This window comes from Vipera ursinii, assembly GCF_947247035.1.
Source record: "Vipera ursinii genome assembly, chromosome: 10".
Lineage (NCBI taxonomy): Eukaryota > Metazoa > Chordata > Lepidosauria > Squamata > Viperidae > Vipera > Vipera ursinii.
Window position 1 is genome coordinate 19,076,601 of NC_139520.1, and position 71,799 is coordinate 19,148,399.

Genomic DNA, 71,799 nt, shown 5'->3' on the forward strand with positions numbered 1-71,799 from the left:
GAAAATGGACATTGCCAACAAACTCGGAGTGCTTGGGTATGGGTAGGAGGGCACTTACCTTTCTAGGCTGCCCTATCTATGTTTCCTGGTAAAATACATAGGAAAATCCCATTGGAGGAAAATACACTGGAAAATCCCATTGGAGGAAAATTCCACTTAGGGTTAGGGTTAGGACACCATGAACTCATACAGGAAAATGGACATCACCAACAAACTCGGAGTGCTTGGGTATGGTTAGGAGGGCACTGACATTTCTAGGCTGCCTTATCTATCTTTCCTGTTAAAATACATGGGAAAATCCCATTGGAGGAAAATTCTAGTTAGATCATCTGACTCATCTAAGGAACTCCTTGGTTAGTCCTACTTTACTATCTCAAAAACCTTTGCTTAAAAAGAAAATGAAGGTTGGAAACAGGTGACAGTAATCCACAACCTCTAGATAACCAGCAAATATCTTTTGTGTAGGGGGTAGGTACAACACAAGTTCCTTCAAGGCTGGTAGTAACATCTCCTGGCAGAGGGGGAAGCCCCTCCAGTTACACAAGGAAGCTTTGAAGGCCATAAGTTCTGACAGCAGAATGCCTTGCAAGACATTGTCACAGGCACCACTTTAGAACCCACCAACGATTTAAGCAGCTGGAGATTTGGGGAAAATTCAGGCTTTCAGATGAACTAATTCTCCCTTAGCTTTTCCTGCAAGGCACAATCGCCAGAGGTTTATTAGCCACAGAAGGCTTAGCGTTCGTTGAAATCCAAAAAAACAGCTTGTTATTTCCAGGATTCAAATTATGCCTTGTTAGAGAATAAAGCAAAAACCCAACATTGAGTAAAGCAAAGAGCAAAGACAGCCAATTTGGCCACATAGTTAAAGCGCCAGGCTAGAAAGCAGGAGACCGTGAGTTCAGATCCTGCATTAGGCATGAAAGCTGGCTGGGTGACTTTGGATCAATCACCAGGAGATGGTGAGTTCTAATTCCACCTTACGTATGAAAGCCAGCTGGGTGACTTTGGGTCAATCACCAGGAGATGGTTAATTCTGGTGCTACCTTAGGCTTGAAAGCCTGCTGTATGACATTGGGCCAATCATCAGGAGACTGTGAGTTCTAATCCTGCCTTAGGCAGGAAAGCTGGCTGGGTGGCTTTGGGTCAATCACCAGGAGATGGTAAGTTCTAGTCCCACCTTACCTATGAAAGCCAGCTGGGTGACTGGGCCAGTCACTCTTTCCCAGCCCAACTCACTTCACAGGGTATTTTGTTGTGGGGAAAATAGGCGGCAGAGGAGGAAAATGTGTTCAATAAGTTCATTGCCTTGAGTTATTTTTGAACATAATCAAGGCGGGATAAATGAATTTGGATTTAGTTATTTCTAGTTTAAATTTTTAAAAGATGCCCGATTTGTGCTCGTTATGCCTCAGAATGAACACGTTGACATCGGGGTGTTTGCAATCCCACGTGCGCCACGATTGGTAGAGAGGTCCTTTGGATGATGTACATCAAATGGATTTTTCTGTAATTCTGCTAGGCTGCCTCTAAGCGTCTCTGCAGTTCACCGTCTCCTCCAAATTAGCCAAGCAGGAATAATGCAAGAGAAGAAATGAGTCATTGCAATTTATTGGTGTCATCTTGACTTTTCTTTCTCCTTCCTCCTCTGCTTATAATGTCTTTCGCTGTTCTTTTTTTTTATTTAAAAAAAAAAGGCTATCGCCGATTGAAAACAAGGAAGAATCAAGTGTCCCAGTTGTGTTTTCAAGGAAGTAAATCTTGAAAAAAATGATTGCCAAGCAGATGTTAAATAAATGATTTGGAGTTAAGATCTGTGACAGGAGGCTGCATCAAGGGAATCTCTTTAATACTAAAGGAACAGGGAAACGAATGGAGGGGAGTAGGTAGGCCTTCCCTTCTGTGAATTCAGCTGAACGGAAAGCAAAGCAAACCCAGATGGATTTGCTAGGAAAGCATAGAATTATAATTTAATGAAGGCATGTTTGAAGACAATAACAGTTACATTTTGGTGAGGCTTTTGAACCATGCTTTATTGTCAAGACCCTTAAAAACTAAAGGTTCATCAAAACCAAGATGAATTGCCTTAATAAATAAATCTGTAGGAAAGCTACATGGTGGCCATGGATGCGAGTAAACAATTCCCTTTTCTACTTCTTTATGTCTCCTTCTTGGTCCCTCTTTCCACCTTCTCCTTCCTTCCTTCCTTCCTTCCTTCCTTCCTTCCTTCCTTCCTTCCTTCCTTCCTTCCTTCCTTCCTTCCTTCCTAACTCTACTGTAGTAGGCCCCTGAGAGGGAGGAGATCACTCGGACGGAATTCAGAAATTGTCACCTATTGGTAGTTCTTGAAATTAGACCAAGAGAAATTGCATTGAGTTCTACAGATGGTTTGCTACTTGGGACATCCCTCCCACTTTCTCTTGGTTTTAAGGTTTTCTACAACCTCAGCAGAATGAATAGGCATTCTGGAAAGGCATCTGCTACATCAAGACGTGGGCTGTGAGAGCTTGTAAAGTGGAAACGTTCAGAAGGGGGACAAAACAAGAACCACTTCATCCCCGAGCAAGTTGATCCTTGCCCAACGATCATCTCAAGCGATGCCTATTTCTAGACCGCATCATGTTTCTTGAGCTGTACATGGTAGAAAAGAATGAAAGACACCTCTTTATCCACCCCCTTTTTCAGAGCTCCGGGGGGGGTGGGGGGTGGAGGGAAGGGAGCTTTGAAAAATAAAACTGAAAAATGTATGTTTTCCTGAGGGGTATTATCAGTGGGGTTTGAGCAGGGGGAAAAATGGAGGTCTTCCTCCCCCCATTTCAATCTTTAATCTGAACTGAAGGATAATTTGAAGGTTCAAAAACTTCTTTGATGGTTAGCTTAATAAATCCAGTTTGTATTTGGTGGGGAATGTGGAAGTCTTCTGTGAAACGTCAGTTGAAAATATTCAGTGAACTAATTTACTGGCTATTATCTGCAGGTACTTAAAGTTTTATCTCAGCCCAGCGATGCCTAACAGACAGACATTCCAGGCATGGTTTCCTACTGACTATTATAAAAAGACGTCTGATTGCCACAAAGATGATCTGTATTACCGATCTGCATTATTTAAGAAAATCCACCTGACACATTTTAATCTGATATTTTCAAAATCCTTCCAGGACTCATTATGTGTACTTGAAATGTTCATGAAGCCTGTGGTGTTTCTGAGGCTGCATTCTAAGTTTCTGACACACAGTGAATGAAAGTAATACATGGGGGCCATTTTGCGCATCTCATTCTCTCTTTCTCTCGTTCCCTTTCATCACACAGGGAATAAAGAGCACAAAAATAAAATTATAAGCCTCGCTATATGGAATTTTAATAAGATGGGGAAAGGTGTCAGAAACGCTTCTAATGAGAACCCCAGGCCGGTGAAATTTTCCTCAGCCTAAGTCCTCATGTTCTGGAAGAGATGGGGAGTTTTGCCTCTTTTCCAAAACGTTTCTATCATTCAATACATAATTATGCCAGAAACATCACTTCTGAAAACCTCATTTGAAAATGAGGAAGCTGGTTACGAATACTTTCATGATTTCAAAAGCTTCTTATAATATAAATATTATTGGGAACACTAGAGAGAAAGGAAGGTGTGCCAGCATTTTTTAAAAAAACAAGTGTGAAATAGATGTTTAATCAAAAATGGTTGGTTTCCACAATCAATCAAAGACCCCATATTCACGGTGGAGGGATAGACAACCCAGCCTCTCTACAAGTGATAACATTATTGTCCTCAGGAACATCAAGAGAAGGAGTCAGAAATTCGAAACTGTGGTCCCAATTAGTCAACTGATGCTCCATCCTGTCATTTATATTCTTCTCAACAGCCATCTTGAATCTTCCCTTCTGCTTCTGATTGGCATCTGTGTTTCATTTCAAGACCTATGGAAGGCTTGGCCTCAAACATCGTCATGTAGAACTTGTTCTGCTCAAATGTAGAGGTGACCTTCATGGCTGAGTCAACGAAATGTATTATGATTTGAAACATGGATCTCTGAGTCCATCTGTTTGGTAGAAACCGAAGCATAGCAACATGATTTGTTTTAGTTTCTTAGTTGATTCATTTTCTAGATTTTTCAGAGTGTTTGCATAAAAAAAAGGTAAAAGAGTCCCTGCAGATTGTACCCTGCTAGTTGTTGCCAACTATAGGGGGCAGCACTCGTCTCCGTTTAAAGACCATTGAGCTGTCCAAAGACATTTCTGCGGTCATGTGGCCAGCATGATATCATGAAGCGTTATTACCTTTCCATCACAGTGGTACCTATTTATCTATTCCCATTTGCATACTTTTGAACTGCTAGGTTGGCAGGATTTGAGGCGAGGACGGGAGCTCACCCATTGTGCGGTGCTCGGGTCTCGAACCCGGGCTGCTGGCTTTCCAGTTGACAAGCCCAGCTTCTTAACTGCTGAGCTACCGCACACCACCTCTCATAATAAGTGTAATATGCTCTAAACAATCTTAAGGAACAAGAGAAAGAGCAGTTGATGTCCAACATTTTCAAGTTGTCAAGATTGAGAAACGCTAGGGTAGACCCATTGTCTCTTGAATTTTCACGGTCCAAACAGCTCAACTTAAATTGGGGTCCACAAGAAGATTCAGAAGAGCAGAAGAGTAAAAGGCATTTGATGCGATTCAAAGACCTTTCTCTTCGAAAAATAAGGGGAAAAGAAGAAAATCAAAAACACATTCATTAAACCCACCCCTCTGTGTGTCAAGAAATGAATAATTTACAGTGGAGTTTAAAAAAAAAATCTTAGATGTCCCCAAAGAACCTTTAATTGCTTCTTTGTCCATTCTGGGCCTCTTGCTTTTAATACATCTGACTTTAATCATTCTGTCAAAACTTTGGTGATTGCTTTGAAAGTCAGCCTTCAACTATGTTCTGTATCCTTTCTTCTTTGCATCTCACAAGTAGCTTTTACAGGCTCATTTAAGCAAGACGTACCTCTCAACCTCTCGTTTCCTCACGCTTCTTCAGTCTGCATTAGATTGCTGGTGCTCTGATTTTCATCTGGGCCACTTTGTGTTTCAAAGTGTTCACTTTCTACAACATGTCCTTAACTTGGGGCAGAGCAAATGTTGGAGAACTGACCTAAAAATGAAAAATATAAAATAAATAAGCAATTTAAAGCTCTTGTCTGAATCCTAAAAGAAAGTCAATGAACCATTGGCAATGCAGCAGATAGCAAATGAAGTGTTCTCGATTCTGATTGATTCAGAAGTAATCAATGCTGTTCATCAACCAACAGAGAAAACCAATAAATGCTGATATCGGTGTGTTATTGTTGTCCAAACAAAATGACTTAGTATTCACTCTTGACTGTTGCCCATTTGCAGATAAAGAAATTTGGGGCTTAACTGTGGTCATAAGTCAAGGACTACCTGTAGTCCTATGTTTATTAAGTATGCATAGCCTTCTGTAAATACAGCTCATCATACTTTAGAATGTTGCTCAAAAAATCAGTGAAAAATAGTGTAGCTTTTTCTGGGAGGAAGGCATTCTGGGAGGAAGGCATTCAGGCATTATCCATAAGTAACCTTTGGCCCATGGAAGCAAGATTTGGTGGCTCTTTCACTGGTGGTCAATCCCTGATCCAACTTCTTTCCAGAACTCATCTTCCACTCACCTGAATTCAGAGCTAGAGCAGATTGTCAGAGCTGAGATTTCAAAGCAAAAAGTGGATTGTAAATACGGGAAGCCCGAAGGGGGTGAGAAGCTGATGATCCATCTGCTGACCTTGTCAGGAAGGTCCACTTCGGCTACTTTGATTGTTAGTTGTTAAGTCAAAAACCTCCCCATATTTTCATTCGGCTTCCATGGAGCAGTGGGTGCAAAATTTGGGGGGAATTTGGCCTGAGCTGCCTTAGATGTCTTGCAGATGTCCAGTCAATTTTGTTTGTTTGTTTTGGAGGTGGGAGGTGACAATGGCCCTTTTAATGACTTCCCTGAGGGGCTAACGCTGTAGTCATGCCTCTCAAAGCTGTCCTCTTTGCTTATTTATGGCAGCTCCCGGTTATCAGAAACCTGGCAGTCCAATTAGCTTAACAATGCGGAGTTCCTCTGCCGGGCGTTAACATTATGCTGTCTCTGAGCAATGTAATCCCTTCTTAATGATATGGTACATTCCAAGCTCGCTATATTAATTTCAAAGGGAAATGTCAGTATGGTATATGGCAAAGAGTCAGCATTCGCTCCACAGGCCTTCAAGTCATTTAACGGTCCCGCTTCTCCTGCAAAAAGGTGTAGGAGAAGAGACGTTCCTTCATCCTGGCTTCTGTGGATCCTTGTAACAAAGCACTTCCCTGTCAAAGCCATCCACAACTCAGTGGTAAGTCAGTGGCTTCATGCAGAAGTTCTCCTGTTCAAGTGCCGGCATTGGTGGGTAGGTGGGGTAAGGATGGGAAAGAAGCTGGGAAGGAGCGCCATCTTCTCAAATTTTTTCTGAGATGCGCCTTCTCAATCACTTTTCTTCTTCTATGTTCTTCTATGTTGGTCCTGGGTTGTAGGAAGCCCATCAAACATGGGCTTATTTTTCTCATCAGGCTGGAACTGTATGTTGTCTTCCTCTTGCTATTGGGGAATTATGTTGTGTATTTTGCCTTCAAGATGAGGACAATCAACTCAGTTGAGTGGCACATAGATTTCAGCGGTGGCAGATAGAAGGAAGCGCCATACTCATCAGATACGAGGTGGCCTTGTGCGTCACTGCAGCTGACTTAAGCTATTTATTTTGTATCGTTTGGATGATGACATCATGATGCTTATCACATATCCCCCTTGCCCTCGCAAAATGATTCTGGCAGAACAATGGCACAAAATTACAAAAGGTACACAATGGCGTAATCAGACAAATGATATGAGTTACGTTCTTGCAACAGATGCCCTCAGGCAAACCACCTTGGCAACTTTATATGGCTGTGTACATGTTGTCATTTTGGCACCAGCACAGTGTGCTGCAGACAGCGCAGGCACCATCTTCTCACAACAGTCTGGAACAGCATCTGCTTATTATCGTTCTGGTCATCTTGATTCCTCTCAATAGGGACTTGCTTTTTCAGACTTGACATTATTCCTTGGATTCTCTGTAGATCGAACTTTGGTTTTGTTATTAAAAAACACCATTCAGAAACTTCTTGAGGTGAACCTTCAAAAATCATGGTTGCTCCATCACTGAAGGTTTTTAAGAAGAGGCTAGAGAGTCACCTATCTGAAATGGTATAGGTTCTCCTGCTTGAGCAGGGGGCTGGACTAGAAGACCTCCAAAGTCCCTTTCAGCTCTATTCTATTCAATGTTCTCAGGTCTGCTTCAGCCACTCCTTCCTTCCTTCACATGCTGAAATGGATTCTATAAATCTAAGCCTCTTTCTATATAGTGACCAAACCCTCCCCCCTCCCACCCCTGAAATTAGCTGGATTGATGCTCTCCATGCGTAGAAGATCCACATTTGTGGAGAGAAAAGGATCTCCATAAAGGAGTATCTCGCCAAATTCTGCCCAGAGTCAGTTGCTGAGAAGGATGGCTGTAGAAATTCAATAAATAAAAATTTATAGCACTGTCACCCTCCTTTGAAAAAAGAAGCAAAGGATGAACCAGCAACGCCCACCTTCTACGATTTGTTCTCAAATACTCTACTAAAAAAAAGAAAGAAAAAACTCTCATTTCATCACCTGAGCAAACATCATCTGTATAGATTAATTTTCAAGAAAGGTTTTTTGTTCATTTGTTATTCTGTCTGGTTACTCAGCAGCAGAGACACAAGGGACTCGTATTAAAATTCACTTCAGCCCCTCTTTCAAATTGTGTTAATGCTGAATTTATGCTTTCACAGGGGATAATGATGGTTGTTTAGCACTTCATCCCCATAGGAAATGGTTGTCTGTAAAATTCAGGTAGTGTGCGGGTATGAGTGTGTATTGTGTACCTGGATATAGAGACACACACATGCATGCATTCACATCCGTATTATACGTATTTCTGCATCTACCGCAGGCATGAACACATTTAAGCTGTTCAAAGGAAAGGAGGAAAGGAGGAGAGATTTATTGAACCATCAGGATAGCCTCCTTCTCTGCTTTGTCTTTTGTTCAATCTAGTCTTAAGACTAGATAAAAGGCGATGCAGATTTCAGAACCTCTTTCTTTTGCTTTGAGCATATAATGCAGGTAGTCCTCAACTTACAAACATTCGTTGAGTGCCTGTTCAAATTTATAACAGCACTCAAAATACAGCCGGTCCTTTCAGGCTTCTTCAAAAAAATCCAAATTATTTGCCAGCCTAGGGTGAAAAAAAGTAACACAATATTAAAATCCCATCAAACAATAATGAAAAGCAGCATATTGCATTTGTTGATATTTTTTTTCATATGGTAAGTATAACCCCTACAAACAAACAAAAACAAAAAAGTCTTTTGGGGGTCCTCTATAATTTTTTGAAAGGGGAAAGAGTTCTGAGATAAAAAAAAGTCTAAGAAACGCTGCTTTAATAGATTTCTTCCAGTTGTACTAGTCAATGTTTTTTGCAATGGGGAGTCACTAATCTGGTGGGGGGAAAAAAAACTCTTTTCTAGGATCAGAGATGTAATAATAATAATAATAATAATAATAATAATAATAATAATAATAATAATAATAATTATTATTATTATTATTATTATTATTATTATTATTATTATTATTATTATTATTATTATTATTATTATTATTTCTACAGTTTTATTTCTACTTTGCTACCAGCCAACACACCTGGACTATCTCTCCTTCCATCGTTTTTTCCCCTGTGGGAATAGACTGTTGATTACATATATGCATGATTTATTGCAGTAAGGAATCTATTTCTATAGGTGTTGATCAACCCACCCTAGATGTTTAGAAAGAAGACATCACATAAAGCCTGACACCCAGAGACAACAGCAAAGAAACCTTGCATGTTTAAATAGAATAATAGCGAAAAAGCTCCTAGTTATTCAAGGATTGGTTGTAAGTCGCTTTTTTTTCAGTGCAGTTGAATGAATGATTGTAAGTCAAGGACTATTTGTATTCAAGTTCCATTTTTTTTAAGTGCTCACAGAACCCTCCTTTGAAACTGGCATTGGCTTGTACAGGTAGCCCTTGACTAAAACAGCTCAGTTAGTGATTGTTTGAAGTTACAATGATGCTGAAAAAAGTGACTTATGACCATTTTCCATACTTATGAGCATTGCTATGGTGAGTTGGCCAAGGTGAGTTGGCCATTGCAAGTTGGCCGTGGCGAGTTGGCCATGGTGAATTGGCCATTGCAAGTTGGCCTGCACATTGCATCTTGGTAAATCATAGAGACTAAATTGTCCAATTTTTGAGGGTTAGCCATCTCATGAAAAACACCACTGATTACAAACAGGTATTCATATCTCTGATAAAAATTGCTCTGAGTTCCCCGAAAAAGGAATGCAACATATTTAAGGAATTTTCTGCATATTAATACTTCTATTATTTTTCTGGATAAGGGAGCTGTATTCCTGACAAGTCAATTCATCTCTGTGGTCCTGGAGATTATCATCTGTCAGCGTTCTGTCCTAAAATGGAGATGGGAAAAACCACTGTCCTTCAAGAGGCAGTGAATATACCTTGCTTGGGGGTCCTTAATGAGCATCACGCTAAGCAAATCTCCTGGATGGGACTAGCAGTTATTGCAAGGAATTTCCAGGATATGGTTGATACGTTTTGATCAAATTCAACTCAGCTTATTTAGCCTAATGTGGGCTGAGCATCTGCGATCTGTAAATCATTAGACTGGGATTTTCAGGTAGCCATTGATGGGAATAAGACTATCTTCACCACGTGTAGGCTACTGGTGCCATTTCTTCTGCAAATTGGCTTCTCTTATAATGCTTCAAGATTAGTTTATGTCCTGGTTTGCTGATGCTTCTGCAAATCATTTGTCACAATGAGACACAATGGGGGTGAAACATGTTCTTTGTTGAGAGTATTCTCCTTCTTCTCCTTCTCCTACTTCTCTTTCTTCTTCTCCTTTCCTCCTCCTCCTCCTCCTCCTCCTCCTGTTATCAACTTTGAGGAGATTCCACCATCAAGGGATGCTAGAAGTTGTCATTTAGGAATGCTTGGAGGATTGAAGTTTCCCCCTCCCTCCTTTAAGCTCTTCTTCCACTTTGATTTCTATTTCTTTGGCTTATCCTCCTTTACAGCCATCCATGGGCATCATCACCTAATCCAGGGGTGTCCAACTGCCGGCCCACGGGCTGGAGCATCACGAAGAAACCGCGCCCATCCCATTGTCGGCAATGGGAAAAAGTTGATTGATTGATTGATTGATTTTTTAATTTTTTTTAATTTAATTTAATTTTAATTCCATTTATATCCCGCCCTTCTCCGAAGACTCAGGGCGGCTTACAAGCTTAGCAGTAGCCTTCATTCTATGTATATGCCTGCTTGTTAGGGCTTTCACACACACACACCAGCGGCATTATTACAAAGTCAGCTTATTGCCCCCAACAATCTGGGTCCTCATTTTACCTACCTCGGAAGGATGGAAGGCTGAGTCAACCTTGAGCCTGGTGGGATGCGAACCTGCACTAGTTGCAGGCAGCTGGTGTTACTTAAGGAGGCATTAGCCCACTGCTCCACCAAGGCTCTTTTTTACTCTATGTTTTTTAATTTTTATTGTTGTGAGCCGCCCTGAGTCCTCAGGGAGAAGGGCGGCATATAAATTTAATAAAATCAATCAATCGATCAATATCATCTAGGAGAGCAGATCTGAGCAACAGCCTCAAGATTGGACAAAGTATTTGCATGTGGCTGTAGAAAAGAAAAATTTCAGAACCTTTTTGGTCTCCTCAGAAGCTCAAACCAAAAGGGCATTTCTTGGGTTGTACCTGTGATGTGCTGATACCTCAGGCAGAGTTTTAGCTTGATATGAATACCGCCATGTTTCTAAGTGTAAGTAAGGTTTGAGAGATTTGGTCTCAAGGCCATTGATAACGTTGTGGTCTCTGGGATTTTGAAAGGGGAAAACCAAGTGCTTATTAAACACTCGGGTCCTAAAAGTTAACCCTGTAGTGAAATACTATTATTTGTCTTTGGCTTCCTCCCATGACTAAACTTTGAAGTTTGGAAAGCTTTTGGAGCCAGGAAAGATGTAGTAGCTTCTCAATAAATATGACTTATAAGGATCTAAGCCCTGGCCCAGCCTTTTAATGGCTGTTGTAACCCTGTAATTTTCAGGAATTGATAAATCCTATATCTATATATGGGATGCGGTGGCTCAGTGGGTTAGGACGCTGAGCTTGTCGATCAGAAGGTCGGCAGTTTGGCAGGTCGAATCCCGAGTGCCACGTAGCAGAGTGAGCGCCTGTTACTCGTCCCAGCTTCTGCCAACCTAGCAGTTCGAAAGCACATAAAAATGCAAGTAGAAAAATAGGGACCACTACGGTGGGAAGGTAACAGCGTTCTGTGCGCCTTTGGCATCTAGTCATGCCGGCCACATGACCACAGAGACGTCCTGGGACAAGCGCTGGCTCTTCGGCTTTGAAACGGAGATGAGCACCGGCCCCTAGAGTCGGAAACGACTAGCACGCATGTGTGGGGGAACCTTTACCTTTTACCTTTATATCTATATATATAGAGAGAAAGACATTTCCTCATGGCTGACACTTGGTGTACCATAACAACGGAGGGATATTGTCTTTAAAAATAAAATCTGTTTTGACATGAGGTTGATAGGACTGGTGCATTACAAATAAAAGTCAGCGAGATTTTGTTGTCGAGCGGGAAATTGCTTTCTAAGGAGGTAAATTACCTGTTTCTGTCATGACTATTAAAGAAGAAGAAAAGGTTGCAAGCAGGGCTGGGATGGCATTTATTTCTGAATATTTTTGCGCTGGTTAACAATGTAAGTTCTATTCTTCCCAAGTGGTTGGAGAATATTTATGTGACAGCTAGTATTACCAAGAAGTTCTTAACCTTTGTGGAAAGTAGATTCCCCAGGTCATAAACTGTTCATTAGATCTCATTGTTTGAACCCTTCTTATCTGATTTTCATCCTGACTTTAGGACAGGAACTGCCTTAGCTGCCCTGGGGGATAACTTTCATTAAGAGATGTAACCTGTTCTTTCTCTTCTAGCCCTGTGCCTCCTCTGTTCCTAGTCCAAGTACAGGGGGAAAAAACCCACTGAACAATGTAGGCCTCCTCAGCTCTTAAAAGATCTATTGTAATCAGAGACAAGATAGAAGAAAGGATTACAAAACACAAGAGCTGCAAGTGAAAGAAGATATTGTCGTGGTAAAATTCCATGCATGATAAACAGTAATTGTTCAGTAACTTTTTATGTGCTCTTAAGAATCTTGGAGTGGTGAAGGGTACTTATCTGTTAGACTATCCTTAAGAGTTCCTGAATTTTTAGCAGTGGCTGGTTTCCTTCTGTATCTAGAAAGCAAAAAATAAAGATGAGATTCCGGGGTTTGTTTGTTTGTTTTAGTAAATCTCAATTCCCTGGAGCCTTTACGGTACAGGGATGTAAGATAAAGCAGCTTGAAACCAATATAAATGTATAGCGTAGGTAAGATCTTAGGTCCCAAAGGTGCTTTTCAAAAGGCATCTGGACTTCCTTTGTTTTTGTCCTTGAAGATGTTTTATTTCTCCTCCAAGAAGCTTCTTCAGTCCTGACTGAATGATGGGAAATGGAAGGATTTATATTCTGTCGTCTGGTTATTAGCACTCTGAAAGTCGGTTGTTAGTTTGAGGCCACTGAGGGGTTTGCCTGCACGCTGAGGGTCACTTGAAGGAGACTGCAAATGGGTGTGAAAACTTCTTGGGACTTTTGTTGTACACAAGAGATTGTGTCCCTCCCCTTCTGTTGAGACTGGGCTGCTCAACTGTCTTCAAGGGGGGGAAAAAACAAGGAAAGTCTACTTGCCTTTTGCAAAGCACCTTTGGATCAACCATGACCTCATGACTGAGAATCTAGATAGATACCAAGTTCTCGGGTCTTTCTAATAGTGCTACATTCCCCTCTATTTCAAATTTGTTAAGCAAACCCTGAGACCAACAATTAAAAGTAGCAATAAATTAATAAATTAATAAATAAAAACCGGGGTACGAAACCCTGTATGTAATCTAGCATCTCTGTTTCTGAGCACTAGGGGAAAGAGAGAGAGAGAGAGAGAGAGAGAGAGAGAGAGAGAGAGAGAGAGAGAGAGAGAGAGAGAGAGAGAGAGAGAGAGAGAGAGAGAGATCTTAGAATGCTTGAATTGGCCGTTAAATAAGCATGACTGACTTGCGTTGTGTTTGAGGCTAACAACTAATTCTTAAACCAAACTGGGTAACTGCTGGGTGTACCTTCGGAAGAGCTGGTAAATGGATACCCTGGTATCTGCGCAAACAAACTTATTGAAACAACATGGGGAAGTTTAAAAGCTGAGAAAGGGAACAGCAATCAGAGCCGCGTTTCATGCTGACATTAACCCAGTCAAAGATATCCATCTGCAGCTTTGTTTATTTATAACTGAGGCCATAAATCATACAACTGGATTTGATGACCAGAATGCCAACCTTAAATGTTAGCTCTGCCACAATGCAACTCCTGTACAAAGAAGGAACATCATGTACTTAATATGCCAGCTTTGCCAGGATTGGCATCTAATTGGGGGAAGAACTTGGCTGTGGGGTTTGAAGTGGCTCGCCCAAAACAAAACAGAAAGATTGGAAGAAGAATGAAAGAGTCTAGAGTCGCAACCCAATTTTTAGAGTCAGCTAGCAAGGCTGGCATTTTGAAGCAACGTCAAGGCTGTGCTCGCCTTTTCCCGTAAACCACTAACTGGAGTTTTCCTTGTGTCCTGTCCTTGCCATACAATGCCGGGATTTATATGAGCTTTACAAATCAAGGTAGGACCTAGGCTGAGTCAAAGGAATTGTGTGGGGAGGTCCAGATAAGGGCTTTCTTACCTGGTGCTGTTGCTTCTTCAGTGACACTGGATATTACAGTAGAAATATTTTTTCCTCCCCTGAGGACTCCTTGCCATTTAGATTACACTGAATCCTGATAGCCGTCTACAAACTCCCGAGAAGCAAAGAGCATCAAATGTTGCTCTAACAATTGCTTGAGGCTAGCAGTAAGTTGAGATAATTTTGGAGACAGAAGGGTATCCGAGCTTCAACTCAATCTATTATCTCTGGGAGGGAAGTGCAATCCTTCTTAACTGCCTTGGGGATCTTTGTTGTAGACCTTTGGAGACCCACAAATACCTCCACAGCATTTGCTTCTGTCACACAAAGAAGAGCACTCAGGAGACTGGAGTCCAGTGCTCTGTTCTTGCTGATCATGATAGAAAGGTTCAAGAGAATCCCACAGATGGGAGTATCTCTGCATTTGCTCAGAGGTTGCTGTTGAGTTAATTGCTCAGGCTACATTCTCCTGTCTCTTCTGTTGTATTTGGCAGGCAGCCCTCCTACTCCCATTCCTTGCAAATATGATCCCAAATAGAAGCTGCCACGTCCTACTCTCAAGTTCGTTTGAGAGCAAGTTAACCAAGCTCGTGGAAGCAAGTCATAAATAGTCTTCCATCTCTAAAAGAATACGAGAACCTTTGGTGCGGTTCCTGTCAATCAAGTTGGGATACTCCTCAAAGCACTGAGGCAGTACATCCTCTGTAAGACTCCTTTAAGGGAGTCCCAGGGTTTTGGTTTTTGGGTTGTTTTTTTTCATGTATGCTTGTCTAGACACATTTGTCTTGGGACTTTGAGTGAAATGAAATGGCTTTGCAAGCATGTTGGTGCAGAGATGATCTGGGAAAACCTTGGAAGTGCCTTCATTGAGCATGGAAGACGTTGCTGTCTCAGTGTTTGGAGGAACACCCATCTGAAGCTTTGCATAGTCCCAGTTTCTAGTGAAACGTGGAATCTGCAATCATCTGGATTTGTGGATGATATCTTAATTCTTCATTGGTTGCATATTGAAGCTCAAACCACATACTTGTCCTGTTGACACAGGAAGCCAAGCTATCTCTTTTCCCAATGAGTTTGTTTCGACCTTGTCAGACTCCCAAATCCATGGATGGTTTAGTTCAGAACTTTCCTGGGCTGTCGGTGAGTACAAAAGGAAGGGGTAAAAATACAATTGTATACAAAGATGGAGTGCTTAGAGCAGCCCTGTTTTGGAGGCACATATTTAGGACATTGTCTTTTAAATCATGGATATTGGAAGGGACAGTTAATCCTCCAACAATTTAGTTGGGGTTTTTTTTTGACTCAGAAAGAAGTTAGCTTAAGTGCAAACAAATGGAATTTATTTGAGCTTGCATGGCATTCTCACCCACTTCATGACCCATTTAAACATGTTGTGTAAACAGAGCCGAATTCATTTCAGTGCTCAAAACACATAGTCAGTTCCAATAAAATGATAAATGGAAGATCAGCGAAACAGCGAAAGAGAAGAAACATAAAAACATAACAAAGAAAAGTCATGGTCTGCAACTGTTTGTTTTGTCAAACAATTCATTCTTTTATTGGTACTTCAGTGTGTGTGTGTGTGTGTTTAAACGTGTGTGAGTTTGTGTAGTGTGGGTGCACTCAGATCTAGAATACAGCAAAAGAATCAAATAGAGGTAATCTTAAAGAAAGAAAAGCTGGAATTTTATCATGGCGCTTTTCTATGACAAACGGTGGAAGACGTTGCTTAAGTTTATAGGGTACTAAAGTATTTTTGCAAGCGAAGACAAATGATTTAAAACAGTGTGTTTAGTTCAAACAACATGGTAAACACGTAGTTTCATAGCTGTATAACCTATAAAAAAGTGACATTTTAAAAAATAAGATGTTCTCAACTCCAACTTCTTACTTTTTTAAAAAAATATTGTGCATGGTAATTTTACACTAATTAAATTCAATTGGGCAGTTGGAGTGCTGCAACAAGCATTTCTGAAAACTCCATTTTATTTGGTTTACTGTTTAATCAAGAACGCCGCAAAAGCGCAAAGGAAGCTGGTCCATCTGGTTAACAATTGCATTAGGCAATCGGGCATCATCCCTGAGGTTTTGGGAATCCACACCTCAAAACTTTGGGGCATTGCACTATTTCTTATCCCTGGTCATCATGGTTGATTTGTCTTTCCCTCCAACTTCTAACCTATGAGCAAAACTCCTCCAGCTCTTGAACATAGAGCTGGAAGGGACCTCGGAGGTCTTCTAGTCCAACCCCCTGCTCAAGGCAGGAGTCTTACACTGTCCCAGCCAATGGTTGTCCAGTCTATGTTTGGCAACCTCCAGTGAAGGAGCACCCACAACTCCAGGAGACAAGTTGTTCTATTGATCGATTGTTCTCTCAGGAAATTTCTCCTTACTTCTAGGTTGGTTCTCTGAGGATCTTCCACCCATTACTTCTGGTCCGTCCCTCAGGTGCTTTGGAGAATCAGTTGACGCCCTCTTCTCTGTGACAGTCCCTCAAGTACCGGAAGACATCTATCACATCCCCTGTAATCCTTCCTTGATTAGGAAGTCATTCCTCCAGCAGTTTTATCCCTTTTCCTGCATTTTATTAAAGAGGAATTTGGGAAAAGTGTAAGTGTTTCTTTGCCTGCCCTTCCCTTCCTATTTCACAGCTTAATCCCTTTTGCATCTGTGCTGGATTTTGCAGAAGCAATAAAGGGTAGACTTGTATTATCCTATAGCAAAGCATTCAGAAACCTAGTGTGGATGGCAGTAAAGCAACACCAGTGCAATCCGGAAAGTTGTTTTCCAGTTTAACATGTTAAGAAAGAAAAAAAAAATTACTCCAACAAAGACCAAGCAATTTAAAGAGAGCTCTTTGTCTTTTGAATTTATGTCTGTGTGCATATTATCTCAGGAATATCTATAAATTCCAAGTGTGGTTGCTGAGGCAAGGAAGAATGTGTGCATTTATGCCTCACCAAAACCACAAAAAAAATTAAAATAAATTCATCTTCAGAAAAAAAAAAGAATGGATGAAGTAATCATGATGTAACATTGCCAGACAGCTAATTTAAGTCACAGTGCAAATGTGGAAACAATAACTATTAACTGAAATAGAAAAGGGATCAATCTCCCTATTACGGGGAAAAAAAATAAATTGAAATCTGAAACCAGATATGATGGGCTAATGGGCAACTTTCTGGATTTTGCCTTTTTAAGGTTCTCATTTTTAAAAAAACAACAACATAATTTTGTTTGAGTAGTGTCTTTAATGGGCAATTGGTTTAATCTTGCTTGGATGCCCTATGCTTTCTGAATGGTTTATAAGCTAAGCCTGCATGTATACATTTACCTATATATCTGCACAGATCAGAATAGACTAGCACTGATAATGTTACCTAGTTGGGTAATGAAATGTCTACAAGAAAGCAATCAAGCTCAGAGCACACCAAGGGCCCCTCAGAATAGGATGTATTTGACATAGTAGCCTAATTTACACCGAATTTTAAACTACAATCATCATGCATGCTAATAAGCCAATGCTATGGATGCCTGAAGCTAAACCACATTAAAAGTCATTATGTGGTTGGTTGAGTTTTGATGAATGAACATTATGGTTTGCAAGCCACGGTGTATGTCCTAATATGAGGTGTGAATCCAAATCATTGAGACTTATTCAACATTAAATTATTTTAATGAAGCAGTCCATATATGGATCTATCTGCAAGATCTCACCACTCTATCAGAGGTGTAATCTTAAAATGCAATAATTATTATTGGATCATCTAGAAGTGACAATCGGCTTCTCAAATTGTGTTTATTTCTACAGATGAAAGCACAAAAACTAACCTTTCTAACCATGGTTAATACATCATATTTGGTGAAAGTTTCCTTGACTTTTGGAGAGAGAGAATCTCATGGGGATAACAGCACCATTCAGTTTATCAAAGGAATCTAAGGAAGAAAATAAACTTTTTGATGTAGGCGCCAACAATCCAGAACTGATTTGGACTAAGTGACATTACTCAGTGAAAGAGACCACGCTTAATGTAATAACTTGAGTGTCTTAATGATACAGAAGCTCTGACATGGTTCTAATTATCAGCCTTTTTAACTTGACCATCTTTCCAGAGGAGGTGACAGATAATAGAAAGAAATCCGATACGTTAAAAATATACTTAGTTTTAATGGCAACCAGACACTTAACTTGTCAGCCAACCAATTATTAATCAGTTTAATGGACTTTCTCTCATCCTCCCCATCCTGTGGACAATTGATTTAATTTATGTCTAATGCATACTGAGTAAGGTTTTTACATGCTGTGGAATCCTAAATACAAATGAGAATTGAAAAAATAACCCAAGAGTAACCATAGCAATAGATCACTAAGGCGTTGTCTACTGTCAAGATTCAAGATGTTTAGGGTTAGGCCTGTGATTTCTGGTCTACAAGTGGTCATCTAGGAGAATTAGAGAACCCATCTGTAGCCTAGCATTGGCAAAAGTCAGTAACTGGATCTTTACAACAAGGTCCCAGAAATGAGAGATGGATGCTTAGAAAGATAGGGAAGCTACCATATGCTAGGTGGAACATAAGTCAACTATTAATATGGATCTACCATGGTTGAGAATGTTTACAGCTCTAGCTAGAAATTCCAAGGATTGATCTGGATCTTCTGGATGCAACATACGTGTTTTACTCATTGAGGTACAGCCAATCTTATAGGCAGAGTCAAACAGAAGAATAGAGTTTGAAGGGATCTTGGAGGTCTTCTAGTCCAACCCCCTGCTCATTTCAGACAAATGGTTGCCCAGTCTCTTTTTGAAAGCCTCCAGTGATAAAGCACCCACAACATCTGGAGGCAAGTTGTTCCACTGGTTAATTGTTCTAACTGTCAGGAAGTTTCTCCTTAACTCTAGGTTGCTTCTCTCCTTGACTAGTTTCCATCCATTGCTTCTTGTCCTGCCTTCAGGTGCTTGACTCCCTCTTCTTTGGGGCAGCCCCTGAGATATTGGAAGACTGCTATCATGTCACCCTAGTCCTCCTTCTCATTAAACTGGACATAGCCAATTCCTGCAACTATATTTCATATGTTTTAGCATCCAGTTCCCTAATGATAGCTGGAAGTAATTATAAGAGTCTTTTTTAACATCAGGATTTTCTCTTTCCTTTTTTGGAGTCCTGAACCTTAAACACAAACTCTATTTTAATGTGCATCAAGCAAGAATCAAATCCGGGGTGGACCTTTTTAATGTACATTTTAGACTACATAAATTTGTGTCATTTAAAGGTTTGTTTATGACTGTCTCTTTTTTTTTTAATAGGAGGGAGGGAGAAAGAACCAGATCAAGCCACCTTAAAAAAAGCATTCTAGGTTTCCAGATAACATTCTATGCATTCATGAGAAATTCATTTCAAGTAGTACAAATAAGTTCTTTAGTAATACCCAGGAGTCATAATGTCTGTGCCATAACGAACCCTTCTAAATTACAGCCTGCACTAATTAGATCAGCCATTGCTGCATTCCTGTCTCTGAAACAATTTGCTCAAAGTAGTAGTTACCTTTAATGAAAAGGCACATAACTGAAAATGTCAGCAACCTTTTCAATTCGTCATGACTGATTAGAAGGAATCTGTTGGGTCCCGAAGACTGTAGCCACATTGTTGCATCCAAGCAGGGCTGATGTTCCCATAAAAAGAAAGGCAAAATGGTTTGTGGTGTCTAAAACGTACAATATTTATTTTATCAAATGTATATGCTGCCCATCCCATTGACAAGTGACTTTGGGCAGCAGACACATTTTCCCAGATGTGACTCTTTCTTCATCATCCCATTTTTAAGTATTCCCGTTAGTATTTTATTTTTTTATTTTTTTAAAAAAAAGCTTTAATTCTGACATTCCCTTGAGAACGCATTTGAACGGAATTTCTTTTTGATGCCATCCACGGGTTCTCTTTTTGCTTTTCTTCCAGTAACATTTCATGTCTTCCTTCTTTTCTTTTCTTTTTTTTTCAGGAGAGGACTATCAATTGATTGGCCAAGAAAGCCCCTCCCCCTCCCATAATTTATCATAATTTGATGCATATCTCACATTAGTTTGGAACTCCCGGAGGATAAGGCCAAATTCCTATTCACCAAAGTAGCCATAACTTTCTAAAACTGAAACGGTGATTTATTAAATCCCTGTCTCTTGTTTATAAGATTAGCTATCGAAATTCACCAGGCTGCTTTTACCTGGAAAGTAACGGATGCAAGGCTTGGCGGATGATGCAACCTGATGAGTCATCTGTTGGATGGAAGGGAACAGCCACTTCTGTACATGACATCTTCCCAACTATTATTTTGGCTTGTGGCTCCAGATCTGCTAGAACAGGTTGTGTCATGAAGCTGAAATGTGCAGGAGCGAGAAAAGAATTTCAGCCCTAGTGCAACTTAGTCCCACAAGGCTTCCCAGGGAGATATTTCAGAAGGTCTTGGCTGAAGTTTTCCAAAGCCAAACTATGGAGGAGTTTCTGCCACTGGACTCCTACGCTCTTCTGAACTGCCAGGGATCAAGTTGATTGATCAGAGTCGTGGGCTTTCCTGCAGGTAAACATTTTTAAATATTCAGGATGAGAGGGTAAAAAGGAATCCCTGTGGATTTTACTCTGCTTGTCGTTGCCGACTCTACAGGGCGGAGCTCATCTCTGTTTTGAGCCCACTGAGCCAGCGCTATCCGAAGATGTTTCTGCGGTCATGTGGCCAGCGTGACATCACAGAGCACTGTGTTACCTTCCCACGAAAGTGGTACCTATTTATCTACTCATATATGAATGCTTTCTGACTGACAGACTGGCAGGACCTGAGGTGAGAACGAGAGCTCATCCATGATGTCGTACGCAGATCTCAAACCTGGGCTGTCACCTTTCCAGCTGACCAGCTCAGCGTCTTAACCACTGAGGTGACGTGCTGCCCATTCGGGATGGAACCAAGCAGACAAATAGGATTACTTATGGATTTATGGCCGACATTGGGATGCAGGGAGAGAGGTGATAACATGAAGGGATGCATTTTATTTATTAAACATACAGAGCCACCCATCTCATTTGTGGGGAACAATTACAGCCGAGCAAAACAATCGGTATAATTTATCCCTTAAAAGGGTGGAAAAAAAAACCCATTAAACTCTAATAACAAGAAGACAGAGAAGAGGGGAAACCCAAGTTGTACCACTGAATAGGACACATTCTTCCACGGGATCCTCAGGCCTGATGACAAAACCAGAGTTTGAGGGTCTTCCGGAAAGCCAGCATAGTTGGGACCAACTCACCTGGGAGAAATGATGTTGCATAGGGCAGGGGCCCTGGGGAGAAAAGGCTCATCTCCTGAGTCCTGTTAGATGGAGCTTCTTAGCAGATGGGATCCATAACATGTCTCTCCAGTTGGACCTGGTGGGATGGGTGGATGTAATCATGGAGAGGAGATACTTCAAATAACCTGGCCACATACCATACAAAGCTCTAAATTGGACTCAGAAGCAAACTGGTAACCAACGCAACTTGCAGAGCAAAGGTGTAACATGTGCCATTCTTGGGACACACTTAGCTGTCTGCACTGCCATATTACATACAGCTTCCCGATAGTCTTCAAGGGCAGCCCCATGTAGTGTTCATTATCCTGTAGTCCCCTCAGGAGGCGATTAGGGCATAAGTGGCTGGGTGCAGGCAGGTTAGCATCGTTGAAATTTAAAGTGGACACCACTGATTCAAGATATAGGGGGTGGTCCAAGGGAATGTTTTTCTACTGCTGTGCTAAATATTAGTGGAAAAAGCCTAGCAGATATTCAGATATTCCAAATTCCAGCATGGAAGATACTCCAAAGTGCATCTTTGATGCGCAAAACATTTTTTGGGGGGAAGGGTGGCTTTGGATTGGGGGAAGAGACGCTTGGAGGAAAGTCTCTGAAAAGAGCCTTACACTGCTGATTTTATTTTAAGAGTACTTTCCCACCCCCCAAGCCCATTCTTCTTCCTGATTGATCAGTTCCTGTGGAGACCCACGGTGAAACAAAACAAAATGAAACAGAGCATAAATGAAAGATAATATACAGTACATTCTCAGCCTGCAGTGCATTCTCCAGGCTTTCTGTTGGAAGAGTGGCTGAAATTTTATAATTTTCTTCTTTTCCTTGGGAGACCAAATAAATAAGTAAATAGAAAGAAAAAGAAAGAAAGAAGGAAGGAAGGAAGGAAGGAAGGAAGGAAGGAAGGAAAGAAAGAGAAAGAAAGAAAGAAAGAAAGAAAGAAAGAAAGAAAGAAAGAAAGAAAGAAAGAAAGAAAGAAAGAAAGAAAGAAAAAGAAAGAAAGAAAGAAAGAAAGAAAGGAGAGAGAGAGAGAGAGAGAAAGAAAGAAAGAAAGAAAGAAAGAAAGAAAGAAAGAAAGAAAGAAAGAAAGAAGGAACTGTCAAGCTGTTTCTCAGGGTACGAAAACCTCAACTGTCTAGATCTGCCAAGGATTCTGATTGAGTATCCTTTGAAGTTAGGATAGCTATCATTTAAAGCAACAGTTGCCATATTTTCATCTCCCTACTCCTTCTCTTCCCATGTCAGCCCTTTACTGTTAAAAACAACAACCAACAACCTTAAAACCTCCTGAAAAATAATCATGGCTAGGCTTTAACGTTCAAGAAAGACCTTTAAAGGTTCTGCCTCTAATTGCCATCATATGTAGCTAATATTGCAAACATAACTGGCTAATGAGAAGGTTACTCTACGACATTTCTTGACAGAGGAAAGGTAAATTATAAGGAGATGCACTGAAGCGCCCCTTTCTGGCCTCCTCTGGGTTGGCTTGCTGACGCAAATCTTTTGAAAAGAAGGTGTTTCTAATTAACGTCGTTTTCCTTCCCCCAAATGATGATTCTGGAGGCCTGGCGTCAGACGAACACAAATTAAAAGAGAAAAATGCAGCAAGCTGGTTCCAGAAAGTTCTGGATTGTGAAATTCATCAGTTATCCTCTTGCCTGGTGAACTTTTGGCCCCGTTGGAGGTGTCTCGCCTCTAAGTCTGTTTGTGTGGCACTGGAAGATCCCAAATTTGAGTCCTGATAGACTCGCTGGAGCTGTGAGTGCTCTGTCGCTGGAGGTTTGAAAGAAAAGACTGGGCAACCATTTGTGGGGGACGGAAGAAGGACTCCTGTCATGGCTTGGAGGTTGGACTGGAAGACCTCCGAGTCCCTTCCAGCCCTAGGACTCTATGATTCTATCATTGACTCCATGATGGATTCTAGGATTCCATTCCAGGACTAGTTGGAGAATTCAGTGATTCAGTAGTTATCTATCCCATCTCCCACTCCACAAATATACCATCTTCATACAGCCATACTTTTCCTCCAAAATGGGACCATGACAGCAGGAGGAGGAGGAGGAGGAGGAGGAGGAGGAGGAAGAGGAGGAGGAGCCCTTCTCTTGGCAAGGAGCTTGAACGTTCATAAGGATATAAATTATGGAGTCATTCATCAGATGCATGTTGAGTGCTGGTTACAGTTAATTATCCAGAAATGCCTGCATACACAAGCTACTTTCACCCCCCCCAAAAAAAAGGCCTGTCTCATTAGACTGAAAATGTCTTTATGGTATAATTAGATTTTTATTTAACTGGTGAATAACGTTTATGTATGCATGAAAGTTTTAACACTTCCCAGAATCCTAGAGGCCACACGGATCAGGTCGGAGTTGCTCCAGGACGAGAGCTGTAAAGACTTGTTTCATTGTGTTTTGTTAGTAAAGCTACATACAGCCTTGTGGCAATTTGGCAGACGCCTTCAACTTCTCTGTATTCAAGAAATTCTACATAAATGTAGTATCAAATGGTCCTGGGCTGAAGTCATCCTAGCTCTCTGTTCCATATAAACTATAAATGGTCTGCCTCAGTTATATCTTACACAGCTATTTTCTCTGCCTAAAATGAAATGTTGCACAGAAGCTGCACAACTGGTCCTCACCATCTCTTCAGAAGTTAGGACGATCACAGATTTGACACAGGGCTGATGATGTTACCAAGTTTGGGCCATGAAACATCTGCAAGAAACAACCCAGCTCAGAGAGCACCAAGGATTGCACAGTTTCCTCCTCCTCCTCCTCCTCCTCCTCCTCCTCCTCCTCCTCCTCCTCCTCCTCCTCCTCCTCCCTGCTAGCTCTGATGAAGTTACCTAGTTTTGGTAATGAAACATCTGCAAGAAAATCACCAGGCTCAGAGAGCACCAAGGACCTTGCAGTCCTCCTCTTCCTCCTCCCATTCTCCTTTTTCATTTTGCAAACCCCATCCCCTTCCGTCACTGATGACGTTACCTAATTGGGTCACGAAACGTCTGCAAGAAAACCACCAGGCTCAGAGAGCCTCATTTCAAGCCTGAGCTACAAATCTTCTCCTTTATTGGAATCGCAAATGTCCCATCGTCAAAAGGAGAGGACCTCCCAACTAGACGGGACAGCAAAGGAGAGAAGGCATCCTCTGCAGCATCCAAACCTTTCTTCTCCATTGAGCCCCAAATTACTCTTGCTAAAACTCATGGGAGTTTTACAGCCTTTCTTGCTGTAAAAGTGAACCTCTGCAGTGAAGTCAGTAACACAGGTGCTACTCATGGTTGTTCATCAGGTGACCACGGGAGTAGGCAACTGTCCCAAGTGTGAAAAGTGGTCATAAGTCACTTTTTTTCAGCGCCACTGTGACTTCAAATGGTCACTAAACGAATGGTTGTAAGTCAAGGACCACCTGCGTAGGGTGTCCTGCTCGATCAGGACTAGAAGACCTCTGGGGTCCCTTCCAGTTCCGTGGTTCTGTTAAATGATCGAGCCCGGTTCCATTCTCCACCATCCATCGGAGCTGAAGAAGCTTCTTGGATAAGAAGCAAAAGGTCTTCCGAGAAAAACAAGACAGTCCGGTTGACTCTTCAAAGGGCACCTTTGAAACTACAAGGTTCCCCGTCCCCTTTCAGATGGGATCAGTGCCAAGGATCTTGGTAGGGCTAGGACCAGGCGGAGACAAACGAAATGAAGCAAAACAAAACAAAAAAAACCCACTCCCCCCCTGGGACAAGTCTCCCCCATTTCTGTTCAGATCCATCTCCTCTAGCAGCTGAGATGGCAGCCCGTCAAGACCTCGTTCCCCCTTGGGAAAGCAACACCTAGCGATGAAGTCAGCTGCCGGAGGAAAGCCAAAAACACGGGAGCCTTCCCTCTTGACAATCCTGGCTTGGCTCCTTCAAAAGCTGGATTGTTTTCTCCCCAGCCCTCCCTCCCTCCCTCCCTCCCTCCCTCTCGAAACTGCCTGCAAAGAATTCCGAACGTGAGACCTTTCACTTGGGGGCGCAGACCTTATCGGGAGAGGATCGCAGCCTTTCCTGGCCCGAAGGGTTGACTTATTGCATCAAGCTGTTGCTGGAGACCCCACCTGCAATAAGAGCCGGTGCAGAAGCGCTCTGAGGCCTTCACCTGCGGAAGTTGGCAAGGAAGGGCCTTCCTTCCCATGAACGACACAAACAAGCACAAATCGGGGAGGAGGAAGCACGTAGACTTCATTCTGTCTCGTAGGCTGTTCCCGTCCACCATCTTAAAAGCTCAAACATACCCACCCTTTCTCTCCTGGGGTCCCTTCCTTGACATCCTCTCTTAGAAATTGACTCTGTGCCAGTCCTACCGCAATCCAGGGACATGAGGTAAGTCCTCGACTTAATGACCACAGCCAAGCCCAAAATTTCTGTTGCTAAGCGAGACAGTTGTTAAGTCACTTTTGGCCCCTTTGGTGGCCTTCCTTGACCCATTGTGAATCACTGCAGTTGTTCAGTTAGGGACACGTTTGTTGACCGAATCTCACCTCCCCACTGACTTGGCTGGACAGAAGTTTGAAAAAGTTGATCAGGTGACCCTGGGACGCTGCAACCGTCATAAATATGAGTCGGTTGCCGACCTTCCCAGTTTTGATCCTGCGACCATGGGGATGCAACAGCGGTCCTAAGTGTGAAAAATGGTCATAAATCGCTTGTTTCAGGGCTGTTGTAACTTTGAATGATCGCTAAAGGAATTGTTGTAAGTTGTATAAGTATTCAACTAGGTTGAACTTCAGGGCATGATCAGATCTTAAGTTAGTTAAGTTAGTAACATGTTTGTTAGGCGAATATGGCTTCCCCCCCCCCCCCGCATTGACGTTGCTTGTCAGAAGGTCGCAAAAGGGGATCATGTGGCCCCCAGAATGCTGCAACCGTCGTAAGTACACGACAGTTGCCAAGCATCTGAATTTTGATGACATGACTATGGGGAATGCTGCAATGATTGTAAGTGTGCAAAACCGCCATAAGTTACTTTTTTGTCAGTGATGTTGTAACTTCAAAGAGTCACTAAATGACCTGTTGTAAGTTGAAAACTACCTGTATTTTCATTCTCTCCGCCATTGGATAGCTCACAATCCAAGGGCTGCCCCATTCGGCAGCTGATGTTTCGTGGATTTTAATATATATTAAACCGGCGGTTGCTTTATATTAAATATACATATGCAACATATGGCACCACAGCATGGCGGATTTATGACAAATACTTGAAATAAGTAAGTATTAAGGTTTTTTTCTCCTCCTCCTGCCCCTCCTGTAAAATGCTTGGGGAAAAAATCATTTGGAAATTTCAAATTCCCCCCCCCCCTTCTTTCAGAGTTGTAATATAGATTCTATCTCACACACACCCCGACCCCTCCCCCCCATTTTAGCATTTGGCTAATTATCCTATGATTTGAAGATTTCTAGCTGTTTGTTTGGGGATCTGTAGCCTTGTCCAGAGATATTATTATATTTTTTTTTAGAAGAATTTAGCTACTTTGGCCAATTCCTTCTCTTTAGCAAGACAGAATGTCGTCTTTTTCACAGGCTGCTCCGACATTCTCAGTGGTGGTGCTAAATAATAGATGAAGGTGTAAAAAGATCGCTCTGTTTACTTGGCTCTGTGCTGCAAAGACAAAAAAAGAAAAATAGCCGGGTGTTTATCTGAAGGAGGTCTACGTAGATAAGGGACACCAAAGGAGCAAGCAGCTACAGCCAGAAACCTGGTCAGATTGACACCAATTTGCCCGAATCGGTCAATTCCGTGGGGTCATGCATAAATCATGAAGTTTCTTTCGGGCAAAATTAGGCCAAAAATGCCAGTGGTTTTTTTTTTTCTCCCCAGAATTCATCACACAGCTCCATCATGAAAAACTAAATATCAGGAAGCAAAAATATTGTGGGCCAGCGTGGACGGAAGCTCAGAGAACAACAAGGATCCTACACCTACAAATGTTCTTTTCTGCTGGAACTTTTCATCTCTATGTCAGATGACTTTCTCCACCTGAGATAATACCTGGATCGTGAGAGTGATGGTCACTAAGCTACTGATAGATATAACCTCTGTCACTTTCCCAGGTCCTTCTGATGGTTTAAATCAAAGCGGTGGTCATCCTTCTACCTTTGAAAGCAAAGTTTACAAGTGAACAGCGTGTCTCCTGTCAATTAGCTTCATCATTGACCGTACATGAGCGAAGGAATGATGACCTTCTCTGGGCTGGGGAGCTAAGCAGGATTGGCCCTAGCTTGTCTTTGGATAGGTGATTACTTCTCCAAGCAAGACAGGGAAGTGAGAGATCCTTGGTGCTTTCTCTCTGAGTTTGATTGTTTTCCTGCAAATGTTCCATTGCTCAAACTTCATCAGTGCTAGAAGGGACTGACTGGAGTTTGCTCTGCATGTTATCTAGTTGGGTAATGAAATGTCTGCAAGAAAACAAACAAGCTCAGAGAGCACCAAGGATCCCTCATGAAAAGATTCCTTCTTCATGCTTGGCAGGAGCCCCAGTGAGGGTCCCAACCCCAAGAACTCTTCATTTCAATCCTGAGCTACAAATATTATCCTTCATTGGTAAGAGTGGGAAGTTGAAAACAACATCTCAGAATGTCTATGGAGATTCTCGGTCATCCTGGTCATGGTTGCCTCAAAGATGCTTTTTCAAGAGGCAACGGGACTTCCTTGTTTTTCTTTGAAGACTTTTTGCTTCTCATCCGAGAAGAAGAAGAAGAAGCAGAAGCTGAGGAATCTTCTTGGATGAGAAGCAAAACGTCTTCAGAGAAAAAGAAGACAGTCCTGTTGCCTCTTGAAAAAGCACCTCTGAGACAATATCTCAGAAGAAGACAATAACCAAGATTTCTGTACTGTTGCCGAGGCAGATACTGTATGTGGATGGGTTCATGAAGACTCCATGGCTCAAACTCAACTCCAAAATTTTACTTTACCTTCTTTGGCATTGTGCAGCCTCTTTTTCATTCATGACTCTTCGCATTTCGCCCTGGTTTGTGTCACTCATTGAAGCAGTATAGATAAACTGTGGCAAGCATTGGATTCTTCACCATCGTTCCCTTACCATCACCAAACCGTTCCTCTTACTGACTAGTAGGTCATCCATATGGAAAAGAAAGGAGGCCTTGTCTCTCCCATCTTCTATTATTGTTATTGTTGTTGTTGTTGTTGTTGTTATTATTATTAATCATCATCATCATCATCATCACACAGTCAGCCAGATGTTCAGACTGGATTTGGCATTTTTGTCTACCTATCGAGTCCTTACCAAGGACCTGGGATAGGCAGATGTAAATGTTTGATGGTATTACAGATATCGTTGCAGGATGGAAGCAGTTCCAAGTAAGGCTGCCTTTTGCAATTGACTGATGGAGAATTTGTCAATGCCGATGATGGTGTTCAAGTAGTTCTCCAGTTGTTTTGGGATTGCACCCAAGGCGCCTATTACTATTGGATGATGATGATGATGATGATGATGGTTGTTGTTGTTATTGTGAAGAAATCATGTCCTTCACTTGAGCCGTTCTGCTTAAAAATAGAATTTTATTTTGAGGCATGAAAATGTGGCAGAAGCTGGCACAGAACGCCTGGGTTTAATTGTGAACCCATCTTTGCAAGCTGGCATACTGACACGCATTCCCACTGCTGCTAAAAATAATGAGGAATTCAAATGACTCTCCTAATGGCTCCGAGTCCCATCCCTTTCCTTGACCTATTTGATCGCAGTTCTGCACCCCTGGAGTGCTTTGCATAACCAGCCTAGACAGTAGGAACATTTCCAGGCTGATTGATTGACATATTTTATGTCTACCTTTAAGCTTAATCATGGGGAAGAAATGATTCATGTACACCTTACAGATTTTGGGGGGGAACTTGACACAACAGGAACCGATCTGTGAGCACCTTTGCCGAACAAGACAAGGGCTCCTTTGGTGCAAAGCTGCAAATATAGATATTATAAGCAATATAAAAGTGAGTTAGTTGACTTATTGAATCTGTTCAGGAGGATGAACAAAAAGAGATTCAGGAGCAGCCCAAATTTCTTACCACGATACAAGACAAAGAGATAACATTGCAAATTAAACGTCCGGAACTTAATCTGAGCAAACCTTTCTGGCATTTTATTGCATCAAATATATCCAATGTTCACTCCTCACTGCTATTCAGCCCTGAAATGGATGAAATTAAGAAAAGAAAACCCAGAATATGTACAGATTGGTTTCTGACTGGCTTCTAAAAAGTCTAAAACGATCGTGTGTTTTTTTAATAAAATGTGTTGGTTGGAAGAAGTGGCTAAAAGTTCTGATTTTTGGCACCTCAGTCTGACATGGCTAGTCTAAACGGTGAGTGGCCCTAAAATATGTCTTTCTGTTTATGACTTGCTCTATAGATGTGCTTAAAACAGGCCAGTACAGGTAGTCCTCGCATTACAATGGTTCATTTAGTGACCATTCAAAGTTACAGCGGTGCTGAAAAAAAAGTGACACGTGACCATTTTTCATGCTTATGGCCGTTGCTGCACCCCATATTCCCGTGATCAAAATTCGGACGCCTGGCCACTGACTCATACTTACAATGGCTGCAGCCCCCAGGCCTCGTGCGATCCCCTTTTTACGACCTTCTGACCAGCAAAGTCAACGGGGGTGGGTGGGTGGGTGGCAGGGTAGGAAGTCAGATTCACGTCACAACCAAGTGACTAACTTCCCAACTGCAATGATTCGCTTAACAACTGCAGCAAGAAAAGTCATTAAAATGGGGCAAAACTCACTTAACAGCCATCTCGCTTAGTGACATAAATATTGGGCTCCGTTGCGGTCGTGAGCCGAGGACTACCTGTATCTCTTCTTTCCACTTGGCATTCAAAGCGTTCAGCTAAAAAAGAACCCTTGATATCTTGATTGTTTTTTTTCTCAGATTAAAAAGCAATCAGACTATAAGCCTTAATTCTCTGATAGCTGTTTGTTAACAGAGGGTGATAAGGCATCGCAAATCGCTTGATTAAGAGGGGCTGCCTTTGTAATATCCCGGGCATGGTTTGAGGTGCCTGCATTTCTTTATTAGATTTATCAGTCTTCACTTGTTGCATTTATTCTGCCCCTGATTGGAATCACGGCTTTTCTTTTGTGACTTCAAGCCTCAAACCTAAAACAAAATAAAATGTAAAACCCAGCGGGGCATGAAAATGTACATTATTTAAATGGTATTTTCCATATGGTTCACCCTTGGCTATGTCTTTTTTTTTTTTTTTTTTGCTTTTGGAGACTCACATAAAATAAGTTTTGCAAACGCAGCTCATAGTCATGTTATGATGCACCATTAATTTAAGTGCTAATCCTTAAAAGAAAAAAGAAAAACCTCAAACGGCAGAAAGCTAGAATTATACGGGGCCACTTAAGACCATCAAGAGCAACCATGAAAATATACGTAAATTAAAGCATCCTGACCTGGTCTTCACTTGAAGGCATTTAATAAAGAAAAACCCATCAAATGCTGGTTTAAGTGGCTCCGCTTTTGAGTTGCTCTTAAAAAGATTTTCTTTTGCATTCAGATAAAATCTGGGTCCCAGTCTCTTTACAATAATCCCTGCTTCTACGTATTTCTTGCTTTCTGGAGCGAAAGAAACTGGGATATGGATCTTGACTTTCTTCTAGGTGACATCCGTTTGGATGGTCAAAGAGATTGCTGACCACTTCTCTCCTCCTCCTCCTCCTCCTCCAAGCTCCACACTCATTTCTCGGTCTTTCCATATTATCCTGTAAATCGCTCAGGTTGGCCAAGGACAACCCAATCAATCTTGCAGTAAGCAGAATAACCAGAAGCGATTGCTTCACAAAATATGACATGGTTCTGGCATGTGTGAGTCACGTAACACAGTCACAATAGTGACGCCCTTTAGTTTGTGAAGAAACGTCTGGGGAGACTACATGCTTCTAACCCACCAACGAACACCTCCAAAAGTTGACTGTCACTCCCAGGCAAACTCATAGACCAGAAACATCCCCAAACAGAACACGATAAATTTTGGCTTAGAAAAAATAATAATAGCATCAGGTTAATCCGCTTTCTTTGTCTTTTGTTGGGCGGTTTCCTTTGCCCCTTCATGCTACGAATAAATAACAAGAGGGTGTTCAGAATTAAGAGAATATAGGTGGTCTTCAACAAATGATCACAGCTGAGCCCCAAATTTCTCTTGCTAAGCAAGACAGGGGTTATGTGAATTTTGCCCCAGCACCACGAGACAGCCATAACACGCAATGCCCAAATAAATTATAATGGGAAGGTCGGATTCACATAATGTGCTAAATCAATGGATGGAGTCTTATCACTTGCCCAATCCAACTGTAAGTTACCCAACTCTAAGTTGGCATATGAGAATAGAATATCACAGCTGGAAGGGACCTTGGAGGTCTTCTAGTCCAACCCCCTGCTCAGGCAGGAAACCCCATACCATTTCAGACAAATGGCTGTTCAGTCTCTTCTTAAAAACTTCCCGTGTTGGAGCATTCACAACCTCTGGAGGCGAGTTGTTCCACTGGTTAATTGTTCTCACTGTCAGGAATTTTTTTCTTAATTCTAAGTTGCTTTTCTCCTTGATTAGTTTCCATCCATGTTCTAAGAACACAGCCAAAGAATGCTGAGCATGCCCCATTGGCCACAAAATGATAGGGATGGGAAGACGGACAATTGTTCTGCAAAGCACAAGACAGAAGCGAAAGGAATGATTCTGAATTGAGGACCTGTAGATGTGTCAATCTCCGGTTCCCATCAGACCCATATCCAATAACGATCCTAGTTGGGGTGAGGTGAGTTGTGTTCTGATGTACCTGAAGAAAAACAGTTGGGAAGGTTGAAGGTCCTCAAAGAAGGGAAGGTGGGCTGGTTTGAACCACGGTTGGGGTCTTCTCACCCAACAAGATGACTTTGTCTCCCGATTTCATTATATATTCCTCCTCCACATGGGCTTTGAGTTTCCCCCCCCCCCTCAAGCTTCTCTGTTTAATCGCATTTTTAAATAAACGTTCTCAAGAAGACTGATGAAGAGTGAGCCCTTGCTATCCCAAATGGAAGCAATACGTTGGCAAATAAATGAGAGAAGGAAGTGGCGATGGGCTGCAAATCTTCCTGGTCCTGGCTGTGGACCTCTATTTTGAACAACCCTAACCCTTGTCAATCTGAAGATCTCAATCCCTTGCTAGTCCTCCCTTGCCCTCATCCCCCGTCCTTCCTCTTTCTCTCCAGGAGCTTCATATAAGCAAGGAGCTGATTACATCAATCAGTGTCAAGTCCAGGCTCTGTGATTTATGAATATGCATAATGAGCTCTCACCTTTGAAAAGGACCAGCTAGGAAAATAATTGATTGGACAGGGAAAGAGCAGCCAAGAAAACAAGGTAAGGGAGGCAGGGTTTTTTTGGCTAGCTAGGGTTAACCATCAACCCTTCTGAAGGAGAGAATTCCAGATTCTCAGGTTGAAAGCAGAAGCATAAATCCCAGGGGATAAATATTCACAGCCACCCTTTGAAAATGTGAGGGAACTCCCAACCAGGAGAACATCGGCAGCCGAGATTCCAGGATAAGAGCCACTAGAAGATGGAGCCATTGTAAGATGGTCACTCATACTCCACCCTTGGGCAGTCCTAAGGCCAGTGGTCAGAAGGAGGCATTGCATGATTGCTTGTGATTTGTAGAGGAATCAAGGAACTGCGACACAATATCTTGCTGCCCGCTCAATTCCTTAGCCTGGCCACAACTACATTTATCCATTTAATGGTGGGCCTTCCGAGGTGGCTTCAACCACTTTACTTCATGATCATCTGGTGTCCACCTAGAGCCTCTGATGTGGGTACAAATTTAGCCCTAAATGATGGCTAAATTCTAGGGCTTAAAATCTCCTTGCAATTCTGGTATTATTCTGGTATTATTCTGTATCAGTACAACCAACTGTTTCCTTCCTTCCTTCCTTCCTTCCTTCCTTCCTTCCTTCCTTCCTTCCTTCCTTCCTTCCCTCTCTCTTTCTCTCTTTCTCAAGCGAAGAATTATGCACACATCACCTCTCAAGCATAAACCTTGGCATGTGCTAACCAGTTCCTAATTCAGGATGGTTCAAAATGCTACTTTGGGATCAAATCTTGATCATCTAAGCTGAGATCAATCATCTAAGCTGAGATCGAAAGAAAAACGGAAAATGAAAAGCCAAGAAAAACCTCTGCCAGTTATAGCATCAATATTGTAAGCAATACACCAGAGATCAACAACATTGCCCCACAGTCCTTACTCAGGGCAGATTCTTCTGCAACGTTAAGTTCAGGAGAACACCAGAGAAGTCTTAGAATGGCAGTGAAGATGAATTAAGGATTTTTTTACCTTTAAAAACAGGCAAACAGTTTTCAATTTCTGTCTCCCAGGCTCCAGCTACATACAAAACCAGAAAGAACTTGCAGAAATTCAGATTTTTCATGTATGTTAAGCTCACACCCTATAGTAAATCTTTAAGAGGAGAAAAAAAAAACAACCAACAGAAGAATTCATCTAGTTTTACAAAACTTGAGGATTTTTCAGAGGTGGTTTATCAGCCTCTTGCAACCCGGCCTATAAATAATACATTCCTATCACCATGACCTCAAAATGTCAATACTGCCACCCCACCGCATTTGCATAACTTGCACTGTCTAAACTTGAAGCGTGTCAGCCTAGGAGCTCCAGTCTCTTAGCCTTATCTCTTACAATCTAGCAAGCCTTTTCACTTCTATAAAAGACGCATTGATGCTTCTGTGCAACTCTGGGCGCTTTTGGAATTTATGGGAGAGAACTCTCCCTCGTCCTCCAAATAACCAGTCTTTCCCAATGCCCGCTTTCTGCAATGTGGGACTGCAGAACCACTCAACCTCAAACAAATATCTTTCTATCTCTTAAAAATAGCTTCCTCTCCCCTCCCCTCCCCTCCTCTCTTCTCCCTTCTCCTCTCCTCTCTTCTCCCTTCTTCTCTCCTCTTTTGCCTTCTCTCCTCTCCTCTCTTTTGCCTTGTCTTCTCTCCTCTCCACTCCTCTCCTGCCTCCTCTTCCTTCTCCTCTCCTCTCTTTTGTCTTCTCTCCTCTCCTGCCTCCTCTCTCCTGCCTCCTCTCCTCTCTTTTGCCTTCTCTCCTCTCCTCTCCTCTCCTCTCCACTCCCTTCCTCTCTCCTCTCCTCTCCTGCCTCCTCTTCCTTCTCCTCTCCACTCCTCTCTCCTCCCCTCCCCTGCCTCCTCTCTCATCTTCAATTTCTAGTCATCACTAGAAACAGTGTTTCTCAACCTTGGCAACTTTTAAGACTTCAACTCCCAGAACTCTACAGCCAACATGGCTGGCTGAGGAATTTGGGGAGTTGAAGTCCACCCATTTTAAAACGGTCAAGAGAGACGCCGCCGGCCAGGGAATTCTGGGAGTTGAAGTCCACACATCATAATGTTGCCAAGATAGAAAAATTATTTCAGACTTGGGGTGCTGGTGATATTTTAGAACAGCCTTTTCCAACTGAATGCTCATCAGAAATGCAATTCTACCAGAATTCCTTCTTTTCACATAAGGGAATGTGGCAATCATTTATCTAGATGATAAATGCACGGTTTTAGTGTTACAGTTCAGGCCACTGAACCCGTGCCCTAACCTTTTGAGGTCCATCATAATTCATGAACCGAATCCATATCATCGATAGGTTCTTCAAGGGTAAAATACATGTGTGCTTTGCTAGATCCGTGCATTTCTTCCTTTGCAATGATCCCGTTCAAAAGTTGAAGCAAGCTGGGCACATTCAAGGAAATTGTACTGCGTCTTTGTCATCCCTGAACAAAACCTGCATGGAGGGCTTCTATTAATTAATTTCACTGGATTGCCAACTACTAGGGGGATCAGTGCTACTTCATGAAACCTGAAACCAAATGTTGAACTAAAGCAGTGGTGCAACCACCATAAAAAACAATGCAGAACATTTAGACTGATTTGCAAGAAACCAACCAACATTAGGTCTGGGCAATTAGTGCTTTGAAATCGAGAGGTGAAAAGCTGCACCTAAAGCAAAACCTTTCATTTTTGCCTTTTCAAGGAGGAAAAAAGTTAGACCTCGGTTCAGTTTTGGGGTGCTGGTAACATTTTAGATCAGCCTTTTCCAACAGGAGGCTCACCAGAATTGCATTTCTTCCAGAATTCCTTCTCAAGACATAAGGAAAGGCAGCAGTCAGAACTCCTTATTAACATAAACCATCAAAAAAAAACCCTCCAGAAAAAAGCCAGACCACCCCCTTGCCCCCATCAATCCTGGCATGTCTAAAGATCCAGCAAGCCCCATTTCCCTTCACACCGATTCAGTGGTGGGATTCAAAGAGGTGAACAACCGGTTCTCTGTGTGGATGCTGCTTCCAGAAGTCCGTTCTGGGCCTGGTCAACAAAAAAAATGAGCTACCGTTTCTGCCGAAGTGGTGCAAACTGGCTGAATCCCACTTCTGCGGGATAACGCTAACTGGCCTGAAAATCAAACTTCTCCAAGAAAACAGTCAAGCTCAGAGAGAGAGCAGGAATTCAACAAAACAGGATTTGCCTTGGAAATCCTGGGAATCCAGTCTCCCAGATCTTCTGGAAGAGTTCTGGCTGAGAAAGATTTCTTCTAGCAAAGGAAATGTAGCTGACAAAAAACGAGAAGGTTTCCTCAACTTCCCATGATGCTTCAGCTCACTAACCAACCAAGTTAGACCAAGACCAAGACCAAGCAGGGTGCACAAGCACAAGCATTTGAAGCAAGACACCTTCAAACGATGTCTACACTCAATGAGTTGTTGTGGCAATCACAACCGTGGCAAGAAAAGGTCATCAAATGAGGCCAAATTCACTTAGCAACTGTCTCACTTTAGTGACTGAAATGTGGGAGCCCACTGTGGTCATAAACCCAAACCCTGCCAGTGTTAATAGGGGAAGAGGTTTTTCTCCTTGGTACTTCCAAGGACCCAGGGACCAAAAGGACTCCTCTCCAGCTACCAACACCCAGATAAGCAGGGATTAACACTAGACAAACAAACAGAAAACAATATCCAATTTTTAAAAAAAAAAAACCTACCAGGAAGAAAATTACACTTCTGCCAACATTGGCAGGGCAATGTTTACAAGCAGTGCAAACTCCACACTCTCAGGCCCTGATAATGTAACCTAGCTGGGTAATGCAGCATCTGCAAGCAAACATCCAGGCTCAGAGAGCACCAAGGACCCCCACAGTTCAACACACACACACACACACACACCCAGCTGCCCAGTTACTCTTCTGCTGGAGACTAAGAAAAGTCAGCAGCCAAACTTTCTTGGATGGGGAAAAAGAAACACACACACACACACACACCTTCCCGTCTCCAGCTTTTGCAAGGACAGATTAATACTCCTCTTTAAAAATCAAATCGCCAGAGAGATTAAAATGTGCGGTGAAGAAAGTCAATAGCCAACAAACACCGAATAATAGGGTCCTTGGGCTTCGGGGCTCAGATCGGAGCGAATTTAATTTCCAACCACCACCACCCCATCAGCCCCCACCCCACCAACCCGGCGTTTCCCCCCCAAGCCCTCCCTCCCTGCCCTTGCTTTTCCACGCTTCCCTCCCGCTGGCAGAAGTGCAACGGGGATGGTGTGTTGGGTGTGTGTGTGTGTGTCTAACTGGCTTTCTTTGCATCGCAAAAACCCTCCCCTGAAAAAAAAAAATCCTTCTCAAAGGGGCGCCCCTATGCAATTGGGGGGGGGGAGGGAGGGAACGGAAGTGGGCTCAAGGGGAAACTGCTCTTTGGAAACCAACGCGGTCGGGCAAACTTACCTGGGCATCCTTTGCCGTCTGGAATCGGTGAGCCTTTACTTCCGAGTAAACGCGGCCGGCTGCGAGACAGAGGAGGAACTGTCTCCCCCCCCCCCCTCCAGGCCTCCATCCCGGGGCCAAGGAGGTGTGCCGTTTGTCGCCTGCAGAGGGCGCTCCGGATCCAGGTTTTTAATCTCCAAAGTCAGAAGTAAGTCCAGGACTGTAGCCAATTCCAAATCGGCCTTTCACTTTCGCAGCTTCTTTCGCCTTCCTCCCCCAACCCCATTTTTTTTTCTCTCTCCCTCCCCCCGCCAATAAATAAATAAATAAATAAATAAATAAATAAATAAATAAATAAATAATAGATAGATAGATAGATAGATAGATAGATAGATAGATAGATAGATAGATAGATAGATAGATAGATAGATAAAAACGCTTGGCTAAATGGACGATCTCCTGGCGCACCCCCACCACAAAACCGGGTCTGCGGGTCGCTGCGCTCTTCGCGCAGACCCTTTCCGAAGAGTGGCGGGGCGGGGCGGGGGGGGAGGGGAGGGGGGGAGACCCAAAAGGAAGAGCCTGACTTTCTCTCTTCCCCCCCCCGCTCCGAACCCCCCCCCTCCGCTCCCTCCTTCCTCCCCGAGAGACCTGGCGTCTTCCTTAGCTGTAGAGAACCCCCCCCCTCCCCGCCGCCCTCCCCGCCGGGTTTGGGACTCCCGATCCAACAACCGCTCCGCACCTGGGGTGGGGTTGGGGGTGGGAAACCTGGGGGACGCGCGCGCCTGGCCTTGCACAGACACCCCTCCCCTCCTCAAAATGCTTGGCTTACTAGAAGCGGGTGGCACCTGGGCCCACGCAGGAAACCTAATTGCACCCATCCCCACGTTTGCCAAAAAAAAAAAGAAAGAAAGAAAAAGTTCAGTTCAGGATCAGCCCTAGCGATCCTCAAGGCGGTCGGGTCGTTTAAAGGCAAGGGATCCCCAATTCTGAAACGCCTGCCCCAAATTACAAGAAAGCAACCCCCTCCCCGCTCTCCGTAAACTCTCTCTCTCTCTCTCTCTCTCTCTCTCTCTCTCTCTCTCTCTCTCTCTCTCTCCATCTCCCCCCCCCCCCCTCTCTCTCTCTCTCTCTCTCTCTCTCTCTCTCTCTCTCTCTCTCTCTCTCTCTCTCTCTCTCTCTCTCTCTCTCTCTCTCCTTTCTTTCCCACAAAGCCGTGGCGGATATTTCTCTGAGAAAAGCAGGCAGGTCTTCTCCAAGTGAATGGAGCTTTCCTCCCCCATCAAAATAAAAGCAAATTCCAGTTCCAGCTGGTATCAGAAAAAGCATAGTCACAGTGGCAACAGTTTATTAGCCAAAAATATATACTTTTCTTGTACAGTTTTGTTCGCAGTTATGTACATTTGCGCGTGTGTGTGCACGCTGAGGCGCGTGTTTTTTTTTTTACTCTATATACAAAACTAAAGCAAAGCAAAACAAAAACACGAAGGTCTTTAACTCCTCACCAGGTTTCACAAAAAAAAAAAATATACTTCACGAATTCAGCTAATCCAGATGATTGAACAGATTCCTGCCCCCCCCTTCTTTCTCTCTCACACACAAACACACTCCTTTGTTTCATTTAATACACAGACATGCGTACAAGCTGTAACTATACAGATAATTTTATTTTACAACCATTGGAACAATAATTACAAAAAAAATTAACTATGATGATGACAACGCCGATAGAACCATAGCAGCATCGAGTTGGTTCTGAGGCCTAGAAGAAAAGGGGATACAGGAAAAATTCAGATTTGGGTCTGTAGGTGTTGGTTAAATAGCAATATTTGCTCGTGGTTTGAGCTTAAACCAATATGCGAAATGCTAATCAAGGTTTCCTGGGATACACAGAGTTTTTTTTTTTTAATTTAAATTTATTGTGGAAGGGGAAGAGTGAGATCTCCCTTGGCCCTTGAGTCATAAAAATAAAACCAGGCTCCAGCCTTTAAGGTGTTGGAATGCTTTTAATTAATTCCGCAGTACCAGATTAATAGGCCTTCTGCACTTTTACAGGGGGCCCAATGTATTCTGGACCAAATCCTTCATTTTAAAATTATTTTAATTACAAAAAAAAATGCAGAATGCCACACAATTTGCAAGCCGCCCTTTGGCTTCCCACTTTTTCCATTACTCTCTGTGTATACCTGCATTTCTCCTTTCTGTTTTCAAGAGATCCATGAAAAATACCTCCCAATTCAGTTTTCTGATTTCAGTGAGCTAAAACATGCTGAATTCTCTTGTATTTGTGCGTATATTGTACGTACGTAGACACAGAAGTAAAAAAATTAAAATAAAATAAAAAATAAACACATATTTGGGGGCTTAGAAAAAGGGCAGGAGCCAAAATGTTTTCGTTTTTAGACTTTTAGACTTTGGTTTCCTTACTCCTGCTAATTTATATTTATGGTTTGAGCGGTTAATTATAATCTAGTAGTCTAATAGCTTCTTTCTCTACCCACATACTTTGTAACCCAGTGCCAAATCTTTATCTATCAAACCACTTTTTAAATACAACCCATTTTGAACTGCATTACGAAGAGAGGGGGGGTGTTTAATGGAGAGCTTCATCTTGCAGCGTATTCTAACAACAAGGGAAATAAAACCCAGGCCATACAGACATATTCACACAGTGAGAGACAGACAACTGTTGGTCTGAAACAACTCTATATCTCCCCAGTAGAGCTTTTTTTAATAGCTCAGGAGACGGGAGACTGTCAAAATTATTTGACAGTAATTATACTTAAAAACCACAAAATACAAACTAAAGTACTCAACTCGGTGAGGAGGACAAAGTGCCCCTTTACCAATCATTCCCTAATCCCTAATATAATCTTGATTCAACTTTCATCAATTTGCTTGGAAGTAACTTGCAACTGGGCTTCAGGGACGCTTCCTTTGGTGAAATGACCAATTCAATTCCAAATAAAACCGACTTCTAAGCCAGTGCTTCCCCCCCCTCTCCCCTCCACACACACCCATTAACTTTCCCTTTTCATACATCAGCTAATCTAGGAATAGATGAGCTCTTACCGCCTCTGAACTGGCTGGAAAGCGGTCTTTATTAACTTTTTCTCTACATCCAAGGCACTAGATCGATCTAAAACAAACGAAAGCAAAACAAAAAAGAGAGAAATCCTTTTTTTGTTGTTGTCTGGTTGCAAAGCACCTTGGATGTTCTTCTGATCGGTCTCTGAAATTCCTCTCCTCCTTCACAACTTAATTAATTGGTGGCCAAACCAATCAAGGCAACAGCCACCATCACAATAACAACAGTTCCCAAGTCTTTTCCACTTTCTTCCTCCTCTGCATTCCCTGAGCTCCTACCCCCCTTCTTCCCACTTCAAGGCCCACTCGGTTGCCTTACTCCCGAGTAAGTAGTGAGGGAGGGAGTGAAGGCTTCAGGAGCCCCTAGACCTGCAAAACCACCGTGTGACGTGGACGAAAACCAATACAGACCCCTTTCAGGTGCAGAACAGAGAAGGCATAATAAGCAAAAAGGTTTGCTGAATCCACGGAGGGTGTGTGTGTGTGTGTGTGTGTGTGTGTGTGTGTGTGTGTGTGTGTGTAAGGAACGGTTGGGCTCTGCAAACCGTCTGCAGCAAGGGAAATATTGCTTTTTGACTACAGCAACCCGCCTCTGCTTCCCACCCCCGTTTGGGAACTGGCTGGGGGCTTCTTCAATCCCGTTTCGCTTTAATTGCTGCGGCAAACCCAAAGGATTCTCTCCCACTCGCGGGAAAACTTCTGCAACAGACTAGAAGCTGGCTCTAAGGAAACCTCAGGGGTTCCCTTTTCTCATACTTTAGGGAGGCGAATGAGCTAATCTGCTTTTAGGAGAGTTTCACCCGCAAAGATTCTTCTCGGGGTTTTCAAACCCCCCCCCCCCCATCGCAGAAGAAAAATCAGAAATAGGTTTATTCGTATTCTCTCTCTCTGTCTCTCTCTCTCACACACACGTTCAGTAGCTGCCGCGGGGTTTCAAATTCCCGAGCACTTCCTTCCCGCTTCTTCAAACCATCTTCTGCAATTTTCCGCACTCCCCGTTTTTTTTTAACCCGTTTATTGGGGATACCTTTTGCTCTTTCACACCTCAATTTCTGGGTACTGAATTACGTTCACCGATTCGCCCCTTAACTGAATTCCTGGCTGGTTGGCTTCGCACGACCCACTCGCCCACTCGCCCTGACCCCAACTGAGGTTCCTGGCTCTTCTTCACAAATTCTCCAGTCTTGTCCGACCGACAGAACCCACCCACCCCCAGCCAGCCCAGACTTGGATCCGCACATCAAGCTAAGATAAGGGAGGAATAAGTGTTTCGGGGGGGGGGGCTCAGCAGGTCGTGGGAACGCAGCCGCCGAGAACCCCGAGTTCAAACGCGTTTGCCCCCTCCAAAAAGCCCTCCGCGGGCTATTAAACCGGGCATTAAGTCCAACGTCCCATCTTCTAGCCCCCCCCCCCGCCCGCAACTTCCTCCGACCCCCCCAAATCTACTTCGATCCGGCTGAGTGGAAAAGAACGAACGGTTGGCTTGCCCGCAGAGACCCGAGAGGATCTCCAGCCCCCCCCCCGCTCTGCCCCAACAAAGCATCTTTTCAGCTTGTTCCCCCCTCCCATCCGGAGGCTTGCCAATCCCCCCCCCAACCCATCCAGTGGTTACCTGTTCCGGAGGCTTCCGCGCTCGGCGCCTGGTCCGCCTGTCTGGAAAAAGCCGCCAGCGCCGCCGCCGCCGCGGGCCCCGTGTTGGCGTTGCCCCCCGCCAGTCCCAAGAGATGGGGAGTGTTCAGCAAGGTCAGCGGGTGGGAGGCGTGCGGGGGGGCGGCCGAGAAGGGCCGGCCTGACCAGCCGGCGAACTTGCCCAGCGGGCAGGCGGAGACCAGTCTGTGTGCGGCGGCGGCGCCCGGGGCCGGCTGCGGGGTCGGGCCCAGAGGAAGGCACGGGGGGCCAGCCGGGGGGGACCCCCCTCCTCCTCCTCCTCCTCCGCCAGGGGGCGATTTGCGCGAGGGGTTATCCGGGCTGGTGGCCGTCTCTGCCAAGGACCAGATCTTGGGCTTGGGCGCCTGGACGGGCTGCGGAACCGGGCTGGGGATGCGGAGAGGCGGCGGGGAGCCCGGGGGTCCCGTCGAGGCGCGCCGCCGCGCTTCCACCGCCTTCAGGAAGCGCTGCTGAGCCAGCTCCTCGAAGCCGTCGGAACTCTCTGCCTCTTCCTCCTCCTCCTCCTCCTCCTCGTCTTCCGACGTGTCGCTGCCCCCGTGGGGCTCCAGGGGGGAAGAAGGAAGGCGCAGAGCCCCCGCCGTCGGCTGGCCGCCCTCCTGGTCCGCCCGCTCGTCCTCTCCGACGTGCAGGAGCAGCTGCCCGGCTTGGCCTCCAGCTCCGTCCCGGGCAGCGGCGGCGGCAGCGGCGGCGGCGCCCTCGAAAGGCTCGGCGTCGCTGTTCTCCAGGTCGATCTCTTCGTCGTCCGGGTCGCGCTTGTCCGTCTCGCCGTCCTCGCTGCCGTCGGCCGTGCCTTCCTCGTCCTCGCTGCGGCTGCGGGGCGCCCAGGTCATCTTGTTCTCCTTCTTGAGGCGGCGCCGGGCGTTGGCGAACCAGGTGGAGACCTGGGTGAGGGTCATCTTGGTGATGATGGCCAGCATGATCTTCTCGCCCTTGGTCGGGTAGGGGTTCTTGCGGTGCTCGCTCAGCCAGGCCTTCAGCGTGCTGGTGCTCTCGCGGGTGGCGTTTTTCGGCCGGGTGGGGTCGCCGAACTGGTACTGGCCGTAGGGGTAGAAAGCCGGGTGAGGGGGCGGGAAGGCCGGCCCTTGGACGCCGGGACTGTCCTTCAGCTCATACTGGGTGCCCTTGGAGCCACGGCAGGCAGAGAGGGAGAGAGCGGGAAGAGGGGGTTAGAAGCAGGAATGGGGAACCCCCCCGCCACTTGCTTAAAAAGAAAAAGAACCCCCCCCCAAACGCTGAAGGTCTATGGAGAATCCAACGGCCATACGAGAGTTGTCCGAAAGATGTTTTTTTTTTGTTTGTTTCAACGAGGCAACTGAACTTTCTTCCATTCCCCCGCTGGACTTTCTTGCTTTTCTTTGAAGGCGTTTCGCTTCTCATCCCGAGAGGCTTCTTCAGCTCTGACTGGATGGTGGAGCTGAAGAAGCTGCTCGGATGTGAGAAGCGAAACGTCTTCAAAGAAATAAAGGGAAAAAAAAAAACAAGAAATCCCGGTGGGGCAAGTTGGGAAGGGCTGAACGTCCATTTGCATCGCGCTCAGGTGACCCTGAGGACACAGATAAACTTCCAAGGGGCCTCAATGATCCTCTTAAAAGGATGCAAATGACCAGCGGTCTGCCAGGAGTATAAATCCTTTTCCCTTCCTCACCATCCGGTCAGAGCTGAAGAAGCTGCTGGGATGAGAAGCGAAACGTCTTCAAAGACAAACAAAGAAAAAAAAAACCCCAAGAAAGTCCATTTGCATCCGGAGGGGTGGGGGGTGGGGAAGTATCTTTGGTGCTTTTGGACACGACAAACTCACTTATCTGAAAGTAACTGCAGTGGAATTTGGGACTGCCTTCCCATAACCCCCAGATTTGACCGGCTTCTTGGAGTCAGCCATTTCCCCCCCCCCCCCCAGTTTGTTTAATGCATCCAGCAGTAAACTAAAGCAGGGAGGGGGCTGGCTTCGCAAGGCATCTAATCCCCTCCCTGCAAAAGGAAAAAAAAAACACACCCAAAGCCTAAAATGATGGCTGATAACTTTAGCCAATAACACAAAAAGAGTCAGCAGGATCCTGTCGCGGACGGAGGCCAAGTGGGTTAATGCGAAAGACGCTTTTTGGCAGGGAATCCTCAGGGATAAAGAGATTCTGTCATAGGTATGGGTCTCCAGGTGGGATAGGTTTGGCTGGAGGGAGAGAGGGAATTAAAAAAAAAAGCTTCCCAATCTTAAATCGCCCCCTTACCCCCCCAGACCTTTCAAAAGGGTTTCCCCCCCCCCCCGAAACTCGTGAGGTCTTTTTCTCATTTTACATTCTTTTCCTGGTGGAAATACACTATTTTCTATTAAAAAAAGAAAAAAGTAGGCTTGGCTTTTCTCTGCAGAAAAAGTAAGGTGGGGGGTGGGGGGTGGGGAGCCTGGACTGGAAAAAATGAGGGTGAAAACCCTCCGTGCACCAGGATATGAATTTAAAAAGGAGAAAGCAGCCCTGGGAAGGTTAGAAATTATTATTATTATTATTATTTTTAAAAAAGCTGTTTTCAATTTCTGCAGGAATAAAAGGGGGATCACACAGTCTGAATCTGTCAGAAGTCTAAGTATGCTGCTTTCTTTTGAAACACCCCCCCCTTCCCCTCTTTTGCATATTGGAGGGGCCCGGGGATAAATTCTATTAAAGCTGCCCAACAATGCTAGGAGCTGTCAATCAAAACCTCCAGATCTGCACCTTCAGTCTGCTTCCTGTAGATGTGTAACTAAGGGCGATGGCACATAGGTGATCAGACTTTTCTTTCTGCAGAGCCGTCCTAGGCCGCTAAATCTCTCTTCTCTCCCCCCCCCCCCCTTCTTTCTTTGGAGCCTTTGAAAAGCATTTTGAGCAAATAAAACAAGCCGCTCTCCAACTTTTCTTCCCCACGTTCTGTTGGGGGGGGGGGGAAATCAAATTCACCCGCTCTTCTCCTCTTTAATGTTATTTCCTTTCGCGTTCCTAAAGGGGGCTCTTCCTATTATTATTTTTTAAAATAAAATAAAATAAAATAAAATAAAATGTGCCATTTATTCGTTGATATTTGAAGGTAATAAATCCGGGATGTTAAAAAGTTTGGCCAAACTCTTCAACGGCCAAGCCTTTTGCCTGGTAGTTAATAAGGGATTGAAAAACCCGGACACCCGACCCCTCCGGAAAGCAGCCGAACTTTTCCGGGGAGCGCCCGAAGGTGGGTCTTCCCCTTCTTCCTAGGACACCCCCTCCCCAATCTGCTCCCCCCCTCCCCCGGCTCAGAGAAGTCGAAGAAGCGCAGAAAGATTCCCCGCCTGGGAAGGACTTTAAAAAATAAAAATAAAGCCCCAGCAACAACTATCGGCTTGAAGATCCCCCGGCTGCTATTTTTTTTTAAAAAAAAAAGCCGAGAAGAGGGAAAGAAAAAAAAAAGAGAGAGAGAGACTGGAGCTTTTTTTCTTTTTGCACTAAAAAAAGAGGGAGAGAGAGAGGAGTGGGGGGGGAAAAAAGCAAATTCTCTCCAGCGGCTGGCTTGTCTGGCGGCGGCGCAAAGGGGAATCGGGTCCCCGCGCAAAGCTTTCCAGCCTTGCCCGGCTTGAAGTCTCGGGGTCCCGGCCTTTGCAAGTTGCCAAGGGAAGGTGGGGAGGGGAAAAAAACCAAAGTCGGGGTTCGGGGTGGGGGTGGGGGAAGAGTTCGGGAGGGAAGAGGCGGCGCGTAAGTTTCCTTACCAGCTGCGGGAAGATGGGAAGCTCGGCCGCGTAAGGCAGGAAGGCCCCGTAGCCCTGAGCGGCCGCGGCTGCCGCGTAAGGCGCGCCGTACATGGACGATAAGACGCCGCAGAGCGAGCCGGCCGGGCTGAGCTCGGTCCCGGGGCGGGAGGAGCCGCCGCCGCCGCCGCCGCCGCCGCCGCTGCTCCCTTGGCCGTCCGTCGGGTAGAGAGGGCGGATGTACTGGTAGCCCAACTGGGAAAATGCCATGGCGGGGAGGGGTGGGGGGGCTGGGGGGGGAGGAAGGGGGAGAAGGGGGGAGGGAGAGAGAGAGGGGAGGAGGAGGAGGAGGAGGAGGAAAGGAGGCGCCGAGGAGAAGCGCGGAGAGAGGCGAGAAAGTTGCGGCCGGACAGCTTCGCCGCTCGCCCCGCTGCGCGCTTTTAGCGGCGCCGCGCAGAAAGTCTGCCCAACATTGGCGAGGCCGGGCTGGGAGGGAGGGAGGGAGGGGGGGATGAAGGGGGTGGGAAGGGGAGAGGGTGGGGGGAGAGACCAGCAAGGTCTGGGGTGGGGTGGGGGTTTCTGCTGCTGCCTTCCCCTCTTTTTCTTCTTCTCCTTCCTCCTCCTCCTCTTCCTCCTCCTCCTCCTCCTCCTCCTCTTCTTTCTCCTTCTCTCGCTTTTCCCACCGGCGCCCGCCAAAAGCTCCCTCTCGCCGCCTTCCCTTCTTTGCCTATTGATCTGGGATGGACTGCGGGTCAGGTCCGCGCAAGATTGCGGGCGACTTGGTGGAACTCCCCGCCTTTGATTGACAAGCCGGAGTCGCGGCCTTAGGCCCCGCCTCTTTCTTTTCAGCCCGACTGGCTGGCTCGGCTCGCTCGCTGAGTCTTCCTCTCCCGCCCCCCCCGCCTTTCCTTTCGTGACGTCGCCGCCTTTGATTGGAGCGCTTTTCAAAAATCGGGCTCGAGCCGCGCCAATCGGCTCGCCGGGTTGCCGAGCTTCAGCCCTGCCCCGGAATCGGGACTCCGCATAATAACAATAATCTTACCCTATTATTATTATTATTATTATTATTATTATTATTATTATTATTATTATTATTATTATTATTATTATTATTGTTATTATTGTTATTATTGTTATTATTGTTATTATTGTTATTATTGTTATTATTGTTATTATTTATTGTTGTGGTTGTTGTTATTGTTATTGTTGTTTTATTGTTCTTATTATATTATATTTATATTCATTATATATAACAGCAATAATAATGGTAATGATAATAATGATGATGATGATGATAATAATAATAATAATAATAATAATAATAATAATAATAATAATAACCTCTACTAATTTATTTTATTTATTTATTTATTTGATTTGTATACCGCCCTTCTCCCTAAGGACTCAGGGCGATGAACAGTGAACAATATTAATAATAATATTAGCCCCTTACTGGGAATCGAATTCCGTGTGAAAGAGGAAAGAATAGAATAGAATAGAATAGAATAGAATAGAATAGAATAGAATAGAATAGAATAGAATAGAATAGAATAGAATAGAATAGAATAGAATTGGAAGGGAACTTGGAGGTCTTCTAGTCCAGCCCCCCTCCCCGCCCTCGCCCGCTCAAGCAGAAGATCCTACACCATTTCAGACGAATGACTGCCTTGCCTCCTCTTAAAATCTTCCAGTGATGGAGCGCCCAAGAGAACGTGTGGGGGGGGGGGCGGGGGAAATTGTGGAGGATGATTTATTGCTAAAGTAAACCTTGGTAATTTGTTTTGTTTTGTTTATTTGTAATAAATATCTAATTCATTCACTGACGTTCCTCTCCCACGCCTCCACCTCCTGATAGAGCTACTCCAGCAGATGTTGTAGTGACTCTCCTGCTACTTGGGTCGCCTCTCCGCTCCTCTGTCTTTCTGTCCCTTTGCGTACCAAAACGTTGGGGCCGTTTTTCGAAGGTGGAAAGAATTGACACAGTAAGTGATGGAAAAACCTTAAAGGGGAAAAACAAATCAATCAATGAATGAATAAATAAAGGACGGGAAGCGAAATTCAGCGTCCCTGCCAGTTGAGTTTCCAAGACGGGTGATAGGCTACATTTTAAGGTCAAAAGTGAGAAAAGGCCTCAAATTAAAGACGGGGAGGGAAAAAAAGAGAGAAAGAGAGATATCAAAACAGCTCCGTGGGTCCTTGACAAATACTTAGTACGAAAAAAAAAACACCGGTGGGACGGCCATACCCACGCGGGCAGGATGGCTATGGGGCCTCTAAAAAGCTTTGGGGCTTGATGCTCTGTCTTTAATTAAGATCTTTATAAACCGTGTGCGTGTGTGTTTGTGTGTGAAAGGGGGCACAACAGATCCTGCCAGGATTTCGGAAGGACAAGCCTGAAAAATGTATCAATTTATCGGCAGAAAGGAAGATTCCGAGGGCACAGCTCTTAACTCCGTCTCGCAAAGAGGCGAAACATTTAAGAGTCCTTCCAAGCCGGGGAGCGTTTAATGCGAACCGGAGTCAATCCGAAGCAAGTCCCACGCCGCGTGTTCAGTGGGGCTTTATAGTCCCGCTTACCGGAATCTACGATCGCAGCTTTGTAAAAAAAAAACTTGAGCAGAGTCAGCCCCGAAACTTGGAAAAAAAATGTCCATAAATTGCCCTGTGGTTCTTTTCACTTCCCCTCGCAAAGCGGCGTCCCTCGAGATTCCTCGCCTTATTGTGGAACTGCGTTTTTGTGTTTTTATGAAAAGAAGCCAGCCTCTTGAATATTCACCGGCCCCCACAGACACACGGCTTTAGATTTCAGCTAGAATATAATTACAGCTACCTAAAATATAGGTCAGGAGGTTTAGCTGCCTTTCCTGGCGTTACACACACACACACACACACACACACACACACACACACACACACACACAAGCAGGGAGACGGGGGACGCCCACGCTGGGGGTGCACGTGTAGATGGAGACAAATAGGCGCGTCTTGCTGTGTCTTTCTGTCTGTGTCTTTCCGTAGCTAGTTTCGGGGACTTTATATTCCAGGAAATCGGATGAATGCCCCCCCCACCGCACCGTTCAGAGTTCCCAAGTGGACATATAATTCATCTTCTTTTCTCTTTGTTTATTTTTCTTTCTTTCCAAGTTTTAGTTTTTCCCTCTATCTGATTCCTTCCTTCCCTCCCTCTCTCCCTCTCTTCCCTCCTTCCGTTTCTGTCCCTTCCTTCCTTCCTTCCTTCCTTCCTTCCTTCCTTCCTTCCTTCCTTCCCTCTCTCCCTCCCTCCCTTCCTTCCTTCCTTCCTTCCTTCCTTCCTTCCTTCCTTCCCTCTCTCCCTCCCTCCCTCCCTCCCATCTGAAACTCCTTCCTTCTTTCCTTCCTTCCTTCCTTCCTTCCTTCCTTCCTTCCTTCCTTCCTTCCTTCCTTCCTTCCTTCCCTCTCTCCCTCCCTCCCTCCCTCCCATCTGAAACTCCTTCCTTCCTTCCTTCCTTCCTTCCTTCCTTCCTTCCTTCCTTCCTTCCCTCTCTCCCTCCCTCCCTCCCTCCCTCCCTCCCTCTCTCCCTTCCTTCCTTCCTCTCTTCCTTAACTCCTTCCTTCCCTCCCTCCCTCCCTCCCTCTCCCTTCCTTCCCTTTCTCCCTCCCTCCCTCCAACACTAACCTTTAATCATCTCTGCCTAGAATGCACCCTTTCCTCATTCTTGTCTGCCTTTTATTTTTTAACTTGATTTGTTAAAAAAAAATTAAATTCATGTCAGATTAAACCGGTCGAGAAATCGACCTTGATCGCTCTCTCTCATAAAGCACTCTCGTCTTGTAATAAATACGGATTATAGTTCTGATTTTTTTTAAGCAGCAGCAGCAGCAGCAAAGGCTGGAATTAAAATTCTCGGAATCAATATGAGGAAATTGGGGAGAAACATCTCTAATCGCATTAGGGCTCCTCTCCAAAGCCTTGCCAGCCGGGTCTGCGTGAAGCTGGGCTCAGGCTGTTGCCCACACTTGGCCAGCCCCAATTTTCTGCTCCCAATTTATTTATTTTTCCCCCTCCAATGACCCTCTTGCAAAAAAGATCTTTTTAAAAAATTTTCAGCTAATCAATACGATGATTGAATTGAGTTCTGGGGTTCCATATAGGGCAGCAACAATTTGCAAAGAGAAAGCAACAGAGGCAGTTTCCTCTCTCTTTTGCAATTTTCTCTTCCTGGGGTAGGTGGGCAGCGCATACACAAAAACCCGCACAATATTCATTGCATAAACACAATAATGGGGAGACCCATTATTGTGGGTGGGGGGCAGGTTTGATGTAATGCTCACCTTCAGGTCAGCCTGGGGTTCTTTGGATGACTTGGACTACAATGCCCATCAAGTGGGGAAGGATGAAGGGAGTGGTAGTCCAGTGCTTAGAACATAGAATAACAGAGTTGGAAGGGACCTTGGAGGTCATCTAGTACACACACACACACACACACACACACACACACGCACGCACGCACGCACGCAGGAGTAGTGGGAGAGGCTGCCTATATCATTTCATTTGCCTGGAGGGGGGTGGGAAACTGTTTTCTGAAGGAGTTTCTGGATAGAGATAATGAGATTGTTGCAATTAAAGCAACAATGATAAGCTCCACCCCCAAAGCTTAGAATTCTGGGAGGGGGGAAAAATGGAAGGGGTTTGGAAGATGATGCAACCCCACCACCATCATCCATCCGCACTATTAGCCACACTGGTAGGTTTGCTGTGAATTGTGATCTGTAACCTCTGCGACACTCAATTTCTTTGTGGGTTATTATTTTTTTTAAAGAATAATTTAAGATGGGTTCTCATTAATGCTGCAGAAGGTGATGGAAGTGATAGTCCAATGAATCTGAAAGCAAAGTTGCACTGGACTGCAACTCCCATCAGCCACTGCAGCATCAGTGAGAACACCACTTAAATTATTCTTTGGGAAGCAAAGAAGAATGCTTTTTCTGTCTCTTTGTTTCACCATTATTTTTAAAAAAATTGATTTATTATCCTTCCTTCCTTCCTTCCTTCCTTCCTTCCTTCCTTCCTTCCTTCCTTTCTTTCTTTCTTTCTTTCTTTCTTTCTTTCTTTCTTTCTTTCTTTCTTTCTTTCTTTCTTTCTTTCCAGCTGATGCTTCTGTTTCAAAGGCTACTCTTTATCCCGAACCTCCTAGACTGTAATTGCGGGAATCAGAAAAGTTTGGGTCATGAAAAAACAGCACTCAGGCCATGCTCCAAAACTCACACACCCTTTGGCCATTTCTTCCAGGCCTGACTGCTGATTGTAGAGCAGATACCAGGACACTATGAAACAAATGTTCTGCTTAAGGACTTGCTTGTAAAGGAAGACAGATTGTGGCGGAGGGAAGCCAGAATTTCGCACACTTATGAATATACAAGCAAAAGGATTATCTTCTGGAGTGGAAATGAAGGTTATAAAAGCCTCCACATTAATAGGATCAAAGTGATATTAGTTAATTGGGGAATGCTGGCCAACACAAGCCATTAGGGCCCTAAGTGCTTTCTAAGCCATTTAAGGAAGCCACACACATACACAAATACACACACAGAGGGACATACTTACTCAGAGAAGGAAAAGTTGCAAAGAAGGAAGAAGAAGAAAAAGGATCTGGATCTAATTTGTCTTCTGGAGCATCCATTTTCATAGTTGGTGGCAACTTCAAAAGAGATAGATAGATGATAGATAGATAGATAGATAGATAGATAGATAGATAGATAGATAGACAGACAGACAGACAGACAGACAGACAGATATAGACAAACGAAGCCAAGGGGAATCAGGCGGAGCCACCTTGCAGCCATCTGAGACCCCCACAGTCTCACCATACAATTAACAGTGGTGATTAGGACTACCAGGACCAACCACCAGAGGGCAGCAAGGGGATATAGATACCTCAGTCTGACATCTGCTGGTTGCTTGGATTTTGCATCTCACATCTGGCAGCCTTAGATCACGGGTGTCAAACTGCCAGCCCGTGGGCCGGAGCGTCACAGAGAAACCGCGCCCATCCCATTGCCGGCAATGGGAAAAAGTTCCGATACGTCGCACGACGTCACGTGACATTGCGAGTTTGACATGTCTGCCTTAGATGGATCATTCCTCCCAGAATGTTGCTCTCCCACTGACCTTCCACTCCGACACAACGGATGGTTAACACTGTGCATTAAACTCAGTTAATAAAACCTAGCCACACAACAGGAACGCCTAAATTATATTTGCTCAGCCAACGAAACCGTTTAATCGAGCATGTGGTGCAACTTCATTTGCGGAGAGAGACAGGGAGATGCAAATCTTTGATGCCAATATTCAGACGCCGTAATGTAACCAGAGCGGACCGAAACATTCCTGAAACCTTGGGAAAGGAAGTACCTTTAAGAAACTAGGATTGGCTCATTCCTGACTCATTTCCCGGTAGGACTAACCCCAATCAATTCAGGCGGTCCCCGACTTACAACAGTTCATTTAGTGACCATTCAAAGTTACGACGGCATTACGGCTTTGCTAGAGCAGCATGCTACATTTTTGACTGCATCTATACAGCAAGCTTAACTGGGCCCTGAGTTAACCCATTCTCTGCGCATTGCACCATCAACTAATTAACCCAAATGGCATCATGTGCTCAGCCATCTGCCCCTTATCACAACTCACCAAGCTGACCATATGGGACGAATGCGTCTTCTAGTCCTCTTCCATGGCTGCCCTGTGGAGGTCACGGTGATCCTTCTGCCTCCTGTAACGGCATCCTGCATGTGTTGTGAGCTACGTATTTTTTATTTATTTTTTTTATTTTAATTCCATTTATATCCCGCCCTACTCCGAAGACTCAGGGCGGCTTACATGCTTAGCAGTAGCCTTCATTCTATGTATATGCCTGCTTATTAGGGCTTTCACACACACCCCAAGCGGCATTATTACAAAGTCAGCTTAATTGCCCCCAACAATCTGGGTCCTCATTTTACCTACCTCGGAAGGATGGAAGGCTGAGTCAACCTTGAGCCTGGTGGGACTCGAACCTGCACTAATTGCAGGCAGCTGGTGTTACTTAAGGAGGCATTAGCCCACTGCTCCACCAAGGCTCTTTCATCCTGTTCTGCCACACAGCTGCCCTCTGAACTTCCATGATTATAACTGCCCTGACGTTACACAAACACAGCTAGCCAGTTGTTGATCCATTAGACCCGGGGTGCTTAATTTGCTCCGTCCCCTGCGGAGAAAACCAAATCAAGAAAGTGTTGACTAAGAAGATTGGTTGCGTTTGTGTGCACGCCTGAGAGCTACCAACCAAACAGGCATCTCTATGCTGTTTCTTTGTCAATATTAGCTTGTTGATCTTGGCTGAACACAAGGATCCTTGGGTTTTATGAGGTCTTCTAAATCCGATTATTCCCTTTGTGTCTTCCTCTCCACGGCTCCCAACGTTGGTATTTACCCTTGGGTGTCCCCCGTGAACCCTAATGCTTGTTCTAAGTTGAACCTGGGCCAGTGTGAGGGGAAGGAGGACCCCTTCCCCTTCCCCCAGCTTTTCAATGCCCGCTTTAGCCAAATATTGCAGAGATGGGTTAATGAAGTCCTGTAAATGGAACTTCTGGGGTGGGGAGCAGAGGGCAAGGGGTGGGCCTCTGGAAGAGAGTCTTCCCAAGCAGAGGATCAGGGGACCGGAGGCTAAAACACAGAAAGAACGGTTGCTGGAATTGGGTATGTCTAGTCTAATGGAGAGAAGGACAAGGTGGGATATGATAGGAGACTTCCAATATCTCAGGGGCTGCCCCAAAGAAGAGGGAGTCAAGCTATTCTCCAAAGTGCCTGAAGGCAGGACAAGAAGCAACAGATGGAAACTCATCAAGGAGAGAAGCAACTTACAACTAAGGAGAAACTTCCTGACAGTCAGAACAATTAACCAGTGGAACAACCTGCCTCCAGAAGCGGTGAATGCTCCAACACTGGAGGTTTTTAAGAAGAGACTGGACAGCCATTAGTCTGAAATGGTATAGGGTTTCCTGCCTGAGCAAGGGGTTGTACTAGATGACCTCCAAGGACCCTTCCAACTTTATTATTATTGTTATTGTTGTTGTTGTTATTGTTGTTCAACTCCCAGAATTCTGCAGTCATCTGGCTGAGGCATTCTGGGAACGGAAGTCCACAAGTTTGAAGACCCCTGCCTTAGGAGAAAGCATAGCCAGAGACCTCCCACTATAAGCACTGAGTTTATATAAGACGCTGCCCCTTATATCAGTAACAAACAAGCATTGATTTTATGGTAAAGTCACTTTGGGATGGGAATGAGTAACTCCAGGCAGTGATATCACTGTATTACATGGAAATGGCCCAGGTAACAAGATGATCATTGATTCAGCATTATGTTTGATCAATAATGAAATAAGTAACTTCAGGGCCAAATTAAAATGCAAGCTAGCTTAACGCGGCCAGCTTCTGGGCTAAGTGACAAAGTTAATTCAGTAGGGAAACAGGAATATTTGCATTAGAGCTTGCATCTGTTGTCAAGTGGGGGAAAAAGGAGCTTGGAGCATTGTGTGTTTGGGTGTGTGGGGAGATGCGTGGGGGTGGGAGGAGGGCTTGGATGCTCGTTGAGATTACACAAAATTAGTTCAAAGCATTGGTGATTGTTCTGGTGTGTGTGTGAGGATGGTTGCACGGTCCTGTCAGATACAAAGTCCCACCACAATGTGTTCAATCGTTTACTTCTTCCAGAAGAGTCTATTCCATTTTTTCTTTTCTTTTCTTTTTCCTTTTTGTCAAGGTGATGTAGAACCCTACCAAGAAAATGGTAATAAACACATGATAATATTAAAAGGGACGTGGTGGCTCAGTGGATTAGGATGCTGAGCTTGTCGATCAGAAGGTTGGCAGTTTGGCGGGTCGAATCCCGAGTGCCGCGTAACAGAGTGAGCGCCTGTTACTCGTCCCAGCTTCTGCCAACCTAGCAGTTCGAAAGCACGTAAAAATGCAAGTAGAAAAATAGGGACCACTCCGGTGGGAAGGTAACAGTGGTCCGTGCGCCTTTGGCATCTAGTCATGCCGGCCACATGACCACGGAGACGTCCTCGGACAAGCGCTGGCTCTTCGGCTTTGAAACGACTAGCACGCATGTGCGGGGGAACCTTTACCTTTTTTTAATATTAAAAACTGCAAAAGAGTTGACAGATTCCTGAGAAGTAAATTACAAGGAAGAAGAGCTGTGGCAGGCAACATCAGATCCATCGTAAATTTTCTAGCCTTAGAAAATTAAGGGCCAAAGGAGTCTAAAGTTGGTCCCTAACATTTCTTCAATTAGAGTTGTACAGGAGGGGTATAAGTCTCTTGTGTCCTGAGCAGGGGGTTGGACTACAAGATCTTTGAGGCCCCTCCCAGCTCTTATGATTCAAATTCACGTCAGTCTTGAGGCTTGAATCTGCTGTTGTGGGTTAATGACGGTTGCGTTCTAAAAATAGGCGGGATAGACAACATCTAATGCCAGATGGGCAACAAAAGAATGTTAATATAAGCTAACAATTGGGAAGACATCATTAGGTCATGGAGCCCCATCACTGGTAGAAGTTCAGATTTGATGGCCAGAAGTTCAGGTAGTTTTAAAAAGGGATTAGACCAGGGGTAGAAAACCTTGGCTTTTATGACTCGTGGACTTCAACTCCCAGTATTCCTGAGCCAGCTATGCTGGCTCAGGAATACTGGGAGTTGAAGTCCACGAGTCATAAAGGCCAAGGTTACCTACCCCTAGACTAGACCAATTCATGAAGGTTGAGTCAAACAATGGCAAGCAATCATGGTGGCTGCCACTGCTGCATATGTTGAACACCAGCATTTTGTGTCATGATGGGACCAACCACATCCATCATGGGACGTCTCAAGTTGGAGAGGAAGCGACCACCCGTTTCTCCTGGGAAGCAAAGGGCGATCACTTCCGGTCCACGTTGGGACCTTCCGTGATGGATGTGGCTGGTCTACCATCACGACACAGAATGCTGGACTTGATAGAACGTGGGAAGCTCTAGTATTCAAAGACAGAACACTGTCTACCACTTTTAACGGTGGTGGTATAGGAGAACGTACGGAGATTTTCACTCAAAATCCCGAAGACCTTCAGTAGAATTTTTCTGGTGATAGAACATTTGGACTTTTCGCTTTCCTAATTTCCTGAACATTGGCAGTTTGTTTCTTTGTCCTCCAAACATTCACCTGGTGAGATCTAGACCTGAAAAGGCGCAGGTATTTCTCCGTCGTGAAAGGATGCTTCTTTTTAAATACCTTGAAAGATGATTTCGTTGTTATTGTTTCCAGGGGAGAAATTTTCTGGGCTGTGCATCGGTTTAAAATCTATTTATTTTTATTTTTTGCATTCTGTGTGCAAGGCAATTATTCTGAAACGCTCAGCAGCAAACGAGTTTTCAAGAGAAGGGCCGAGCCTAAGAAAGATAGCTTCAGGTGGCGATTTTAGCCCCCTTTTCTCTGCTATTTTCTCCTGGGCTAATTTTTTACAGGATCACTATCATTACAGAAAGTGTGATCCACATTGATTTCCAATAGAAAATTTCATCTCCCACCAGAGAGAATCGCCAGGAGGCTGGAGAGGCAGTGATTTAACCCAAGTGCAAAAACCTCCTTAGGGCAAAATGAAGATGGGGAAGGGAAGGGGCTGAGCGTTAAGACAGGTGGGGTTTTTTTTTTAAAAAAAAATCAAATGAACCAATCTTCCTCGTTTTCCCTCCGCAAACAGACACTAGGAAAATAATAATAATTTTGTTCGTATGTACCATCACAGAAAAAGGAAGGAACTTTCATCTTAAGAAATGGCAAAGCTCAGCAGCCCACAGAAAAATGTCTGTAGGAAAACCAGGAAGGTTTTTTTTTTTTCTTTTCCTGGCACTAAATATGTGATTATTTCCTCTTTCTCTCTGGGCAGGCTTCCTTCCTTATCTCCCTCTGTTCCTCTTTTCCTTCTGTTTTCCCTCTCTTCTCCTTCCTTCCTTCCTTCCTTCCTCCCTCCCTCCCTCCCTCCCTTTCTTCTTCCCTCCCTCCTCCCTCCCTCCTTTCCTTCCTTCCTTCTTCCCTCCCTCCATTCCTTCCTTCCTTCCTTCCTTCCTTCCTTCCTTCCTTCCTTCTTCCCTCCCTCCCTCCCTCCCTTTCTTCTTCCCTCCCTCCCTCCCTCCCTTCCTTTCTTCTTCCCTCCCTCCCTCCTTTCCTTCCTTCCTTCCTTCTTCCCTCCCTCCATTCCTTCCTTCCTTCCTTCCTTCCTTCCTTCCTTCCTTCCTTCCTTCCTTCCTTCCTTCCTTCCTTCCTTCCTTCCTTCCTTCTTCCCTCCCTCCCTCCCTCCCTTTCTTCTTCCCTCCCTCCCTCCCTTCCTTCCTTTCTTCTTCCCTCCCTCCCTCCTCCCTTCCTTCCTTTCTTCTTCCCTCCCTCCCTCCCTCCCTCCTTCCTTCCTTCCTTCCTTCCTTCCTTCCATCCATCCATCCATTTCATCTCACCTCCCTCCCTCCCTCCCTCCCGGGTCAACGAGATGCCTTATGGCGTTCCAGTTTTTCTCCTGTCCGAGCCCCTGACCCTTGTTCTAAGCCCCTAACCCTTGAACCCGACTTCCTTAAGACCCTCTCCCAGGAGGCGGGGGGGGGGAGAGCAGATTCACCCCTTCCCGGACTCGCCTCGATTGGCCGGCTAACTTCCCGCAGGGCTCCTGGCCTTCCCTGCGCCCCCTTCCCCTTTGTCCTCGCCCAGGGAGGGAGGGAGGGAAATCTGGCCAGGTGGGGGGCGCCTCCCCCTTCTCTCCCCCCCCGCTCGCCCCAGAGACCCCCCCTCCCCAGACCAGCCGGCTCTCCCTCCCTCCCTCCCTCCGTCCGAGGCGCGGCAGATTCCCTTGGAAAGGAAGCGCGTTTGGGGTTGCCGTTAGCATAGGATGCGCCAAGACGCGCGAGGCAAGCGGGGCAGGGCAGGGAAGGAAGGCCGGGCCGAGGCCAATTAGGCCTGTTTTCTTAAGCAGGTCAAGCGCCATCGTTCCCGGCCATCGATCGGCTTCCCTTGGCTGATGCGCGGGGCCGCGCGGATTTACTGCGCCGCTTCTCCGACGGGGAATCTTAAGGGGGGAGGACTCCAGCTCCCATCGTCTCCAGCCAGGCGGGCTGGGCAGAGCGATGGGAAGCGGAGCCCCGTCCGGGTGGCACTCCCGGATGGCCGAGGGAATGGAGAGGGGAGTCAGAGGAAGGCTGTCATCCGAGAGAGCCGGATGCCACCGGGCTGGGGATGATGGACTCGGTGGCGCAGCGCGCCTTGGGAGACTGGATCCTGACTTTGTTTCTTCTGCTGGCTTTTCTAGGATGGACTTTCTCGTGCTTATTGAGTGGGGAATCCCACTGCTTCCCCCCTCTGTAGAAATCTTTGGAAGTTCCTCAGAAAACTAGGATGTTAAAGGTTACTGTCAATGTCTTCCTTCCTTCCTTCCTTCCTTCCTTCCTTCCTTCCTTCCTTCCTTCCTTCCTTCCTTCCGTTCCGTTCCCTTCCCTTCCCTTCCCCTTCCTTCCTTCCTTCCTTCCTCCCTCCCTCCCTCCCTCCCCCCCTTCCTTCCTTCCTTCCTTCCAGAAAAAATGGTTATAATCCCAACCAGTTCCCCCCTTCTCCCCATGCTTTGAAAGGTATTAAGATCAGCTCAGTAAGAGCTCCATAAATTGAGGCCTCATTTGCTGCTGCATTTAATTAAATATTTTGGAAAGAAAACCCACGTGATGGATTGGTCTGCTGGATCGATTGGTGATCGATCCCTGCACTCGGTGGCGTCTGGCTAGCAGGAGCATCGTAGAGAAAGTGTGATTGGAGGAGAGAGGGAGGGAGAGCCTGTCCTCTTTGCATTCACCCCCCCTCAGTTTCCTCAAGAATGGAGAAGAAGGAAGAAAAAAAAAGAATTAGTCATCCAGATTTACCTTCTAAATTGAGAGGTTGTCCAAATCTTTTAAATAGATAAAGAAGGGGATGGGGAAAATAATTTCCACCAGATCTCCCCTTCCCCATGTGAATTGCTAATCAACTGAATAAATCAACCTAGCACTGATGATGTTACCTAGTTGGGTAATGCAATGTCTGCAAGAAAACAACCCAGCTCAGAAAGCACCAAGGACCCAACAATCCGTTTTCCCCTCCTCCTCCTCCTCCTCCTCCATCCCCAAACCTCACTCCCTTCTAGCACTGATGATGTTCCCTAGTTAGCTCATGAAACATCTGCAAGAAAACCACCAAGCTCAGAGAGCACCAAGGACCCCACAGTTCAACCCTGAGCTACAAATATTCTCTTCTGTTGGCAAGTGAATAAAATGCCTGGAAGCTAGATTTGGTTGCTGATGGCTCCACCTCATTTTTCACTTGTCTCTCTCCACCCCATGCTCACCTATCTCTCAAATGTTCCTAGGTGCACATGTTTCCAGTTCATCCCTTGACCCTGGAAGTCTGGCCAAGAACAAGCTGTATCATATGGGAGGTTCAAGGTTGGGAGAAGATCTCCATGGAAGATTTCACTCTGGAATCACACATCTCTAACCATCCCCCCCTCTCTCTCTTCCTCCCTCCCTCTCCCTCCCTCTCCCCCTCGTGTGTGTGTGTGTGTTTGTGCACGAGTTGTTCTTGAGTGAATGGCCTATAAGTAAATAAATATAAGCTTAGGAATAAGACCTTCTGAAGTCCAAAGGAGAGTGGCGAGAAAAAGGCATTGCCATCAATCAAACAAGCACCCAGTTGAAGTAGCTATAATTTCATGGCAATAGCTTTATTATTTTGATATTTAACGTCAGTGGCATTTCATATATCAAAAGGCCTGAAATGCATCAAGCATTCCGGGAGGAGCTGCCGCCACTGACCCCATATAAGTCGAGTTGAGTGTGACTCCTTGGGGAGTTAAATCACCTCTCCCCTCTGCCATTAGATAATCAGCTTCTTAAAGATTCATCATGGAGACTTTCGGGGTGAGCCTGGATTAAGTGAATCTAAATGGAGGCTCTCTCCTTCCTTCCTTGGAACTCTGGGAAAAAAAGATATATAAGTTAAAAAACCGATTTGATTTGGAAGCCAGGCGTTGGTCTTTAAAATCTCCATTATAATTATCATTGAAATCCTTAGAACTACTGTGCTTACTTTTAGGTAATGGAGGTAAAAGGGGAAGGAGGGAAAAAGACGTGGCCTCACAGCAAAAAGAAACAACTATGATGATTAGAAGCTGATCCAAGTCCATCCCTGCAGCGACCAACGCAAACTGCATGTCTGAATCAGTCACCAGCTGTCTGAACCTCTACAAGAATCTTACTCCTACGTACATTCAGCCTCCTGACTTTGTTTCAACCAAGCCTACAGTCAATGACTGTGGAGATTCTCAGTCATCCAGGTCCTAGTTATCCCAAAGGTGCATTTTTTTCATGAGACAACTGGATTTCCTTCTTTTGTCTTTGAAAACGTTTCCCTTCTCATCCAAGAAGCTTCTTCAGTTCCACCATCCAGTCAGAGCTGAAGAAGCTTCTTGGATGAGAAGCGAAATGTCTTCAAAGAAAAACAAGAAACTCCTGGAAAAAGCACCTTTTGGGACCAGCCTACACGGTAATTGTGGCACTTAACCTGCAGGATGATCAAGACAGACCGATTTTGGAAGTCGCTCCAGATATTTGGTTGGGAGCTTTTATGCTGTGCCAGGGGAACCTCACTTCTCTGTGCTGTCCCCTGTTCCCCAACCCCTGGTCCGTGGACCAGCACCGCGAGAATTGTGGTCCAATAGTTAGATGACCTTAGCCTGTTGAAGCTTATGAAGGAGAATATTTGTAGCCCAGGGTAGACATGAGGGGTCTTTGGTGCTCTCTGAGCTTGCTTGTTTTCTTGCAGACGTTTCATTACCAAACTAGGTAACATCATCAGTGCTAGAAGGGAGTGGGGTGTGGGGAGAGAAAGAGGAGGAGGAGGAGGAGGAGGAGGAGGAGGAGGAGGAGGAGGAGGAGGAGGAGGAGGAGGAGAGGACTGTGAGGTCCTTGATGCTCTCTGAGCTTGCTTGTGTTCTTGCAGACGTTTCATTACCCAACTATCTAACATCATCAGTGCTGGAAGGTAGTGGTGTTTGGGGAGAGAAAGAGAAGGAGGAGGAGGAGGAGGAGGAGGAGGAGGAGAGGACTGTGGGGTCCTTGATGCTCTCTGAGCTTGCTTGTTTTCTTCCAGACGTTTCATTACCCTGACTAGGTAACATCATCACTTACGCTGGAGCCCTGAAGATGTTACTTGGTTAGGGTAATGAAACATCTGCAAGAAAACAAGCAAGCTCAGAGAGCATCAAGGACCACTAGTGATGTTTCTCTATGACAATGCAGCAACCACTGGAATAGGCAACAACTAGCATGGCTAATTGACAGGGATGATGGGATCTGTCCTTCTAAACATCTGGAGACCACCTGTTTCCTTATCCTGGATCAACAACATAGTTCCATCTAGGAGCCACGGTGTCCCAGAATGTTTCCACCCAGTAAATGTTTAGTTTAGAAATATGAAGGAGGTAGACCTTTGACACCCAGCCTTCCCCACCCTTTCTCTTACACAACCTCTTAACACAAACAGGTATATGATGCAAGCCTCGAGGTTGCCCGGACAATGAAGAGGGGGCAGATTGACACAACTAAAAAGAAAATTGTCTGATCGCTCAGCAACCACCGTTTTCTCTTTCTCCTCTGCTCTTTCTTTTGTTCCCCCCCTTTCCCCCCTCCCGTTAAACAAGCAATTCCACCGTTCAAATCAATGTTGGCAGGGCAGCTAGGCTGCCACTAATCTTAGCATTACGCCTCTCCAATCACAACCTGGCAGGTAATAGAGTTATTGAACTTCATAGTTCGGATTAGATCTTCTGCAAAGATCAATGTGCTTCTAAAATAGGATTGATAAACCCTCGATAGGGACGTGAAGCTCAGAAGCTGTGCAGGGCACTCTGGCATTCATCTCCAGGCTGCAGAAAAAGCACGGGGAGGGGGCTGAAAGCCCGGGGGGAGGGGGAGAGCAAAGGCTAAAAGACTTTCAAGAGCCTTTTAAGAGAAAGGGAATATTCCTGATGGCTTGAAAACCAACTCTATTAAGCCAGGAGTTGAGCTTGGGGCTTATTGTTTCAATGTTGGAGAGCTAGGATAGGACCTAGGTTGCTAGACCAGAAGAAAACGTGATGCCCACAGCCATGGAAACATGTCTCGGCATGCAGCGTTTTGTGACCATTTCATTTCTAGGAATGTATTAGCTTCAGAGGCATTTTAGGAGATTAAAAATGGTGCTTGGTTAGAAAATTGCCCATTCCCCCAGAAGGATAGGTCATGGTAAGCAGGAGGAATGGAGAAGATCTTGGAGGGATAGAGAAACCAATGGGGGATTAATCACATTGAGAGGTCCTTCCTTCCTTCGTTCCTTCGTTCCTTCCTTCCTCCCTCCCTCCCTCCCTCCCTCCCTCCCTCCATCCATCCATCCATCCATTTCATCTCTCCTTCCTCCCCTCCCTCTCGCCATCCATCAATCCCTCCCTCCATCCATTTCATCTCTCCTTCCTCTCTCCCTCTCTTCCTCTCTCCTCCCTCCCTCCCTCCCTTCCTTCTTTTAACTAGACATCCCTCCCCCACCCTACAAATGTTGGATTTGACCAACTATATTCAACACTCTTTGTATATAACTCCAAATGTTTAACTTTAATTTTTAGATCTTGCTTTGAACATTGCAAGAGAAGAAGGCTTTGGGCTGTGTACATTCATACCCAGATATTGTATGAAGGTATCAGAAAGGTCTAACTTATCCCTATCATATTGTCTTTGTTCCCTCCATTTCCCCTCTCTCTCATAATTACCATAATCTTTATTTACTATCCTGAGGTTCCTTGGAGTAGGTGGCTAATTCGTTGGTGCTTCCTTTTGGTAATATTGTACCATCAAACTCTCTTCGGGATGTTTACCAACATTTTCAAAATGCAGTACATACAGAATATGCGGCATTAATCCAAATCAGAATAGTGTCTTGTTATGGAGGTTGGGCTTCCTCTATCTTGATATAACAAACTGACATATCAAAACAGGGTTAGGTCCTTCTGCCAACCACTTCACTTCTCTGGAAAGAAAGCCTTGGGGATCTTCAAGCGCCTTTTACTTTCTGAGTGAAAGCCCTAACTCAGAGTTTTGGTGAAGAGCGTTTCTTGAATCCCTGACGATGCTCCAACGTAACACTTAGCTTGAAGCATCATTCTATCACAGGAGTTCTTTAAAATTTGTCCACCTAATGCATATATTAGGGGGGGCATGATGATTCAGTGGTTAAAGATGCTGAGCTTGTCAGCTGGAAAGCTTACAGCCCTGGTTTGAGACCCGAGTCCCGAGTCACGTTCCTTGCTCCAGCTCCTGTCCGCCTAGCAATTTGAAAGCATGCAGCTGCAAGTAGATAAATAGGTACAACTTTGATGGGAAGGTAACAGCATTCCATGCACGTTGGGATAAAGTCAAGCTGGCCACAGGACCACGGAAAACGTCTTCAGACAATATTGGCCAAGAAACGGAGATGAGCACCATGTGTTAGAACCAGACATGACTGGACAGGGAAAGTTTTACCTCTCCTTTTTATAATGCATATGTTAAGATTGGAAATCATGGATACTATCATCATCATCCATGCATATATTATATCATATATTGTGTTTGATCTTTCTTCAACATCCATTGGTGGTGAAGAAAGATCAAGCACAATGTATGACATAATGTATGCATTGATGATGATGATATGTTATCCATTCCATTGGGTCCTACTCTTGGCAATCCATTGGGTGGATGGGCAGCTGTCTAAATTTGACAAATAAACCAACCCATTTTATATCATGCAGAAATTACTTTCCATGTTTACTGCTCTTGTGCGCCCTCATAGATGAAGAGTAGAAGGTAAGATCCTTGCATAGAAATGCATTCATCACATAACCTACATACCCACCTACTCTATGTTAAAGTAGTAGTTACCAAATATCTTTGGGCTGATGGATCTGGCGTGATTATATTTATGTGTCTGCGTGGCCTATGAATTTGCCCCCCTCCCTTCTCCAAACCCCCTGCTTGCAATCAATGCTTTTCTCCTGGTTTTCTTGACCCATAAAAAAAAACACAAAAAAAAACGGCCCCTTTGCAACTCACAAAATGGATGGTTTTACAGCCGGTTACCCTTAAGTAATAGATACATTGGGCCCAGCGTAGCAGAAGAGACAGCTCATTCATTTATTTCTCTCTCTCTCTCTCTCTCTTTCTCTCTCTCTCTTTCCCCTCCATCTTCTAGGGGCAGATTATCCAGGTTAAATAAATGAAACAGACTGTTTTGCTCAACCATCACAAAGCCAACAGAGGAATGGACAAACCCATTTTCTTTAATGCATAACATGAATGTTACAGTCGTTTCCCCCCCACGGTAGGGTTACAGGTTAATGAAATCCTCATTTTTGCCCACTCGTTTGTTTTGTTGTGTTTTTTTTCCCCCTGCAAAGTTCTGATAAGTAGCTAACCAACGAAGCTTGTAATTATAATCTTACAGAAACCGGCCCGATCTGTATATAAATCTCACCATCCAATTACAAGATGTAATAATTTTGCACTCAAGCTAGTAATGAGGTCTAATACTCGGTGCACGTGATAATCCCCTCTGGATGCTGGCTTGATCAGATGTTGCCTTTGTAATTAGACTGGCAGAAAATCATTATTTCATGTTCAAATAGAAAATGAGGTTGGTGGGAAGTTAATTTCTCTACGCTCTGTGAAGCGTAGACAAGAATTTAATGATTTAATTACAGTTGTAAGCTTTTTGCATGAGACTTAAATGGAGCTGAGAAATTTCCCTCCCTTCCCCCCCCCACCCCCTTTCTTGATGCTGACATATAAAGGAGACTCTGGGCATATCAAAATTCGCTGGACATGAGTTTTCAAGCACTCGCTTTGGATTGTCAAGAAAGGAGGAAAAATGTGATGGTTTCTCCCACCTTCACAAACAAGGAACCCGTGTGAAATAAAAGCCAGAAGAAGAAAGCCAAAGGATGATGATGATGATAATGATAATGATGATGATGATGATGATAATAATAATAATAATAATAATAATAATAATAATAATAATAATAATAATAAAACAAAGACATAGAAATAGAAAGACTGTGGCAAAGGCAAGCAAGGGTAGTACCAATAGTAATAGGGGCCTTGGGTGCAATCCCAAAACAACTGGAGCACCACTGGAACACCATCAACGGCATTGACAAATTCGCCATTAGTCAATTGCAAAAGGCAGCCTTACTAGGAACTGCTTCCATCCTGCAACGATATCTGTAATACCATCAAACATTCACATCTGCCTATCCCAGGTCCTTGGTAAGGACTCGATAGGTAGACAAAAATGCCAAGTCCAGTCTGAACATCTGGCTGACTGTGCGATGATCAATAATAATAATAATAATAATAATAATAATAATAATAATAATAATAATAATAACAACAACAACAACAATAATAATAATAATAATAATAATGGCTAATTCACCAGAAATGAAGAAAGCTGAAGGATCAAGAAAAAAAAAACTTCTTTTCCCCTCTTCCATAGTTTTCAGATTTCAATAGAAGTATTTTTTTTCCTTGACATTTTGTCTTCTCCTTCTTATATTTGAATGCAAACACAACTCGGGATTGTATGTCTCGATTTATAAGGCAATTGTAAAAAGTTTTTTTTTAATATTTGGAGGCTTTTCAGCATCCAGATGAAATGCTGCAATCAGAAATATATAGATTTTAAAACATATAAAACCCGGCTTTTGACATGAGAATTTCCTGATTGCAAAACCAACTTTTCTTTATTAATTTAATTTTGTTTTATTAAAAAAAGTTAAAAGTTAAAACTCCATTTTTTAAATAAGAACAAGCAAACAAAAATAACACAAAGCAAGACATTTAAAAAAAAACCCTAACTTTTCATGCAAAATAGATCGGTTAGGGAACTTAGCTTTTACTGAAAAAATTGCGACTTAAAACTTCTGCCTCCTCAAAATAACAAATGGATCATTCCCAGATTCTACCTTGTGCAAGTTAGTGACAAAAAATAGATTTCGTATTTCTGGATCCCTCCCTTTTCCTGACCGCTGGGAATGCAGTGATATCAAGGATCACAACAAAAGTAATAAACCATAAATATTATATTAAGCTTTCCTGAGCATCGGATCTGATTTGTATATCAGTGATTGCATGACCTCTCTAGATGCCATAGGCTAAATAAATAAAATCCGATTTTTTTTTAAAAAATCAACCTTTGTTTTGAATTAGAACAACGGATGTACAAAAACAATAAACAAGCAAGCAAGCAAGGATATTGGGCTTATTTCTGGCTTTTTGTGATCATCGGAGTCAGTTTGCGTGAGCAGTTTACATAAACTGCATATTAACGAGGAGTTATCATTTCTCATTCAATCAAAGATGCATAAAATAATTCTCTTTTTTTTTTTTGAGGAATCCAATTGCCAGCATTATTGTCCTTCAGCTGCCTGAAATGTGCCCACCCTTCATTTTCTTATTCAGAGTTGGAAGATTTGTCATGTCATATCCTATGACAGTCAGATAATCATATCTTTCCCAGGATAAGATGCATGGATTTTAAAAATGTCAGTCAACATGACAGATTTTTTTTTATTATTTAGCGTTTTGAAATCCCACTCCTCCTCAGTATTTTTTCATCTATCTATCTATCTATCTATCTATCTATCTATCTATCTATCTATCTATCTATCTATCTATCTACACACACACACATAGACACACACACAAACACACAAAATAAAAATATGAAACCCCTCTAGGCGTTCAGCTCTTTGTGTGCCATCATTGGGGGATAAATATGTTAGTTCATTGGATGGTAAAAGGCCAATCTCTGGGTGACAATTGGATGGCCATTATTCAACGTTTTCATCATGCATATTTAGAAGATGGTAATGAGGCTGTTGTATTGTTGCATGAAAATGGTCAATTCCCTATAGTTTTGATGGGAAGGAAGTGAAATGTATGAGATAGGTAAGAGTCCGCCTCAGGTTTCAGCTGGTTCATATTCCCCCCCCCCCCCACACCCATCAGGAACGGTCTATTCTTTTGAAAGGCCCCCAAGAAATCTGATAAAAAATAATGGGGAAAAAATATCACCATTATTCAAAACCTTATTGGCAGCCATCACTGCTTAATGATGGGCTGGCAAAACAGAATTTGTGGAATAATCCATTTCTGGTTTATGACTTACCACCCGGCCAGTTTTCAATTGCATTGGATATCTTTTGCAATTTCTCAGGAGCGATGGGTGCCATTGGGGAGAGAAAAGAGGGGTGGTTAGGGAAGAGAAACGAGTCTGGGTTTCTTTTATGGGTGCTGCGTAAGGAGGAACATTGGACTGAAACCTAGCTTTGATTTCTGTTTCCAAATCTTCTTCCTGATTCTGCTGTGGGAAAGAAATGACACTGTTTCACTACCAAAAGAGTAGGACCTGTTGGTGATAGACTGAGATTTGAAACGGTCGTGCTCAATGAGAGAGTACTCAAAAGGATGTCTTCTTCGTGGGACATTCAATCCTTCAGGACCTGCAGTCTTCTTGTCTTCCCATAGTTCAACTATTTCCTAGAAGGATTGAGTGATGGAGAGAAAAAAAATCTTTTGAAAAAATGCAATGCATTCTTCCCCAATGAAGGAGAATATTTTGGGAAATACTAAAAAAAAAAAGGCAGGATAGAATATTTCCTCTGAAGAAGAAATGGAGAAAAACCAGCCCCAGCCTCAAGCAAAATCATGAAGAGGCCAGTCTTTAGGGGATCCGTTCAAAAAGATGGGGACACTATTCATAAGCAAAGAGCAAACAGAGACTCCAGATAAGCAACACAATTAGACAAGCCAAAAGTTGACGAGATTAGCTCAGACAAATACTTAGGATTTGCATTTCCCCTTTTGCCTATAGAGCCAGCCACGACCCCTACATGACCCCGTAGGAATCTGGAAACAGCCATTAGAATATTAAAGGACAGGTTCTTGCACAGGAACAGGCGTCTCAAACACAAAGCTCCAAAGAAGGTATAAAACCCCACCTACTCTCAACTCCATTTTGTCAGCTGTCCCAGAACTGCGTGCTGTTGTTGGTTTTATTCAGCCTCCATTTTTTTTATTCCCGCCTTGGAACTGGACCTGATTTTTTTTCTTTCAACATTTGTTTACATAGCTTCCCCTTCTTTTATAGCTTCCATGGCTGCGAATACTTCCTGATTTGAAATCCTTTATTATAGCTTCCATTAGGCATGTGGTTTTCAACCTTGGCAACTTGAACAAGGGGAGACTTCAACGCTCAGAATTCCCCACGGAGCATGCTACCTGCCCATCTTAAAGTTCCCAAGTTTGGAAAGAAAAAAAAACACACTCACACACTGCTTTAGGAGATAGTTAAAGTGCAAAAAGTCAGAAAGGCTGCTATGTGACCACTAAAAGAAGATTATACTGTGACAAGGAAGACTTTTCCAAGTATTAATGACTAAAATCTAGAATCTACAGAAATTATTTTTTAGGGGAAGGGGAACAAACCAACAAACCCACTAAAAACCCACTTATTTCCTCTCAGACAGATCTGTAAGTGAAAAAACAAAAAGTATAATCCTCAGTTTATTAATGACTGTGATTTGTAAAATATGTAGAAAGCCAAGTATACACTAGAGGTTCAAGGCAGCTGTTCTCAACCATTCTCTGTTCTCAACCATGGCATTCTCTGCCATAGAGATTCATCTTCTATTTTTGTTTGTACCTTTGCCTTATCTCCATATTGAAATTCTGAAACAGTCCCAGAGTCATTTTTATGAGGATATCTTTAATTTAGCAAACCTGTTGCAAAGGAAGAACAAAGAACGAATGAAATAAAGAAAGGCAGCTTCTGAGGCTTTAAAGCTTATTTACACCCAAGAAATCATTTCTGAAGACTCTTCGTAATATCTATCTTCTTTTTCTGTTTACAGATCATTTTGGTGGGATCGTCAGGAAGTGCACCCTGCGACATTATTATTATTAAAAACCAAAACAGCTGCCAGATAAGCAAAATGCAATGTCCTGCATATATATATATATGATTGGAGAACTAGATATATGAATTTGGGATTATCCAGTTAAATTGATTTAACCCTTATTGAATTTCTGCATGTCCTTTGTACAATTATTAAAGGCATGCATTCTCTACTCATAAAAATATCCCCTCTTCCAACCACATGACCTGCCTGGTTTTAATTTCTCTGCTAATGTGAAATCTTCAAGGCCTTATGTGAACATAACAGAATACTCCCAGTAAGACTGTGATGGTCCAAAGGATTTTCAACTTAATATACACATGAAGGATTTGAGATGTCATAGCCCACTGTTAGAATACATCTTATAGATAGAAGGTACTAGATTTAATTACATCTGGTGGGTAACTTTTTAGCCTTGGGGGAAGATTATATGATGTCTGTTTTCCATTTGGAAAAGTGGATAAGACTGACCATTGAACCTTTCTTTTCGCCTATTACAGAGACACAAAAGTGGTTTTCCAAAAGGCAACTGGAATTTCTTGGTTTTTTTCCCTTGAAAATGTTTCACTTCTTATCCAAGAAGCTTTTTCAGTTCTGTCATGATTGTTCCAAAGGTGCTTTATGATGACCTGATGTCCTGTATAATCCAGAATTTCTATAGACAGAGGCAACCTCCTTCATTGAGTGAACAGTAATTGTGGACCACAAAGTCAGTTGACCTCTAATTTACTCTGACTTCCAACCCAACACTCCTCTTTTTCTCCTTTCAACATCTACTTACTGAGGTAACCACCCCTAATCTGACATTGGTAGTTAAATCATCCCACACAGCCAGAGAAGGATAGGACCTCTGGAGCTTCTGGAGGACGGCTGCCAAATGAAATAGTGAGTTTTGGGGCAGATACAAGAACAGCTTGGCTGGATTAAAGGTGGCTTCAAAGAAATTGAAATTGACTCTTTGATCTTAGGGTTTCTGGTGGAAGAGATGCTTAGTGAAATAATGTCTCCCTTCTGAACTAGTTCACAACAGGTTCACAAGGCCAACTTCTTGACCTGTGAGACAATAGTGGTAGATATTGACCGAGACAGCCCTGGATTTGTAAATATGTTTATAAAGATAGATACTTTAATAAAATTTCACATATCTATATGAAACAGATTATTTCACAGTTTAATAATGCATGATTTGGGGAGGGCCCTCTGCACCAGTTCAGTGCCACTGGGAATGCTGGTTGGGAAGGGACTAAATATCAACTAAGTTATACTCTGGAAAAAACAAGGAAGGAACTATTCGCCTTTCCTTCCTTCACTCAAATAAATAAATATCCAGACAGTTTGCTGTTTCTATGGAAGACTGATTAACTTCTTTTCCATTGCATGGTGTGAAATCTAGAATTTTTGACAATATGTTTGATGCCTTGTGTAAAATCCCATTTTAATCAGTGGTGACAGTTTGACATTCCTCCAGCTGTTTAGACGCAGCAGACAGTCAAATATCACAGTAGGCTATGGGTTGGCATGCTGGGGGAGAGATGTAAGCTTAAACATCCCCCCACCACACTCATTGGCTTACCATGGTTTTCAACAAATGTAGCCGTGGAAGGAGGCGGGAGAGGAATATTTTCATACCAGCTTGTACCATCTGTGTATTTGAGCCCTGTCTTGCTGAAAAAAAGGGAAAATCTCTTCTGTGAAACTGTATCCAGATGTGCCTCTTAATATTATCATTATTTGAAGCCGGAGAGGATTTATACGATGTCCCTGCCCTCTCGCCAACCCCTTGTGGTTTCTCATGCAATAAATAACAATTAAATCTCATGTTTAAAATGCTCGGAAGAAAATGACATCCATTTAAGCACAGGCAGAGTGAAAAAGAAGTGGGGGGGGGAAATTAAAAACATTCAGGGAGGGTGAGACAAAGAAAGTGAGGAAGAAATAAAAAAGAAAAAAGGAAGAAAAGGGAAGGGAAGGGAAGGAAGGAAGGAGAAGGGAAGGAAAGAAGGAAGGGGAAGGGGAGGAAGGAAGGAAGGAAGGAAGGAAGGAAGGAAGGAAGGAAGGAAGGAAGGAAGGAAGGAGAGTTTTACACAAGCGAAAAGATTTTAATGGAGGTTGAGTGGAAGGATGTTAAATGACCTTGCATAGGATGCTGAAGTTAACATAACTAAAAAAAAATGGGATATGAAACCAGAAGTTTGAGCACGAAGGATCCATGTTTAGAACTCTGGCTACTTCTGTTTTGCCCATCGTTGGTTTGTTTTTGTTTTTCCTACCTCTGTCAAGTCAGCAAACTGTTCCACCTGCCAGATTTTCAATGTTAGCCGAGATTTCACAGACTCCTCATTTAATCCGACTTCAGATGAAGCTGACTAGCTGGGTGACTTTGGGCCAATCACTAGGAGGCGGTGAATTCTAGTCCCTCCTTAGGTAGGAAAGCCAGCTGGGTGACTTTGGGCCAATCCCTTTCTCTCAGCCCAATGCACCTCACAGGGTTGTTGTTGTGAGGAAAATAGGAGGAAGAAGGGGCGTTAGGGGTATGTTTACTGCCCTGAGTTACCTATAAAGTAATAAAGGCAGAGGGGAAAAAAATCTAATTAATTAATTAGTTAATATCCAGGAATATTAGACACCCTGTCCCTCCCAAATGGATTTCCCTATCGCTTCTTTAATTTGAGCTTAGCCTTCTGCATGCGGTGGGCTGTCAATCATGCCTGATTGTGAGGACCCAGGTTATTTTGGTTAATTCAGTGAAATTTAAACAATTACTGCATTATTGGGATAGGGGGACCCTTATGGAAGCAGGATAATCGGGAAGCCTGCTTAAGCCGGCTGGAAAGAGGGACGTGTCTGTTTAAAGTGAGCTAGAGCGCTGGGATGCTTTTGTGTGAAAAGAAATAACTGAGCATTTTTCACGCCGAGCCTTGCAAATGCTCGGGAGACTTTAACTAATGGATCTTCCCAGTGGACGGCATTAGCAAGTTGATTACTGTGATCCTTAGGACCCCTCAGAGGAGAAACTCTTCTCATCACAAAGTTTTGATTTCAGCTGGCTAACCCGTGTAATTTACCCTCGGAACCAGATGAGAATTGAATTTTCTTTTATTTTTGAATGACAGGCGGATTATTCAGAACCTCCCAGAAGAGTTACTAAAACGAGCCCGCTTGAAAAGATG

At 44.0% G+C, this 71,799-nt stretch overlaps 1 protein-coding gene and 1 long non-coding RNA gene across 2 annotated transcripts; both read right to left on the minus strand.

Annotated features, from left to right (window-relative positions):
* Positions 1-19,643: 19,643 nt before the first annotated feature.
* LOC310644953 lies at positions 19,644-37,245 on the minus strand. The gene is made up of 3 exons (XR_014493388.1): positions 37,124-37,245; positions 21,268-21,385; positions 19,644-20,540 (listed from the first exon to the last, which is right to left on the minus strand). It is a non-coding gene; the product is annotated as an uncharacterized lncRNA (long non-coding RNA).
* A 906-nt stretch (positions 37,246-38,151) lies between these two features.
* On the minus strand, positions 38,152-45,823 carry IRX3 (iroquois homeobox 3). Its single transcript, XM_083370541.1, has 4 exons — positions 45,564-45,823; positions 41,802-42,978; positions 40,175-40,241; positions 38,152-38,864 (listed from the first exon to the last, which is right to left on the minus strand). The coding sequence occupies exons 1-4, from the start codon at positions 45,810-45,812 to the stop codon at positions 38,810-38,812; spliced, it is 1,548 nt and encodes a 515-aa protein (XP_083226667.1). The 5' UTR covers positions 45,813-45,823; the 3' UTR covers positions 38,152-38,809.
* Between the last annotated feature and the right edge of the window lie 25,976 nt (positions 45,824-71,799).

Coding starts and splice junctions, on each gene's coding strand:
- IRX3 (XM_083370541.1), bottom strand. CDS start 45,812: ATGGCATTTTCCCAGTTGGGCTACCAGTACATCCGCCCTCTCTACCCG. Junction 42,979..45,563: donor TTCCCATCTTCCCGCAGCTG/GTAAGGAAACTT, acceptor CGTGGCTCCAAG/GGCACCCAGTATGAGCTGAA. Junction 38,865..40,174: donor TTCCAGCCAGTTCAGAGGCG/GTAAGAGCTCAT, acceptor CTTTTCTTCTAG/GCCTCAGAACCAACTCGATG.